The 60,299-nt window shown below is 33.4% G+C and overlaps 2 protein-coding genes across 4 annotated transcripts; one reads left to right on the forward strand and one right to left on the reverse strand.

Moving 5' to 3' along the window:
* Positions 1 to 4,569: 4,569 nt before the first annotated feature.
* LOC144963081 (p21-activated protein kinase-interacting protein 1-like) lies at positions 4,570 to 24,157 on the reverse strand. The gene is made up of 11 exons (XM_078896714.1): positions 23,877 to 24,157; positions 22,010 to 22,175; positions 21,023 to 21,143; positions 19,111 to 19,238; positions 18,239 to 18,321; positions 17,551 to 17,613; positions 15,721 to 15,812; positions 11,639 to 11,741; positions 10,890 to 10,989; positions 5,742 to 6,128; positions 4,570 to 4,642 (listed from the first exon to the last, which is right to left on the reverse strand). The coding sequence occupies exons 1-11, from the start codon at positions 23,955 to 23,957 to the stop codon at positions 4,602 to 4,604; spliced, it is 1,365 nt and encodes a 454-aa protein (XP_078752840.1). The 5' UTR covers positions 23,958 to 24,157; the 3' UTR covers positions 4,570 to 4,601.
* Positions 24,158 to 25,326: 1,169 nt separating this feature from the next.
* On the forward strand, positions 25,327 to 52,275 carry LOC144963082 (uncharacterized). Of its 3 annotated transcripts, none has more exons than XM_078896715.1 (13): positions 25,327 to 25,629; positions 32,130 to 32,299; positions 34,467 to 34,648; positions 35,082 to 35,179; positions 38,652 to 38,700; positions 39,892 to 39,969; positions 47,033 to 47,079; positions 47,783 to 47,866; positions 48,556 to 48,685; positions 49,382 to 49,549; positions 50,319 to 50,599; positions 50,909 to 51,094; positions 52,032 to 52,275. In XM_078896715.1, exons 1-13 carry the CDS (start codon positions 25,459 to 25,461, stop codon positions 52,107 to 52,109), a joined length of 1,722 nt encoding a protein of 573 aa, XP_078752841.1. In that variant the 5' UTR covers positions 25,327 to 25,458; the 3' UTR covers positions 52,110 to 52,275. The 3 variants fall into 3 exon arrangements, with proteins under 3 accessions (XP_078752841.1, XP_078752843.1, XP_078752842.1); XM_078896716.1 differs by lacking the exon at positions 39,892 to 39,969 and adding an exon at positions 39,246 to 39,263 and having other exon boundaries at positions 25,338 to 25,629; XM_078896717.1 differs by lacking the exon at positions 39,892 to 39,969.
* The last annotated feature ends 8,024 nt before the right edge of the window (positions 52,276 to 60,299 follow it).

Consider the following 60,299-nt stretch of genomic DNA (forward strand, 5'->3'; position numbering starts at 1 on the left):
AAACCAATGAGAACGCAGCTTTTTTTTGACGAATCTTGGCTAATATGCATTAATAAAAACCAAGGTATAAATGTAAGTGTAGGCAAGTAAACACAAAATCTTGGAAAATGTGATATTATGTGGTGATAGTAGTAGTAGTAGTAGTAATAATAATAGTAGTAGTAGTAGTGTGTTTGTGGGAAGAAGAGGAAAATTACCTGTTTTTGTTTGTTTTAAAGAGTTTTACAGCGCTTGTGACACATCTATGTCATATCAGCACCAGTAAAAAGGAAGAAAATTGGATAGTAAAAAACATTCTAGATTTATAATTGAAATGAAGTAAGACAAAGGAGAATGGTTTAAATAGGGAACAGATGTAGATTCCAGGAGCACACTATCAGTGTACTCAGTTCAGATCACCTAAAAGTCTCATCCAGACACACGCACAAGAACCCTCTAAGAGGTGTTTTGTTTGTTTTGTCAATGTTAATAAAAACTGGTCCCGCAGGCCTTACCACGGCCACTGTCTGCCATCTTGGATACCTCTAAATAACGACATAAAAACTCGGCCCCGTGGCATGTCATTATCGGGAGGTTACACTGTACTTGGTTTTGTCCAGGCTCTGGCCGGATACCCAGTCCAATGTATAGTTTTGGGAGATGATATTTTTTTCCCTTGTAAATCATCTCTCTGATAGCTAAATTTTTGTTTTTGTAAACGTTTGAGTGTATTCCTCTTTTTTGGATCCTGTGTGCTGGTGTCTGGATAAGACTGTTAGGTTATCTCAAAGTACACTGTTACCTTGGAATCAATCTTCATCTATTCCCCTTTGTCATTTTTTCCTGTGTGCTTTCAATTGATAATCTAGAATTTTTTGACTATCCCATTCTCTTCCTTTTTACTGTTGCTGATATGGCCTAGATGTGTTGCAAGCGCCGTAAAACCCTTAAAAGCAAAAACAAAACCATCTTTTTGGCTAGGGGGGGGGGGGGGGGGGGTCGAATTCCTCTTAACTTAGAGCAAGGGAATGTTGGTTGTGCTTTGTTTTATATATATATTGTAACTCTAGAACTTTTCACTATCCCATTTTCTTCCTTTTTACTGGCACTGAAATGACCTAAATGTTGCAAGTGCTGTAAAAAAGTTAAAATACAAAACAAGCCGCAAGTCGGATACAGAAATCTCTGATCCAACAGAAACTTTTTAATAACTTTTTTTTCCCCCTTATTTGACATTACGCCATTAGTTTATAGATCACTATCACTTCCATATAAAATGTCAACAACAAAGGCATAAGGGTATGGGTGGGGGCATTGTGTGTGTGTGAGTGTATTATTGCAAGCGTTGGCGTCACATGCACAAAGTTGGGTAAGTAGGAGTATCATTGCATATGACAAGCAGCAGGAGGGTCGAGGTGTGAAGAAGAACGGGAGTGAGATTACATTGCTGAGATGATGGTGATAAGAGAGGGAGGATGACCCAATCAATAAATTAAGGGGTTAAGGGTTAATCCCCACTAGTGTCGTGGTGCTTGCGGGGCCAAAGTAGCAAGGGGATATTTGTACCAATTATAAGCACAGCATTTACAGGGTTGTCAGGCTTGACAACTAGTATGATTTCTTACATTTTAATACGCTTTGAGGTCCAAAATATGATAATATGGTAATATTGACTAAAATTGAAATATGCAAAATGTATAAAGTAGGAGTTTATAGCAAAAAGGGAGGAAAATAATAAAAGAGGAAGAATTGAGGGTCATTAAATATCGTCTCCATCTAGACGAGAATATGAGTAGACAGACAGATGATCGTCTTAGGAATTGCAGGATTTTTTTTGATATGTCTTTATAAATCCAGTGTATGTTAAATTTTGGAAGGTGGCATGAGTTGAAAATATGATTTTTGGAAGGAAAATATGAGAAAATTAGCATAAATATTGGGAATAATATGATAAATCTTTTCAAATAGTTGAGGTTGGTTGGCAAGTCTGGGTTATTTCCATTGTATATTAATGTCGGATTGGACACCTCAGATTAAACAAGATCAAAACCTTGATAATAACAGAGGTGTACTGTCGAATAGAAGCATTTGAGAATATCTCGTTTGCATGAGTCATGTACAGTGGAACCTCCCGATAACGACATGCCACGGGACCGAGTTTTTATGTCGTTATCCGGAGGTGTCGTTATTTAGAGGTTTCCAAGATGGCGGACAAAGTGGGCGTGGTAAGGCCCGCGGGACCAGTTTTTATTAACATTGACAAAACAAACAAAACATTGTAGTGTATTCCTCTTAGAGGGTTCTTGTGCGCGTGTCTGGATGAGACTTTTAGGTGATCTGAACTGAGTACACTGATAGTGTGCTCCTGGAATCTACATCTGTTCCCTATCTAAACCATTCAACTTTGTCTTACTTTTTCTTATGTCATTTCAATTGTATAATCTAGAATGTTTTTTACTATCCAATTTTCTTCCTTTTTACTGTCGCTGATATGACACAGATGTGTCACAAGCGCTGTAAAACCCTTTAAAACAAACAAAAACAGGTAATTCGGACGCTGCGAGTTAGATAAAATTCCTCCTCCTCCTCCCACAAAAACACTACTACTACTGCTACTACAACTACTACTACTACTACTATACTACTACTATTATTATTATTATTATTATTATTATTATTATTATTATTACTACTGCTACTACTACTACTACTATTACTACTACTACCACTACTTCTATCACCACATAATATCACATTTCCAAGATTTTGTGTTTACTTTATTTATACCTTGGTTTTTATTAATGCATATCAGCCAAGATTCGTCAAAAAAAAGCTGCGTTCTCATTGGTTTCAAAAGCTGCGTTCTCATTGGTTCAAGCAGGAATCGTTTTTATAAACTTTGAGTACTCATACTCGGTATTTTTAGTATCAGATATCTACAAAAACTGCCGAAAATCGCCAAAATGATGTCGTTATTCGGTTTTATCAAAAAGTGCGTCGTTATTTGGAGTTTTTTTTACTGATCTTAAATAGAAAAAAAATCGGGACCACGGGTCAATGTCATTATCAGGAGGTTGTCGCTATTCGGAGGTGTCGTAATCGGGAGGTTCCACTGTAATTTGTCTTTCGTTGCGGCTTTGACTTTCACTTTCAGATGGTTTCAGGCTAGACTAGGATGTTTGGAGGGATCACTCCTAAGGGACTGTGTCACATAAATTTGCCCTTTTTGACCACCTCCCTCCCAAAAAGATGACGTCATCTTACAAAAGAAAGAAAGAGTAACCTTTTTTTCCAACACTCCCTTACATTTGATAGAATATTATGTAACATTACATTTATTACTTAAACCAAAATATACAAAGGAATCAGCTCAATGGACATGATGTCATAAAACTTTTTAATAAAGGCAGTCAGGTATTGAGTATACTACTCCAATTAAAAGTAAACAATGATTATGATCTATTCTCTTGTTTTTTTCTTCAAGTACTGTAGAATTATGTTTGTTTTTGAAATTACAGTATTAGTATTAATGGGATGGGAAATAACGCGCTATAGAGAGTATGCGGTAAAGACTAAGGGACTTAATTTTTTACATTATACACGGTTCAGTCCCTTGTTTAACACACATATTTCTTCAAAATAGTGACCAATGCTTTCAAAACTATGGACCCTGTATCGAAAAAACGCTACAAAGAAAATATTGAATGTGTGAATGGAATTGATCCATCTATATCACCTAAAATCGGAAAACTGGACAAAGGATGTCAATGTCAAGTCTTATCCTCCAATCCAAACCATCATATGTTTAGCTATCAATTATTATTATCATCATCATTATTATTATTGTTGAGACAAAGAAAACTTACCAGCATTTGAACATATTACGAGTGACTGTTTGTGGAATAAGAATTTTTTTAAAACAGAGATTCAAAAATCATTAAATAAAATAAAAGCAAATTTACATTGCCTTATCCAAGGAAACCCTCTGATGCTCTTATGACCATCCCCACATTTACCCCCCCCCCCCCCCCGAATATCACCTTCTCAATCCCATTCTTCTTTACATATTCCCACTCGTCATCATTTATAATTATATGTGAATGCAAACAGCCGCATAAAGAGAGAGAAAATCATCCCATTACAATGGGACTGAGTGTCGCTGCCACTGGCACTGAGTCATGGAACCAAAGACACGCATGCAATGCCCCCACTTCTTCACCTTGATTGCTATATTGTAATATGAAAGTGGTTTGCCAGACAATGGTGGTGTGTAACAAATCTCACTGATTTTCGTAAAGCAATGCAAGTTTTTAAAAAAATGCAAGTCTTGTCTCCACTGCTATAAACAAAAAAATATAAATCTGACTTTCTCATCAGCAAAGGATCTCCGGCAGTGCCAAGACTAACAAGTTACCTTATTCAAGGACAATGACTGAAAGAAATAATAGATATAGGAAAGTAAAAATAAAAAACGAGAGTCGATCTCCATATGGGGAGGCCAAGGGGTTCCCATTGTTATGCCCTTGTAAATGAAATTTGTAATGCAATGAATGACAACAGCTAAAATACTGAAGTAAAATCGTGAACAAATTTGTTTAAAAACTTTTATTCTGAATGAAAAACTATGATAGTTTCTTTTTCTTCCTTGCATGCAAATCTTCAGCTGTGAATAGAAGAAAAACAATTATAAACGACATTAGAAAACTTTTTTTTTAAATATGACTAATTCAAGTACATACATTCTTAATGATTCCTCAGATGCAATGAGCACTAAACCCTGACCTGATTAGGTCGACCTTATTGTATCTCAAGTCAACTAAAATAAAAAAATTGAGTTGATTTTTATCCTCCAATTTGCATCATAGCATTTTGTAATATAACTTGTTAGTGAGTATACATTTTTGGGGGGTCCTTTTTCACTAGATTCAGCTTACCTTACACAAATTTAAATTTCACTAATTTATAAATCAATCAAGCACTAAAATATATCACACAACTCAACAAAAGACTGATATACTTTTAGAAAGATTAATCAGCTCTATTTATGAGTATGAGCCATTTTCCCCATTGGAATTTTTTTCAATCCCTCATTCGCAAGGCAAACTATTGGTTGTGTGTTTTATACCTAAAGTAATGAATTTCACTATATCTTAAATTATGAACATGTTTGTTCAGTTAATATGAAAGTACACACTGTCATTAACACACAATTACATGCAATTTAAAGATAGTAGAAGTGCTGGAGTCAACAGCTGAATCCCTACAGTATGCGCGATATTGTCATAGATGATTGTAATTAATTTTCCTTTCTCTTTTAATATGTTTCAAAGTTTTAGTGTTAAAACAGTTACAGGTTAACTCATATCTTCTAAGTTCTGATCTCCTCATAACTCATTTTAGAGACATGTAGTCAAAGTTATGCACGCCACTGCTTTGCTCTATATAAGACAAGCATATTATTCTTAATTATTTTTTTTTAGAGAAAAAAAAATTGTCATTTCCCAAAACCCAATGAAATTGAGTCAAGATGTTTAGATTTTCAAATGAATTAATTCTGTATAAACAAAACAGATCTGATGTGCATAACTCTTGTGAATCAATTTACATGTTCTGAAAGTGGATAAATCTTTAAATATTAACTCAGCACTTTAGCATCTTCAAGTTACTACTGTTACATAGCAGATTATATATCTACACAATGACACTGCTCTAATTAAAGAACGATGAAGTAATATTATTTATTCATGATTCAAATTACTCACAGTGTAACCTCTTTTGTTTCCGAGTAGATTTCTCAAACTTCTGTTTCTTTGCGGTTTTCTCAAAATTTGGCTTCTTCCCTCTTTTCTTGTCATCCTGAGAAGACTCTGTGATTTTCCTTTTCTTCGATTTTGGTTTAATCGTCTCTTCTTCTTCAATCTCATCCTCATCACCATTATCAGAGTTTTCTTCCTCCACTTCATCATCATTCCCTGTTTTATCAGAGCCATCATGTTCGTCATCACTTTCTCCTTCACTGCCATTTTCATCATCATCTTTTAAGCTGAAATCTTCCTCCCCATGATTCTGGCTTGAATCCATTTCCGATGCCTTTCTTTTTTTCTTTTGTTTTTCTTTCACTCTATCTTTTGCTGATACACTTTCATTTTCTGCAATATAAACATTATCAAACATATTATTGTCAGATATGATGATAGTTTTCTACACTCTAAATGTCTACACTTTACATTACATAAAGCAAATAGATCAAGAAGATTTGAGCATTGGCAGCTTCTTTAGGTGCCGACATATCTATTTACCGCGGGTCCCCAAGCCCAACACGACCCGACTATCAATTGGCAGACATTCTTACCCCTGCAATATGCTGTAAGTCCCCTAACCGGGACGAGGTGGCGATCCGAAACCTTCATTTTCATGAGCACTGGCCTAAGTTTTTTGGGGGGTTTTTTCTCCATCTCCCACACTTTTGAAAGGATTATTCCACCCTACTCTTCAAAAAGCTGTTCTATGAGTATGAGACACCATTGTCTAGACATAAATTGTGGCATGTGAAATAGAGAGGGTAATGAGCTATCCGTCCTTTGTCAATGGAAATACTACAAGCAGTCACAAAGTGGTCACTCAAAATAGCAACAAATGAACCAAAGTAGACATTATTATAAATTTGCTACTGACAACTACTTACAAACATTGTCTTTCTAATTCTTAAATTATTTTTTACAATCCTCAGCCCATAACAACTGCTATGGGTGTGATCTTGTTTGACAATTGAAATGTGTACTAATTTGATATAATGGATATGATTGCATTAGAATGCAGGATTGCATTTTTTTTCTCAACACAGAATCTGAAAATCATTGATAAGACTATCAACAACAAAAATAAAATAATAAACAATAGTTGACCAGACCCCATCATTATTAAAATGGACAAACACTTAGCTTTAGAAAGTTGAGCCGAAAGTCCAATTTTACAAAAGTCAATAAGAGATCAACACAAAAGCTGTCATCCTAATTGCTAAATCAAGAGATAAAATTACCCGAGTTCTGATGGGAAAGCTTTTTAGAAGTAGCCAGACATAAATGTGCTTCATAACCCATAGGATAATGTATTTACCTTAGTTTTAGCACAATCCTTCACACATTGAACTCAATGTGTTAAAATCTGCCTTAATGTGTGTAAATTGCATGTTTTCTCTCTAGTCAACCAATGAGCATAATTACAAATGTAAAAGATTTTGTGAAATTGTAGAAAACACAAAAACTGTCTGCACGATTTATTATTTTAGTTTAATGAAAAACAAAAATGTAAGGGAACTCTTGATTTTCATTTAAATTACAATTCAAGGCAAAGATCAAAGAAGCCTCCACTTGTTGCCTATAAAAGATGGACTTGCTTTTAAAATAAAAAGTCACCACCTGTACCCACAGCTAAATAATTATTCAAACTTTCTTATCATAAATAGACCATTAAAAAAAAGAATGATCAGATTGTGATTTCCTAAGATCATGATCATTGGTAACTGAAATGCTTTCAAGTTTAAAGTGTCCATTTGGGATTTGCTCTCAAAGCCAGTTTAGTTAATTTCAAAATAGCCAAACAATTCAAACACATTTTCTGACAATTCCATAATTATTTTCAAATAAGAAGCTACACTCCAGCACAGTTTCCTCGAACTGATTCGAACATCCCGATTTTTTTCCTTATTATTCTTTGTTATCATTCCATTCCTTTCCTAGAACTAATATTTACCTCGAACACATTTCACCCAGCCAACGTTTTAAAAAATGAGTTGATTAAAGGTTGTTTTAAAAAAAATTACACCTGATGATTTCGACCACTAATGACTTACTATGATATTGACAGTTAATTATGTGTGTATCTGTTACACTGCATGTGTGTGTAATGCAATATAATACATAAACATTCACACACAGCCACTCACACATTCCATGGCCATTTAGCATGAAAGACACCTCTCTCCTTATTTTTATCACTTTGCCATTAGTTCCAATTTCAATTCAAAACTCCATGATGTGCTCACGGTTGGCTTGGACAGTAAATAAATGGAGCAATCCCCCCCCCAACACACACACCAGACATGCCAACTTTAAATTTGGCGCACAGGAGTTTCAGACACCACTCGTAGGAATTTCAATGCCGAAAGAGGAATTTCCGCACACAAGAAAAAGGAATTGGAATGGTATTTGGCATTGTGTTTACATAATGTATAGTTCTAAATAGATAACTGATTAGAATTATATTATGATACATAAACACATTGCCAAATACAATCCCAAAGTTTCCTTATTTCAAATGAAGTAAAGCACCAAAACCTAATGGTAGAGATTGTAGTACTGGTGGTAGTGAGGATGATGTGGTGTTGGTGGTTATTGTAGTAGTGGTAGCGATGATGAAGATGTGATAGTGGTTGTTGTTGTAGAAGTAATTGTAGTGATGATGATGTGGTGGTGGTATAGTGATTGTAGTAGTTGTGGTTGTGATGATGATGTTGTAGTGGTGGTTGTAGTAGTAGTAGTAGTAGTGGTAGTGATGATGATGTGGTGGTGGTGGTTGTAGTAGCAGTGGTAGTGATGACGATGTGGTGATGGTGGTGGTAGTTGTAGTAGTAGCAGTGGTGGTAGTGATGAAGATGAGGTGGTGGTGGTGCTTGTAGTAGTAGTGGTAGTGATAATGATGTGGTGGTGGTTGTAGTAGTATGATGTGGTGGTGGTGGTTGTAGTAGCAGTGGTAGTGATGACGATGTGGCGATGGTGGTGGTAGTTGTAGTAGTAGCAGAGGTGGTAGTGATAATGATGTGGTGGTGGTTGTAGTAGTGATGATGATGTAGTGGTGATGATGGTTGTAGTACAAATGGTAGTGATGATGAACTGGTAGTGGTGGTTGTAGTAGTAGTGGTAATGATGATGTGGTGGTGGTGGTTGTAGTAGTAGTGGTTGATGATGCGGTGATGGTGGTTGTAGTAGTAGTGGTAGTGATGATGTGGTGATGGTGGTTGTAGTAGTAGTGGTAGTGGTTGTAGTAGTAGTGGTAATGATGATGTGGTTGTTTTGGTGGTGGTTGTAGTAGTAGTAGTGGTAGTGATGATGTGGTTGCTTTGGTGGTGGTTGTAGTAGTAGTGGTAGTGATGATGTGGTGGTGGTGGTTGAGTAGTAGTAGTGGTAGTGATGATGGTGGTGGTTGTAGTAGTAGTGGTAGTGATGTGGTGGTGGTTGTAGTAGTAGTGGTAGTGATGATGATGTGGTAGTGGTGGTTTTAGTATTAGTGGTAGTTGCAGTGATGATGATGCGGTGGTGGTGGTTGTAGTAGTAGTGGTAATGATGATGTGGTGGTGGTGGTTGTAGTCGTAGTAGTGATGATGTGGTGGCGGTGGTTGTGGTAGTAGTGGTAGTTGTGATGATGTGGTGGTGGTGGTTGTAGTAGTAGTGGTAGTGATGATGTGGTGGTGGTGGTTGTAGTAGTAGTGGTAGTGATGATGATGTGGTAGTGGTAGTTGTATATTAGTGGTAGTTGCAGTGATGATGATGTGGTGGCGGTTGTAGTAGTAGAGGTCGTGATGATGATGTGGTAGTGGTGGTTGTAGTTGTAGCTGTAAAGATGTGATGCTGGTGGTTGTAGTAGTAGTGGTATTGATGATGATGTGGTAGTGGTGGTTGCAGTAGTAGTGGTAGTGATGACGATGTGGTTGTCGTGGTTGTAGTAGTTGTGGGAGTTGCAGTGACCATGATGTGATGGTAGTGGTTGCAGTAGTAGTGGTAGTGATGACGATGTGGTTGTGGTGGTTGCAGTAGTAGTGGTAGTGATGATGATGTGGTGGTGGTGGTTGGAGTAGTAGTGGTAGTGATGATGATATGGTGGTGGTGGTTATAGTGGTAGTGATGATGAGGTGGTGTTGGTGGTTGTAATAGTGGTGGTAGTTGTGGTAGTGATGATGATGTGGTGGTGGTGATTGTAGTAGTAGTTGTGGTACTGATGATGATTTGGTGGTGGTGGTGGTTGCAGTAGCAGTAGTAGTGATGATGGTTGTAATACTAGTGGCAGTGATGATGATGTGGTGGTTGGAGGGGATATCCTTGGAACAAATTGACCTCACCGGATTTTGATGGAAGTTGCCCGGAGCCCGAAATTTTTTGCTCCAGACCGGAGTTTTTTCCAGTGAAACCGGAGTTTTGGCATCACTGCACACACCCTTGTAAAATATCAATTAAGTAAATAATAATAAAGTTCCCCTTATCCATCTCCATGGGGAAATTAGTCTTAGGGTTTATTCAAAAGGAAGACTGAAATAACCCCGGTGTCAGCCGCAGCACAGCGCCGCAAATTGAATCAGGGAGAGGTGACTGCTGACAGCCACATAACACGTTGGATATTTGAATTAGGTATCTTTTGGATTGGAGCAAACACCATACCACTGAGCCACACTGCCCCCTCCCCTCCCCATCAAACGTTATGGTAATGTTTTTTGCATGTCCCAAGGAGTTTGAGGAATCCATGTTGGAGCGTAGTTGTTATAATAGACTTGGTTATCAAATACAATTTGGCAACAAAAGTAAAATTTGGCATGAGATAGTGATTTGATTGTTTTCATAGCACTTGATCTGAAATATTCTTTCTATCAAAAATATGTATGAACAATGTATAATTTCTGAAACATTGATGTAGGCTAAGATTTCATTAGAGTCAAAGCTATAATCATTTTTGGTACTGCAATTTCTAGTGGTCACCTGGCATGTCTTTAAAAAAGAACACACCCTTTTTCACAAATAGAAAAAAAAAAAAAAAAGAAAAGAAAAGAAAGAGTCCCTGAGCAAAACTTTTATATACCTTATTTAAATCATTCTGCTATTATCATTTACTAGACCCTTTTTATCTCGCAGAAAATGTATTACCTTTTTTATCTTTTAAGGCCTCTGGTGGAGCATAAGCAGTCATACACGTAAGGCGGGTCCCAGAATTGTAGTCAACAATTACTTCAATGCTCTCATTATTCTGATTTTGTAAATGAAATAAAATGTTCCAAAGTGTTATTATTACTTCTAAACACATACATGTATCGTTAAAGACACATTAATTAACACCATTAAAAAGTGCACTGAAACACACAATATCACTTATCATTTATCACAAGTTGGAATCATCAATATATCTAGTTTCAATAGAAAACACCTTACCATTTAATATGGCACATACTTATATTCAGTAACAGTGTGGCACAAATATCTTGTCACTTCAGACAAACATGACAATATTTTAAAAAAGAAAAAGATGGACATAAAATGACATAATATTGTAAATATAATGATTTCTATTAATTTGACTGGTGGTTGAATAACAGCAACGGCACAGAGGCATGACACACCAAAAGCCTTGACTCCATGCTTATCAAACAAGCCTCGGATGGTGCACTCTCATTTCAAATATTTTACCCTTGAGAGGGGATGGCTCAATCTAATACTGACAAATCTTTATTTTGACTACGGATTCTACTCCAAACATCAAAACAAAACAAACAAAAGTGAGGATTTAAGAAAGTGAAACACACTTGAAATACTGTAAATAAAATTTTTTTTTTAATAATAAAAAGAAGAGGGAAATAAAAATTTTATCATTGACTCTAATAGTATCTTCAAATTCATACCTCAGTTCGATCAAGTTTGCAAACTCTTATAGATCCACTTGAGCCGGCCACAAACAGAAGTTCACCCATTTCTGTCGCTAGAAAACACATAGATCTTACACGCCTTCAGGAAGAAATTGTGGAAAAAAATGTTTTAAATTTTTTGAAGCCTTTCAGAAATCTTGACTACCACAAAGACTAACTAAAGTCATAGGTCAAATTAATCACATTACCCAATCCTGCCGAGATATAGGCGAGATTAAGGTGAAAGAAACAAATCAGTCACAATTGTTACAGTGGAGCTTGGATTCAGCAAGGATTATATCCCATTTTATCATATCAAATGTCTCCTTGAATACTAAGTGACAAAACTTAAGTTAGTAAAAAACTGGAAAGGGAGTGGGAAGGAGAGTATTTTCATGAATCTCCAAAGAAGAATTATTCTAAAACTACCAAAAAAATATTTAATAAATTCATAAATTCAACAACAAAAAAAAAACAAAAAAAAAACAACACTTTGGTCATACCACATTAACAGACAAACACTTAATAATAATAATAATAATAATAATAATAATAATAATACACATTTATATAGCGCTCATTCTCGTGTAAAACACAAGCTCTGGGCACTTTACAATATAAATATCAATTTTAAGTGAAAAAATAATAACAACAATAATAATTCATAGCCAAATCAAGGATTCATATCGAGTCAAGAAAAACAAATACAGTAAAAATGTGACTTGAGATTCTTTTTAAAAGTAGGTAAAGACTTGCACTCCCTCAGACCACGTGGTAGTTCATTCCAAATCTTGGCGCCGAAACAAGCAAACGATCTATCACCAAATTTTGTTCTTGATCTTTTTTCCGAAATTTTCGTTTGGTCATTACATGATCTTAAAGTGTAATTTTCAAATTTACACATGACCACGTGATCTGTGAGATATGCTGGTGCTATACCAGCCAAACACTTATAAACAAGACATGCTGCTTTGTAATATGTGCGCTTTTCAATGGGCAACCAGTGGAGAGAGGCCAACAAAGGGGTTGCATGATCAAATTTTTTTTTGCCAAAAACTAATCTTGCTGCACTGTTTTGCAGTAGTTGTAATTGTTTAATAGAAGCCTGAGGCAAGTTGACAAGCAGCGAGTTACAATAATCTAGTTTCGAAAAAATGAGGGAAACAACCAATGTTTTACATGTTCCAATTGCAATATACTGACGGATCGAACTGATTTTCTTCAATTGAAAGTATAAAGATTTACAGAGAGCAGAAATGTGAGCTGACATTCTCATTTCTGAATCAAAATAGACACCCAAATTTTTCACAGTCTTTGAAACTTTGATCTTTTCACCCCCAATCAACACCTCAAGACCATCATTCACCTTCAACTGCCCTCTATTTCCCACAATCATCACTTCTGTTTTTGACTCATTCATTTTCAACTTGTTTGCATCCATCCACTCTTTCACATCCGTCACACATTCTTCCACACGTTTCACAATATTTTCGAGATTTTTAGTTTTATCAGTAGCATAAAGTTGCGTATCATCTGCATAGAGATGATAGCGCAGCCCATGACCAGTGATGACATTAGATAATGGAGAAGTATACAAAACAAAAAGAATTGGACCCAAAACAGAGCCTTGAGGAACACCAAATGACAATGTATGTTGACGAGAAAGTTTATCTAAAATCATAACCTGTTGCTTTCTGCCATCTAAATAAGATTCAAACCACTGCAAGACAGTCCCAGACAAGCCAAAGGTTATATTAAGTCGTTTAATGAGAATACCGTGATCAATAGTATCAAACGCCGCCGAAAGGTCTAATAATGTCAGAAGAGAAACAGAACCTTTAAAACATCAAGCAAATCACTCGCAACACAGCACAGAGCAGTTTCTGTGCTGTGGTAAGGACGATAAGCTGACTGAAATTTTTCCCATAGATTGTTTTCATGGAGATGTTGTGAAAGACGTCTGAGTACAACTTTTTCAAGGATTTTAGAAAGAAATGGCAGATTTGAGACGGGACTGTAGTTACTAAGGTCATTTACATCAAGATTTTGCTTTTTTATGAGAGGCTTTACAATTGCATGTTTATAGATATCTGGGACTTGTCCTGATATAAGCGACTGATTTATAATATAAGTTATACAAGGTATCAATTCAGGAAGACATAATTTCAAAATATTAGTTGGTAAAGGATCTAAATCACATGACTTCGAGGAAGATGAAAAAACTATTTTAGAAATCTCTTCTTCAGTTGTTTCTTTAAACAAGAGAATCCTTGTGAACCCGAAAAAGGGTGGAAATTTATATCTTCATTTTGCACGAGGTCCAAATTGTTCCGAATTTTCGATATTTTTCCCAAAAAGAAATCTGAAAATGCATCCAGCTGCTTTTCTACTGGGATATTAGTGGGTAGACACATGCCCTTTTCTTCCCCTAAAAGTTCCTTTGAAACAGAGAAAAATTCCTTAGTGTCCCTCACTGATGACAGTTTTGTGTTATAATAGTTTCTTTTTGCTCTTTTGCAGGTGGTTTTATACTTATGCTTTTTTGCTATATATATCAGCCGGTCAATCTCAAGGCCCGATTTTCTCCACGATGCCTCTGCATTCCTTTTTTCCCTTTTGGCAGTTTTTTCACTCTGGTTAAACCACGGAGACGGTTTCCTGGAATTTATTATTCTAGTTGTCTTTGGCGCATGCCTGTCGATGACGTTGCGCAGTACCTCGTCCGTTTTCTGTGCTGATGGTATATCCATTCTTCCTAGTTCCTCTGACAGATTGTTTTTGAAGGAACTAATGTCTATTCTTTTAGTATCCCTAGACACTATCTTGACTTTCTTTGCTTTCTCTTTGGTGCATTTGAGAGTTGCCAGAATCAGATTGTGGTCTGAAATTTCTTTTTTGATATTTTTAATTGATTCAACAAGCGAGGGTGTATCAATGATGAACCAGTCCAATTTTAACGAGACTATTCTGATCAACATTAAACTGAATATTAAAATCGCCGATAAAATTTTTTCGCTTATTTGATGTGTCTTTTGATACAAAATCTGAAAATTCGTCAGCAAAATCATTCTGTCTCAGTTTGTTCTTTTTGCTTGGGGGTGGTCTGTAGATACAAGTGATTAAAAATGAAATTTGAGGGTAGGTCAATGTGGTTTGGACACACTCGAAACTTTTGAACGAAATTGGCCTGTTTTGTATTTTAGACGAAAGAGCGTGTTTGTATATGATGGCGATCCCCCCTCCTGATCGTCCATTTCTTGGGAACGATTCCATCTTGTAGCCGGGAGGTGTCATTTCTTTCATTATAGGTTCATCACCGAACTGACGCAACAATGATTCAGTTATATATAGAATATCGATATCGTGTTGATCTATGACATCGATTATATCGAATGTCTTGTTTCTCGATGACTGTGCGTTAATATGGCCAATACAAATGTTATGATTTCCATGACTTGGTCTTGTGTCATTTGTCAATATTTTTGTTAATGTCTGTGGTGGTCGAGTTGAACGATGACAGTTCACTGGACGTCGCGGGACTGTTGTTTCAATAACATGTTGTTTACGTCGACCACCACGTTTACAGACAATCTTTTGTTGATTGTAATGGTGTTCACATTTGTAGGAGTGTGTGTTTTCAATTTGTAAACAATAAAAGTGCAGGGTGAATAAAAGTCCAACGACAGCCGACAGTAAAAATTGGTTGTGAGAACGAGTAAAAATGTCGGGGTCTTGGTGAAACATTGTAAAATAGTCCGAAACAATTTCGATAAAAATGATGTCGAAACCGTATAAAATATAATTAAAGCAATATCACAATGGTATCTTACGTGTTGTACAAAAATCCTTGAATAAAAATTGAATTGAAATAAGACGTGTAAATCCTTGAAATCGGTAAAAATTGAAGAGAAATGTCACAACAAAAACACGTCTTGCCTGTTAGGCAACTACACAATATTCTGTATATTCTGTATTCTATATCACTTCTGACTTTATTTATTTATTTTTTTTAATAGACCTAATGATTGTCCATTCTTCCTCCCCAGATAGCTTTATTATAATACAGATGGTAAACTCACCCTTCAAAAATTTTATGGACAACTTCTGTGTTTGACATCACGTTTATGATGGATACTTTTCCATCATCTCCACCAACTGCAAGAATGTTCTCCTGAAATAATAAAGCAAATACTTTAAGCCTTTAGAGACAAGGTTAGATCTTATTCTTACCCGACATCACATCTTACCATTTTCACCTGGAGCAGTGACAACAGCAAGACTCTGGCTTCAATGAAGCAAAATAAAGCTGATACTGCTCTCTGGGTAAAAACGATTAAGTCATAATTAATAAACAGATAAACGATGGTAGAAAACATATAAATATTATTTTGCCATTAGAGTATAAATCACTTGTAGGAGGATGAATCGAGTAAGAGAAAGAAGAACACTTTTGTCAATTTATAACAATAAGTACTGTAGTGTCCATTATAACAATGCAACTACAATGGAACCTCCTGATTACGACACCTCCGAATAGCGACAACCTCCTGATAACGACACTGACCCGTGGTCCCGATTTTTTTTCTATTTAAGATCAGTAAAAAAAAAAACCCCAAATAACGATGTACTTTTTGATAAAACCTCAGAATAACGACATCATTTTGGCGATTTTCGTAGATATCTGATACTAAAAATACCGAGTATGAGTACTCAAAGTTTATAAAAACGATTCCTGCTTGAACCAATGAGAACGCAGCTTTTGAAACCAATGAGAACGCAGCTTTTTTTGATGAATCTTGGCTGATATGCATTAATAAAAACCAAGGTATAAATGTAAGTGTAAGCAAGTAAACACAAAATCTTGGAAAATGTGATATTATGTGGTGATAGAAGTAGTAGTAGTAATAATAATAATAATAGTAGTAGTAGCAGAAGTAGTAGTAGTAGTAGTAGTAGTAGTAGTAGTAGTAGTAGTAGTAGTAGTAGTAGTAGTGTTTTTGTGGGAGGAGGAGGAGGAATTTTATCTAACTCGCAGCGTCTGAATTACCTGTTTTTGTTTGTTTTAAAGGGTTTTACTGCGCTTGTGACACATCTATGTCATATCAGCGCCAGTAAAAAGGAAGAAAATTGGATAGTAAAATACATTCTAGATTTACAATTGAAATGACATAAGAAAAAGTAAGACAAAGGGGAAAGGTTTAAATTGGGAACAGATGTAGATTCCAGGAGCACACTATCAGTATACTCAGTTCAGGTCACCTAAAAGTCTCATCCAGACACACGCACAAGAACCCTCTAAGAGGAATACACTACAATGTTTTGTTTGTTTTGTCAATGTTAATAAAAACTGGTCCCCGCAGGCCTTACCACGCCCACTTTGTCCGCCATCTTGGAAACCTCTAAATAACGACATAAAAACTCGGCCCTGTGGCATGTCGTTATCAGGAGGTTCCACTGTACTTTCATCCTCTTGTCTGTTTCTATCACCACAACTACATAATAACCATTCTATTCACTACTTGTTGTCATATGCACTCATGCTTGTGCCTTATAATTTGTAACCTAATGTAAAAACAAAACTGTTGTTGAGTCTCCAATTGATAAATAATAAAAGTCTCAAGGTTACAATAAAATGGCAACTATGATTTAACATAACTTAAGAATTATAAATTGTTTCATTAATTCACTAAATAAAAGAGTGATGATTTTATGGTGTAAATGTGAAAAACATTGTTGATTCTTGAAGCGATAAATAATTAAATGTTTAGAATATAAAACTCCCATCAAGATAGTGTCTGGATTCTGTTCTCATTAGAAATTGAAATCCTTCTCTACCCCCCATCCGAAGAAAATTAAATAAAACCCATATTCTCATTGATTCTTTTTAAAAGAACAAATAAATATCTCACTTCAACCCAACAGACAACATTGATTCTGCTATTGAACTTGATTTCTTGAATGACTTCAGTATCCTGTGAAAAAAACAAACCCAATATATTTATAAACAGTGCACAATTATTATAACTCACTCACTTTCTCTCTCTCTCTCTCAAACAGACACACAAACTCAACTAACAAGAACTAGAACAGCAAGGTACTACAAAAAGAGAAAAATAAAGACAATATCTGCCAAATTCATGTAACTTTACCCATAAAATATAGAAAAGTTTGTATAATAGTTTTTCAAAACAAAGATAAAAAAATAGCAAAAATCAATCAGACTGAGATGATGGAAAGGTATGATATAGAAATGTCTATGGATTGTTTCTGTGAGAGTGTTTATCTGTTTGCCTTCCTCGAATGTAAGACCCATAAATATTGACTGTTAGTATGAGACATGTATCTATTGTTATTGTATTCTCCTCTTGAAATGTTCCCTGTTATCAATGTTGTTACTATTATTATTATCATTTTTATAATAATAATAAATATTATCAACATCAATATTATAGACATTATTCCCTTTCTGTTTTGTTTATTTAAAGATAGATAATTGATTTACGCCATACTTGAATATTGCTTTAAGAGCTGTCACGAAATGTAATAGTCACAAAGATGACATGACAAGCCTGAGAAATTAGTAAATGAAGATTATACCTCAAGAGTACAAACATCTATCTTCTTCTGGTAGACTAAAATATAGTGGCTGCCATCGTGTGTAAACATGAGGTCTTGTGCAACTGAAATAATTGAGGATAAAAAGAATTTGTTTGCTTTTAAGGGTTTTACAGCACTTGCAACACATTTAGGTCATATCAGTGCCACTGAAAAGGAAGGAAATTCTAGATGTACAATTAAAAGGACTTTAGGAAAAAGTAAGACACAGGGGAATGGTTCAAATAGGGAATAGATGTAGATTCCAAGAGCACACTATCAGTGTACTTAGTTTGAGATCACATAAAAGTATCACCCAGACACCAGCATAAGATCCCACTAAGAGGAATGCACTCAAATGTCTACAAGCCAAATGTTTTTTTTTTTAATATTTAAAAAATAACAGTACATAACAGAGAGATTTATTTACAATGAAAAAAACATACCATCTGCCAAAACTATAACTATACAATCAACTATTTTCCTCCAAGCCAAGGTCTCCGGTCAGGGTCATGACAAAACTAAGTAATCTCATTCCAAGACAAAGACAGAACGCAATTGGAAAACAGGTATAGGGGTATAGAAGACAGCATACCTCCTTGGTCCCTAAGAGAGGTTCAAAACCCCACTCTTCACTGATATACACTTTTTCTATTTCGTTGAAAAATACAATCCTTATTTTTTTTTTTTAAAGTAAAGTTTTAAAAAATAATAATGAATAATTCACTGCATCAATTATTTGGTACCACTGTGAAAACAATAAAATCGTTATTTTGGCAATTCAACAATCTATGGTTGATAAAATTGCATACTAAATGAAATAATGAAAATTAGAAAAGTAAAATAAATGAATAAATAAATAAAAAGTAATTAACCTTCATCGGTTTTCCTCTTGAAGGCCAATTTCCCTGTTGTCATGTCCCATGTGAAAAACGTTCTATCATTCCCTATCGACAAGCCAAGTTTGCCACTAGGATGTACTGCAAATGCCATGACATGACACCTTAAAGAAAAAGCATTACTGATATTAATATTAAAGACACTGAAATTTTTCTTAGCATCAATTAGTATAACTTTTAAAAATCAGTTTCTGTATTCCCTCACTCCAATTTAAAGTAATATCAACAGGTGGACCATATTGCCCTTGAATCAAGGCTTTCAAACCAAATGATAATCAATGAGGATAATCATTTCATAAACTTTGATGGAAACCATATAAAATAAAATTTAAAAACTGAAAATAAAATATCAGAATGAAAAATGGTATGTCTTTTTTTTCTATTAAAAATCAGTTTTGACTACCTACTTTCAACATTTATGAATAGCCTTGGTAATATAGTTTCAAAATGAATAAATATTACAATAAACAATTGTTACCCTCCGTATAACTTCCCTGGTCATTTACTATATAAACCTTTGGTATTAAATATATCTCTTTACATAGCTGCCAACTTTTCAAAAATAAAATAAGGAACGCACATTTTGCTTGGGAAGAGGGACGATGCTTACCCCCCCCCCCCCCCCCCCCTTTTTATTTTTCATTGAATCTTAACATATAAAAGTCAGCTTTTAAAAGTAATACTACTAACACTAATAAGTTTAAGATAACAGAGGCTAGTCCAAATGTTGCTAAATTATCGGGTATAGTTCCAGCACATTTGAATCGTTATGAAAATTTTAGAACAGACAAAATAAAGAAAGAATTCAACTGCCTCAACTTTAACAAGAACCAATACATAAGCACCATTGTACAATAAATTAAATAACTTAGGATGTTTAGAAATGCATGGCAACGTCACTTTTTGGAATAAAAATTAGGGAGATTGGCTAAAAAGTAGGCGATTGCATATATATTTTCTTACATGCAACATAATTGTCTTTAAGTAGTACATTATAACAGTAGTTATAGTAAAATGAACCTATAAATATTGGAGAATTCCTACCTCTTTACTTTAACAAGATAAACACACATAAAAATGGAGTATACTTATTTCAATTGAACCTAAACTGTTATAAAAGCTTGCTTGAAAAAAATATTAGAATCATATCAAAATGGTTATTTTTATAAAGGGATTTAATTTATATTTCATAAATTAATAAAGGGAAATAATCATTGTAATGTTTAATCTATATAAGTAATTGGTTTTCTGATTGAACACCTTCAAATCAAAGATGTTGATTTAATTTAATTTTTAATTAAAACAATATTTGTAACAAATAGTGAAAGCATCAAAACTGTCTGAGAAAACTAAAAGTATATTTGAGGCTAACATGCATAATTTATGCAAATCTCCAATACATCATGAAAGGTTTTAGTTAAAAACAGGCGTCATATAATAAACTGGAATTTTTTTAATTGTTGAAAATCATTTATGATAGAGACATAATTCAAATTAAAGAGCTAGACGTCTACATAGGAATGGAGAATATGCTGTGTTGATTTAAAGCTTGCCCACCATCTCTCGCTGGACACCAATAATAATCGTAACCATGCCTTGTTTACCACAAATTAGCCACATTTTACAAAATACGGATTTTGAACTAAAAATACGGACTTACGGACTCAGGAAGTCAAATACGGAACAAATCCGTTTCTAATGGAACGGTTGGCAGCGATGTCTTTATATTTTCCATCAGACATTTGGAATTTTTATTTTTTTAGGCATTAGACAAAAAGTTTCTTTAAAAAAAAAAAGAAAAGAATTTTTAAAATGTAAAATGAGTAAAGAGATTACTTGTAATACAATCCTATAACAAGAAGCAATAGCAACATCTTGAATTACCTACCTATGGCCTTTCAAGACACGAAGTAGTTCCCAATTTTTGCACTTCCACAAACAAATTGTCCCATCTTCACTTGTAGAAAACATGTGACCACCACGAAAGAATCTAATGCAATTGACAGAACCTGAAATGATCATAACATACACTCCATATTTTTAAAAGAAATAATAACAGTTAAAGCAATAATACTAAAGAAGACGTATTCATCAATTTTAATTGGTCAAACATACATTATTCACATCCGTAAATAATCAACCTGTTATCCTTTTTATTTGTAAACCTAGCAATTTTAAAAATTGTCTCTCTACACAAAAGGGGTAGACAAAAGAAGAACCCCAAAAAAACAAATGAGATGTGACTTGGGCCAACAGGTAGATGGTGACTTTTAAGTTATATAATAAAATTCCCCCTTACACACATACACAGTATGCACTTAACTTCTTTATTACATCTGAAAAATCATATATTTACTTCATAAAAGAATAAACACCTATTGACTTAGCTAATTCTATTATACCATACAGTGTGATGCATTGCAATATTAGAAACAAATACAACTTGCAGGCTACAAAGCTGATTGATGTTACCTTTTGTGCACAATTCTACGATTACTTGTTACCAATATAAGAACATGCAGCATTTTTCTGAGTGCAATATGAGGTTAACAGGGATAATGGTATGAGAGTTTCCAATAATCTTCTTGTTAAACATGATTTAAGTTTGAAAAGGTGTTAAGGAAACAGTCAGCGCCAGACACTGTTGAACAAGGCAAAATATAAGGTTGTAAAGCTATGTAAACGTAAAAAACTTTAAACTAGCCAATGATCATATGTATTCTTATGATAAAATTCACACCATAAAAAGATTTGATCTAAAAAATAAAAAAAAGAGTATTTTTGCACCATGAAATTGTAAAAAAAAAAAAAAGAAAGAAAAAAAAAAGGGAGAGTACGGGTGGGGGGAAATTAAGTTTTTAATATTTGTACACACCATCATGCTGAAACAAACTCCCAACTTCCTTCCGTTTCTTCAAACTGTGAAGCCGGATTGAATCATCTGTGCTGCTGGAGACCAACACTCCTTGAGGTGATATGGCTAGACATCGCAAGGCACCACAATGTGAATCTGTTGTAAAACTACTTTCCAAAGTGAAACCCTGGAAACATGATCATGTGTTTTCAGTGTTAAAACAATAACAACAAAAAACGATTTTATCAATTTTATAAATATATTGAGTGGATTCTCTTTACGATAAGTTTGAACTTGAAGGACATTATAACTTTGAATGAAAATCTCTAAATTTCCTTCAGCATTGCAAACGATATAGGATTCCGCTGCTCTAAACTATTGTCCTTTTCATGATCTGATCTAAGGCCAAGGTTAACAGGGTTAACCGCAATCAGGTTGTTGTCTTCACAAACTACCTGGCATTAGAAGTTGCAGCAAAAGGCTTTGATTATATTGATTATCTTTGCTGGGAAGCTACAGTTATGTCTTAAAATTTTCCAGAGACAATCTCTACGTAAACTGTCAAATGTCTATTCAAAATATAACTGAAAAGGGTGTAAAGGGCACTATTTGCAAATTATATTATAAGGAAGTGACACAATGCTAGATATCGCAATAAAAACATCAGCCGATAGGAGAACAGCTGAGCAGCTTTGGTTGATTCAATATTCTTGTCATTACAAAAATAAGGTCACAAAAGTTATTAGAAAATATCTGTATGTCTTGTTAATTTACAACAAATATTGATTTTTTACAACCAAAATTATTTATTGTAATTGTAAGTAAAAAACCAAATCTAAACAGACATAACTAACTGATTAACGACCACAGGACAGGCGGCTCTACTGTAATAATTTAGCCTGTATTTGTAATGCTCTTCAAAAAAGGTTAAGAATAGGCCCCTATACTATTCAATTTTTTTCAATTGTTACAAATTTATGTAAATGATTTTTTAAAATCTCGCTCAGAAACAGAGGGAAAAAAGAAAACTAATATCTCACTAGAAAGAGAACAATCAGAGGCAACAAAAATGTGCTTATTTGAGAAACAACAAATAATCAGAGATAAAAATAAGTAAATAATTTTTTTAAATAATCTCGCTCTGACTCTGACACGAACAAATGATCAGAGAAAAAAAAAATAATTATAATAATAAATTTGTTCAGAAACAGAGAACCAAGGCCAAACCAACGTTATCATCCACTGAGTCCTTACCACCAGCACTAATATTCACTGAGTTCCTACCAACATTGTATTAGTATTATCCCATTAGCTGAGTGAAAGTGCCTTAGTTTTGTTCTTTTTCAAAATATGATCTCTCTCCCTCCCTCGCATCCTATCCCTTCCCCTCATTTTCATTTTGCACATGAGTACAAACAAGGTTGTCTATTTAAATTAGATGGCAACTATCTCTGTGTGTAAACTAAGAAAGATGGCGGCAGGGACCTCGCTCCTTAACCAATGCCTTAAAATAAGCTTTGAAAAAATAAAAGAAGAAAAGAGAAATTGCCGCACATGGCGCTTGCACGGTTAGTAGAGAGTAGACAGAGTATGAGTATGAGTAAGACGCCCTGGCAGGCAGGCATTCTGATTCATCAACAAGTGAGAAGTATCGACGCTCAATTATTATGAAACAGAAAAATACTGTTTTGCCGAGTTTAATTCAGACACCTTCCCCCATGATGTGGCATGCCCAGTTTTGAGAGACGTGAATTAAATACGTTCACGAATGCACAAGATCAGATAAAAGGCTGTAAAAGCCTACATAAATCTGGACTTAGGTATGTCATAGTCATATAGAATGTGAAAGTGAAAGTAGGAGTAGACTAGGAGTTAGCCGACAACATACCTCGCTTGCCAATTTCTTTTCTATTCTGTATCCAAGCATTAAATTCTCATACGTCCCTATAGCAATTTCAATTCCATCCATTTTTAATTTTCAGGGTTTTATCGTTTATTCATGCTACAATATCTCTGTTGAGTTCCCTGTATCAACGATTGTTGTTCAGCTGCACAATCGAGTCAGGCGTGTTTGATAAAAGGAAGTGTCAATTGCCAAGGAGTGAGTCCTTGGTAGTTGACGGTTCATCAATTGCCAAGGAGTCAAATTAGAACTCTTCAGCCGCATGTGGTGATTTCAGTCGGGCCTCAATCAGCTGCATGTGGTGATTTCAGTCAAGCCTCGATTTGCGCGCATACGAATCTCGAACCCCGTCACTTTCTTTTCTTCCATTCGCCATTCACTCATTCCTTGTCAATCGTTGTGGAAAGGATCAAGTCCACACTTGTTGGCATTTGTTTTTAATTTTTATGTCTTTTCACGAATTCCAAGATGATTTAAAATAATATCAAACAAAAATTACTGTTGATTTCGGATTCAGCGGGGAAAAAAAAAACAGAAGGACGAGGTGGCAAATCCCTGCCAAGATGTCCTAGATTAAAAAAGAAAAATAAGATTTCCTTTATTTTAAAGGAAATATACTGCACATCGTCTTAATACGGAATAATTAACGTAAAACATTTGTGCAACAAGATCAATCCGTGGCATTAATAGTAAATAGTTGATGATCTACCAACTGGCAAGGTCCGTAACAAAAAGAGGAAATATGGAGAGAGAGAGAGAGAGAGAGAGAGAGAGAGAGAGAGAGAGAGAGAGAGAGAGAGAGAGAGAGAGAGAGGGGGGGGGGGGAAATGACAGAGAAATACATACACAGAGGAAAAAATGGCAGAGAGGGAAAAGAGAAAATGAAGAGAGAGAGAGTGTGTGTGTAATAGAGGAAAAAAAGAGAAAACGACACACAGAGAGAAACAAGAGTAAAAGTAAAAGAGAGTATTAATTAATATTAATATTAATACATAGCATCACTCTGTGGCAATGCATCACTTCGTGACACTAAAGGTACTCCGTGGCAGTTAAAAGTACACATGCGTAGTTGATGAACTGACACGGTCCTTGGCAATTGACGATTTGACAATTGTCAAGGTCCTTGGCAATTGACGCTACCTTGATAAAATTGGGAGCTTTTCAAACATTGGGCAGCTAGAGTTAGAAAATGCCTCTTCCATAACAAGTGGTTCCATATTTATGATCGAACTTTCGAATCAAGACCAAATTGCATTTGACTATTATATGGGAAATTTCCATAAATGTCATAAAGCATTGTCATTACTGAACTAATTTATTATTTACTAAAGTATCCAATCAACAAATATTTGATTCAAATTACTTGTGACATAGGCTATTGGACTGGTAGGGAGTGGTACTTTCAGTGATAATATTGGTATTGCTGCACTGAACCACTTCAAAAATGTTCAAGCAACAAGATGTTGTTTACAAATGGCGTCCAAATGTTCTCGATTTAATAAATAAGCCCCATTTTCAAGTTGTTGTTTTTTTGCTTGATTAGTTACATGATATACGGTTTTTCAAGATGGGTGAATTCGATCCTTCAATATTCAAAGTGATCAACAGTCAAGATAAACATTCCATTGTGGAAAATGTATTTGACCAATATGATGTAAACAAATCCAGAGAGTTGACTTGTGTCCAGATTCAAACACTGTATGGAGATCTACGCATGGGTGGTTTAAGTTTGCCACAGGTGAAAATATTTATAATCATGGCTTTATGTTATCATGGGTTATTAATTATGATTACGATCATCAGAATTTATTTAGATTGCAAAGACTGTTCGGACTCGAGTCTGAATAACTGAATAGTCTCCCGTGGGCAAAGTGTGACTGATGGAAGAAGAAGAAGAGTTCAGAAAAAAAATATGTTTTGCCCATATCAGTCTTACTCGGTTGACATCCATGTTTCGGACTTTAGAAGGATTCTTGTCTCTAATTCCTGCTTTTATTTGGACATCGTGCAAAGTTGTTAGAGAAGCTTTTCCTTTATACCAGTTGCTTTGACTGACTTGTGTTCCTTTTGAAGGGTTTTAACTTTTTTCTTTTAAATTTCTCATGGACTTCCAATTAATCAATGATTTTGTCTTTCTCACCAAATATAGCAGGTTTCGACTACCTGTTGATGATAATAACCATATATTATTTTCATTTGTATCAATTTTTATGGAATTAGAATAAATTGAACTTTAAATAAATCTCTTCTTTGCAAATGTCTTTACAGTGGAGAACCAGGAAAACTTGCTAGATATTGCAAAAAGAAGTAATATAGATACTGCACAATGGCCGATTACTGAAGAGAGAGAGTAATGAAGAGACTACAAAACCTAAAGGAGAGTAAATCACCTGGACCTGACAAACTTCATCCTTACATTCTAAAAAACTTGGCAGAGTAGCTAGTAGTACCCCTAACCAAGATATTTAACCAGTCGATGAAAGAAGGGAGACTACCAAGGGAGTGGAAAGAAGCTAACGTCACAGCCATATTCAAAAAGGGAGACAGAAAAAATCCAGAAAACTACAGATCAGTGAGCCTGACATCTGTCGTCTGCAAGCTCATGGAACAGCTAATTATAGAAGAAGTAGTTGATCATATGACCAAGAACAAACTATTCAGCAAAGATCAACATGGTTTCATGGCGGGAAGGTCTACAGTAACAAACCTACTTGAAACAATGGATGACTGGACGAGAGACCTGGAATTAGGCAACAATTTAGATGTCATATACCTCGACTTCAGAAAGGCATTTGACAAAGTTCCACACTGGCGCCTAATCAGGAAATTGGAACAGTATCAAATTAATGATCAGATAGTCAAATGGGTCTGAGATTTCCTCAAAGATAGAAGACAAAAAGTGATAGTGAATGGAACAGCATCAGCGGAGAGACTGGTAACAAGTGGAGTTCCACAAGGAAGTGTACTGGGACCAGTTCTCTTCCTGATTTATATCAACGACTTGCCAGACAATCTATCATCTAAATGTAAAATCTTTGCCGATGATACTAAGCTCTATGGAGTAGCTAATACAGAAGAGGAAAGAAAGACCTTACAACAAGATTTGAAACATGGCAGATGGAGTTCAATGTAGATAAATGTGCAGTTCTTCACCTAGGAAAAAACAACAGAAGCAAACTATATAATGAAAGAAAAACCCCTGCAGAAATCCAATGGGAAAAAGACCTAGGAGTATTTATTATTGACCAGAAGCTAAACTTTAAGAAGCAAATTCAAGATGTTCAATCTAAGACTGGTAGAACACTCGTTATAGTGAAAAGAAATTTCAAGAATCTGAAACCAAAACACATGACTACCATCTACAAGACTATGGTTAGATCACAGCTGGAATATGCCAAACTGCATATGGTATCCGAAGTTTGAGGGAGACAATGACTGTTTGGAAAGAGTGCAAAGGAGAGCAACAAAACTTATCACACACCTGAAAGACAAAACCTACTGTGAGAGACTGAAAGAATTAAATCTCCCGACCTTAGATTACAGGAGAAGAAGAGGAGATATGATCCAAACATATAAAATATTAAGGGGAATAGACAGGGTTGATGCAGGATTTCTTAAACCAAACAAGAACATTCAGACACGAGGAAACAGCAAGAAACTGGGGAAAAAACGTTTTAAGACAAATGAAAGAAGGAACTTTTTTTCATCTAGAATTGTTAATAGCTGGAATAAACTGGAAGAAACCACAGTATCAGCAAAACATTTGAATAAATTCAAAGCAAAGTTGGAGATAAGCAACATCCTAGGAAACAAGTTCAGTTATAAGAATTGGTCCAATCATTAATAGATGAGGAGGAGCGAAGGAGACTACACCAATTCTAAAAGCTCTATACAGAGGTATCCAGGTAAAACAACAACAACAAAAACATCTATATTACCACTGAAAACTAGAATATTCAGACTTGAGTCTGAATAAGTTATTGATTGCACATGTGCATTGGAGTTCGAGTCTGAATAGCCATGGGAGACTATTAAGACTCAAGTCCGAATAGCCACAGCCATGTTCAAATTCAAATCAGTAGTTGAAGTGCAGAGCTCCACTTTTTAAAATTTTGTTATTGTTTTGTTATGTTTGTGCGTGTGGGGGATGGGTTTTTTTTGTTTTTTTGTTTTTTTAAAAAATTGAGACAGCATTTAAACGCTCCTGTGTAATGATACATGTAATCCCTGTTAAAACTACTCAAAAAATAGGGATAGTATGATTATGATGATATGGCTTTTGCTTTATTATTATTGTTATCATTATTATCATTGTTAAATTTATTACTATTATTATTATTATCATTATTATTATTATTATTATTATTATTATTATTATTATCACTGCGTGGAATCAGCGCTATTTCAGTTGGAACTCCCAAGGGACCAATAACCCTCCCTGCTCGCTACCTGCATGAGGTCATTGGAGTTCAACTGGTATCAGGCAGTGCCGTGTCCAATGGGGCAATTATGGATATTTATGGTCTTATAATATGTCTGTAACAACAAGATATGAAGTGAGTAGAAAAGTGCCAGAAGACAATAGAGAATAAAATTTTTTCGCGGAGGTGGTGGGGTTTGAACCTGCGACCTTATTGGTACGACAACTCCGCCTGGCAGGCGGAGTTGTCATACCAATAAGGTCGCAGGTTCAAACTTTCACCTGCCAGGCGGAGTTGTCGTACCAATAAGGTCGCAGGTTCAAACCCCACCACCGCCGCGAAAAAATTTTATTCTCTATTGTCTTCTGGCACTTTTCTACTCACTTCATATCTTGTTGTTACCAACATAAGTGCCTGCTCCACTCACTTTTCATAATATGTCTGTATAGCGGGAAAACAATAACAGACTCTTTCACTTTATTATTTTGATTTGAAAAATCAGTTGTCTTTCTAAACATCAGTGAAAATTTGACATTCTTGTGGTTAATAGTTTTCTTTGAATATCACAAATTGTTGATCTAATAAATTTTAAGCGCTTGTAAATTATGGTGCACTTAAATAAAAAATTTGTTATTCAAAACTCAGCGGCAGTATCTCAAGAATTTTAATAAATATCAAAAGTACATATATGCATCTATGTTCCTGTGCAATATTATCATATTGGCAGTTGATTTTCTTGATTTATTCATAGTTTTGTATGTTCTGTATATTGTTTTTACCAATTCCGTTCCTCTCAAACAGTTGTGTTGATCATAACAGTAAACTGATATGATTTATGTCTTTATGTGGTAAAATAACTCATAAAGATAATATTTTATTGACCAGTAAAGACTAAAAACCAATATTGTGTATGATGTCAATATCTCAATTTACTATCAATCTGCCTATAAAGTATGACTTCTTTACAAGAAAAAAATCAATCACCCAACAAGGTTACTGGGCATGCTACAAATATTGCAGTATCAATCATCAATTACAACTAACACTAAGCACTGGTACTGTTAAATTAAATGATTTGCTCAAACAGACGAACATAGTATGTGGACAAAAGAGGATTCAAAATTACGAGGGCATATAGTTTATTCCAAGTAGTAACCTTTATCTCTTTATTGACCAACTATATTCAAAACGAACACACTGTCCACATAGGTTATATAGAATCATCTCCTTTCTTCCAAGAATACACATTTAGTCATTGTCTTATAAAGTCATCTGATATACCATTGAACTCCAGTCAGTCAAATTTAGAGATAAAACAATTGAATAACAACCAGAGTCAAATCAGTACAACACCACAGGCATACCACAGCAAGATCATTTAATTTTTGGGAAATCACTGCCATATATATCTGGACGCTTCAGTCTATAAAAAGTTAACACATTCACTTGTGCACAAAAGGAGAACTTGAACTTACATTATATTTCTTATTCAACATGCAAGAATACCCTAAACATTGACACCTATATGACACTATAAAGTCGGCATTTCCTGAGACAACCACACAAAAGCAGTACCGTATACATCTTCAAACTATAATGCCCAACAGTCATAAAAAAACATAATTTTGACTTGAATCGTAAGGGATTTAAGTATAGAAAAAAGTTATCAAGCCATTAAAAAGTTGGCATTCAAATGTGCCCAAAACTCATAATATTTAAATCAGTTAAAAAATAATATTAGTATATTTTCGTCTAATGGTTTATATTTTATTCCTAAACTGATATTTGGACATAATTCATGGCATGGAATACTATGAGAGAGAAAATGAGGATCTCACCAAGTCATGCCAAATAAGAAATTTACAATAAAAAATTCATATCTTTTAAGGTTTTACTGCCCGGACGACAAAACTTGGCATGTGTCAAGATCATCATTTTTACTTTATAATGATGCTTGTTTCAATCATTTTCTGACGCTGGGAATTAAATTATTGATATGCAAATTACAACAAATTAATTTCATTGATAGCTCAAAAACCACTAAATTGACACCTCTCTTATGAGCAGCCTTAAGAGGATACATTATTATCAACCATGGCATATGATGAAAGAAACCCTTGCTTTGATTGTGGTGAGGGAACAATTTTCATATTTGTGTTAGCAACTGAGCAATACCATGAAATATTGCAACAATTAATTACCATCAGCGGCATCACAGATTCCTACTGACCACTACCTGTTCCACCCATGGGCTGACCCCACTAATGGGGTCAGGTTGACCTAGCACTGAAATACCGCTCAGAGGGGGAAATGCCACGCAGTGTTATTATTATTATTATTATTATTATTATTATTATTATTATTATTATTATTATTATCATTATTATTATTATTATTATTATTATTATTATTATTATTGATCCTGGGTGCAGTCGAGATGTTTTTTCTGACCCCCCTGCCCACCCAGCAGTGAATGGGTAGCTGTGTCTGCTACATTTGCTGGAAAGTACTTGCGATAGACAAGTGTCCTATCCAAAGGATAGTAAGCAATTGCTATTGTCCATTTTTAGATGTCATATACCTCGACTTCAGAAAGGCATTTGACAAAGTTCCACACTGGCGCCTAATCAGGAAATTGGAACAGTATCAGTCGGTTACATTTGGTGGAAAGTACTTGCGATAGACAAGTGTCCTATCCAAAGGATAGTAAGCAATTGCTATTGTTCATTTCACACTCTAGAAACCAGTATAAACTCCGACTCCATAGGCCAATGCTTCTAGAGGACTTCTTTTCTTTTTTATTATTACCATTGTTACTATTATTGTTATTATTTTCATCATCATCATCATCATCATCATCATCATCATCATCATCATCATCATCATCATCATCATTATCATCATCATCATCATCATCATCATCATAATCATTATCATCATCGATATTATAATCATCATCATTAATATCATTGTCACAATTATAATTATTATCATCATCATCATCATCATCATCATCATCATCATCATCATCATCATCATCATCATCATCATCATCATCATCATCATCATCATCTCTTCTTCTTCTTTTCTTCTTCTTCTTCTTCTTCTTCTTCTTCTTCTTCTTCTTCTTCTTCTCTTCTTCTTCTTCTTATTATTATTATTATTATTATTATTATTATTATTATTATTATTATTATTATTATTATTATTATTATTATCATTATTATTATTACTATTATTACCATCATCATCATCATCATCATCATCATCATCATCATCATCATCAAATAATAATAATAATAATAATAATAATATAATAATAATGATGATGATGATGATGATGCTGATGATGATGATATGATGATGATGATGATGATGATGATGATGATGATGATTATGATGATAATAATAATAATAATAATAATGACAATAATAATAATAATAATAATAATAATAATGATAATAATAATAATAATAATAATAATAATAATAATGATAATAATGATAATAATAATAATAATAATAATGATAATAATAATAATAATAGTAAATATAATAATAATAATAATAATAATAATAATAATAATAATAATAATAATGATGATGATGATGATGATGATTACAATAAAAATGATAATTATCCTGATTTTGAATTTGCTAGTGCTAAGGCATCATGCATTATTACCTCATACCAAATTGTTTTGTGTATTCGATATCATTTAAAGAACTTTGCATAAAATCAAGTAGTTATACAAATAATCTATATTATTTAAGCTCATATTCATTATTTTATTTATTCATCAAAATTGTGAAACAGGTGATTGCATCAATTAGCTATGCATGTGTTACTGACAAATGTCACCAAAATGAACTTTTCGACCTGCTTCAAGAGTTAGATCGTCGTTACTTTCTTATCCAAGACTATCGATGGGAGTTTTCATTTCTGGATAGAGAACAGAAGGATACAATCACAGTGGAACAGGCAAGGTTAGTTATGTAAATCACTAACTTCACTTTGAAGTTTTGTATGGTTACAATTTCCCCCAAAACATTATGTTGAAGAGAATGTAACTTTTGTTTGTACTAAACATGAAGTATTGATGTAAATCTTATGTTTTTATTATGTCAGTGATTGTTAAGTTTCTGTTATAAATTTACAAAACAGATTATTATAAAATGTATTCACCCAATTCTTTCATGATTAAATAACTACAACAGTTTCTTTAATTATAAATTTGTTGTTTCAAAATTTTAATGAGTTCAAAACAATGGTCCTTCACTTGTGTTCTGCTGTGGCTAAGGTACCAAGGTTCAATATCTCCCACCAACTTTTGTGCGGCTATGTGGTCTTCTGGTATGACACTTGCTTTCTGAATCTGAAGGTCCTGGGTTCGAGCCTTGTTCATTGCATAGTTGAGCCCTTGGCGAAGGCTCTTTACTCACATTCTCTCAATGTACTCAGGTGTAAAATGTGTATCTGGCCGTCAACAGCGTTGTCTCTGAAAAAATTGTAATATCGCCTAATAGGCGTCATGTCCAGTCATAAATGTTAAATGTTGCTGTTGGCCAGGAACCCCTTGTGAAGCGCTTTGAGCACGTTTAGTGGATATTGCGCTATATAAAAGCTCAATTTATTTTTGGGATAACCCCAGCGCCTTGTATATCCACAGCAAAAGCAATATACATACAACAAAAGAATACTATCAAAACCAAGGTTGAAGGGGCTTGGTAACTATTTTGATTGTCGTCCTTGTGGTTGAAAATCAAAATGAAATCAAAGGACATAACTCGTACATTAGAACTCCATTCATATGCTATTTTCACTCATATGACTCCTATTTGTCTCAAAACCTTTACCATAACGATGAAAGATGACACTTTGTTCTGAGTTAGTGTAAAGCAATACAGTCCAAGCCAGTATTGGGGACACCACTCAATTGTGACAGCTGCTTTATTGGGATGATTCTTTGGGAACGAATTTTTTCTATATAAAAAGTCATACCCTTTTCAATTCCCAGCTGCCTAATTGGCATTGCCCGCCGCTTAATGGAGACAAAATTTGACATCGACCATCCCCATAGAAGACCTTTTTTGTTATCTTCAATCATTTAAATCATGCAAATTAGCCTAATGGGACAGTCAACCGGGTGTGTGGTCGTAACGTTTATCGCAGAGATATGAATAATAGAATTTACCTGTATCCCCTGTCAGTGTCTATTGCGACAGCCAATCAGGTGTGTGGTCGAACCATTTATCAACGTCATCACAGAGATGTGAACAATAGAATTCAATGTCATCGTCGTTCATGGGCATGGTCAATGGCTACGATGCTAGGTTTGGGGGTAATGGGTAGTGATATATTGGTGTTTTATATTATTTTTGTCATAAACTGAGGAAGGGTATTGAGCTCAAAATGTTCCTTGTTAAGCATTTTGTTCTTTTTCAGAGTTGTATTTATAGTTGTTCATTGGGTTTTATGGTACAGATGCCATCAAGGATATGCACATTCAGAGGACATTAAAAATATCTATAGTGTGCTTTTGGATTTCACGACTTTGTTTCTAAATTCGAAGAAAATTGGAAGTATTTTGAATTGGTTTTGATTTCTTGATATTATTGGTTGCCTCAATTTTGTTTTTCATTTTCTATTTGTTCCACAGTATGGCTGGAATGAAAACAGCTACTAGAGTGGCTAAGCAAATTAAATTATAAGACATTTAAATATTGTTCTCTTTATTCTAAGATTTATAATCAATTCAATTCAGTATATCATTTTTTTCCCTTGATAGCACAATGTATTATTCGTCATTCCTCTTGATTTCAATTTTTTAAAATTGTTTGCTGTTTTCTTTGAAAGGAAAGATTCCTATTGATATGAATTAAATTTTGGTAACAATTTATTGTATTCAATGTTCTCAGTGCCGTTACTTCTTTTTATTTTGCATACTTTTTTAATCATGAAAAAAAGGTTAATTAATTATTGTCAATTTGGGAATAAATAGATACACACACACACACACACACACACACACACACACAATACTGTTATTATTTTTTAAATTCTGCATACACACATACACACACACGCAAACAAACAAACAAACAAAACTACAATGTGAATTGTTTTGTTTTATATATATTCTGCATCAAATAGATGGCTGATGCAGTCTGTCCAAGGTCGGCTATTCTCATCAGCAAAATGGAATAAATTCGTTCAAAATAGAGCGGTACCTTCATCAGGAGTCACCTTTGCTGAAATTGAAGTCATGCTTTGCGATATTCCAAGTAAAACTTCACTTGAGGAGGAAGAAAAGGAGAGGGAGAGACTTCTTAGAGGTAACTATTATTTTCAATTTGAATAGTAAATAGAAATAATAGAAAATAAATTTTGCTTGAAAGTGTCTAATATAATATAATCTCTGGTGCTAAATTATAATTGAGATACTACATGACAATTTCCCCAATTATATATCATTCCATTTACTCTCCATCTCCCTGGGCCTCCTCATACATGATACAACATAAATCATTGACATGATATTGTTTTTGAGAATATTGAGAATACGTAAGGGTTTGTTTTCAACTGTTTAATCAAATTAATTACTTATTAGTTTTTGGTTCTGAACATCCAATCCAATCCATACTGTTGCAGCTTCAATACTGAAGATAAACACAATGTTTGTGTCGCGTGGGATGGTGTTAGGTTATGGTGATGTATCAGAACAATTTATAACTTATAACCTTTATTATCCTTGATCTTGGTCTTAAGAAAAGAGGAAACGCCAAGAGGCACATGAAGCAGAACTGAGAGCTGAACGAGAAAGGAGACAAAAGGAGAAGGCAGCTGAAAGAAAGAGACTTGAAGAGGTTGGATCTTAGTTTTTCATTTCTTATACTAATCTCTGTTCTTTCATAAAATTAGATTGTATTTTCATTTTACATATTGATTGATGTTTTAGAGACAAATCGCCCGTTCTTAAAAAAGTATAAATCTGAATAGAGTAATCGTTGGGATCTGTTTTTGTTTTTTTCACCATTCAATCAGCCTCAGCACGAAAGTTTAGGTAGGATGATGGGATTAGCCAAATTTTGACGGGATCCCAACTTTTACTGTAAATATTTTTGATCTTTTGACTTGGCACCGAATGAACGAACATTTAGCTGAAAACCAAAAACTCATTAAACCTCTACCCTCATCGACTATCTGACCACTGACCTCCCCCATGTGCTAACTGTTCAAGCACTTTTGACTGACCATTTTTTTCAATATGCCAATTTTAATTAATCAATTTAATCACGCACGCTTTAAGATTGTTATTAAAGATTTGTCTTAAGTGTGAACACATGAGATAAAATAATATTTTATTATGATACCAAACACATAACACTCATTTTCGCTGTTGACGGTTAAACTATGGACAAGTTTAGACATAAAAATTGTAAGAAGACCATAAAAGGTTATGTTAGATAAAGCATTTACGTAATGTCACTGTACACCAAATATGTTTTTTGCTTAAAGAATGACAAGAGAATGCAGATTTTAGGGCAATCCATTTCTTCAACAGTTAAGTCACCAAATCCAAGTTACATGTTTGTAAAGTTCCAACAGGCTAAATATAGTGGAATAATGCTGTATCATATCAATAATAAATGATCATTGAATCCAATATAGTTTATTATGGGAGTTCATTTTTATACTCTTTGACACAGTGCAAAGTATAGTGACAGAATTGACTTAATAATGCCTTCCACCAGCAATGTTGTCAGAAATGACAGTTTTGGCTGTAGTGAAAACTGAAATGTTTTGTAAATTATAAATAAACAATGTTACTGATGCACGGATTTTCAAGTCAATTGCATAATCTATGTCGCATAATAAAGATTACGGCTGATTATAATCTTTTAATTCATTTTTAAAATCATCCCTCATGGTAGTGTCGGTCTAATGATGTGATACTTGTCTTTTCAAAGCTTTTTACATTTTAAATCTTTCCATATATTACTTTAGCACCCGAGAGATTCGATTTTTGATTTTTTTGATTTACATATAAAACTAGTAGTCATTAAGAGCTATCTGGTCCATGAGGCTGAGTTTATCCTTGTCTCTATATTATTACGGTAGTAATCACTAGTTACCTTCGAGATTGAACACTAGTCTATCGCAAAGCACTAGTTGGGAGGGGTGGGTTCAGAAACAATTTCCACATCACCAGTAATGCATATAGTAAAGAAAGACATTAAGAGAACAAGGAGTGGAAATATCTATGTGGAATTCGACTATGATTAACTTGTAATAAGGCTGAGCATAAAGCTTACAAATATAAGTACCAATATTTATCGCGGGTGCAGTGAAGGTTTTTTTTTATGATTCTTTTGTCCAATGAGCAGTGATTTGGTAGCTGGGTTTGTTTGATCTGATATTACATGAGATATGCTATCATCCTATCTAAAGATTAGCAAGCAATTGTTGGTGTCCTTTAAACGCTAGAGAACGCATTATAAATATTGGCTTTAGGATATTTATGGTTAAAAAAAACTAATATGGATTACACGTAATAATATAAAGACATAATTCAAATTATTAACTATGTCATAAACGTAACATTCTTTCACTTTCAAGGATTTTAGCTGATTTCACTTCAAATGACTATAACTCAATAACCATCACTTAACTAGCAATTCTGATTTTCCTATGATAAAATAAAACATGTTAACATTATATAACGCAAAAAAAAAAAAAAAATCAGATCTGTATGGTGACATTTTAATGCAGTTAATATTTTATTCAATGCACTTTTGGTAAAATCGACTTGCACTTATTTGCAGGTCTGATAACCCAATTCATTGTGGGCTCATTGTTGTAATGGAAATCTAAAAAAAAATAAAAATATGATATATATATATAAATATATATATAACAGGTCTAAAATCCGAACCGCCTATGGCATAGTTTAACATGTCTCATGACAATATTTGCATCATATATAATATATATATATATATATATATATATATATATATATATATATATATATATATATAATATATATATATATATATATATACACGTCGGGTAAAATACTACATTTTAGGTGTCTTTTTAATTCATACCCTAATAATCTATTTATGGATGAATTTTTTTTTATTTAAAGCAGGATAAAGATGAAAGATGAATATTTAAGGAAACTGAAAAACTGACTCACAATTTGACAATTAAGTCACAGAATGATTTTTAAATGCATGTTTTATGCATAATTTTCCTACTCAGTGATCTCCCCTCACTCAATCGCCTGCAGTGGTAATTAATTACTCAGTGACAGCTTTATCTCTAGTAATCAGCAAGTGGTACTGTCACTCAGGCTAGATCACAGAAACCACAGCTTTTTTCTAAATGTTCAGTTTCAGCACGATTTTCGGTGCCGTGAGCATTACATTCTAATCTTGTGATACTGTCAACCAATGTTGAGTGTGGTCGGTGAGTTGTTAGATGACAATGGTAGCAAGACTAAGGTCTCAGTATTTGTAAAGCACCTTTGTAAAGAGCTGTGAGCATATTTTGTGGATATTGCACTATATAAAAGCTCTAGTTAAAGTTAAAGTGTTGTACCCTTGGATAAGGCATTATAAAGACATGCCACTATTCAACTTACATGGGGATAACTACCTGGCTATAGGCTGTGGCAGATATTGTTTAAGTGTCTGGGCAAAATGGTCTCCTAACATGTGAGTTGTACTGTTTGGATTTGAAATTTGATTGATTAAAGCCCAATTAGAAATAAATTAAACACAGTGAGACACAGTTCATTCCGGTGAATCCACTATTTATATAGTGGCTCAGCGGCACGGTCTTTGCTTTCTACCCGAAAGGTATCGAGTTCGATCACCCGCTGCTGCGCTGCGCTGTATGGCCTTGAGCAAGTCACCTCGCCTTAGCTCAGTTTGCGGCGCTGCACTGCGGCTGACGCCTGGGTTATGCCAGTCTTCCCTTGGAATTGACCCTAGAGACAAATTTCCTCTATGGGATGAATAAAGGGAATTTTATTTTATTTATTTTATTTATATATATGGATGAGGGGATTTAGCTTGAATCACATAGAATACTCGACAATTTCTTTGGAACGCGAATTATTTGGTATTCGTTTGTTTTTTTTTACTCCTACAGCGCTGATTCCTCCATCTGCTCATAGATAGATGGGTTCTTCAGGGAGGAATGCTGTTATGTCAGGGAGGAATGCTGCATAAATATACATTTGTATGTATAAATTCATACATGTGCATTGTTTTTAAAAAATAGATTTCTTACATTTCTATACCTCTTTTATTTGTTTACAATTTTTAGGAACGTTTGAAGGCAGAGGCAGAAAGGAGGCAACGTGAGAAGGATGAAGGTATGAATAACACATTCTTTTCCTTTTCAATTATTTTCTTCAAGATTTTTGCTTGCTTCTAATATTAAGAAAATGTAATCTTTAATTGAAGACTGAAAATGAAAATATTAAAGAGATCAAAGTTTTCATTTGATTAATGCTTTCGATATATGTTGTGTTTTCTTGATTTCCTTAATAGAGTTCGATTTGTTTTTACAAATCCTAATCTAGCGTTGTATGAGATGTTTTTGCTGCTTTATTATGCTAATTATTTATTATTGTGATTTTATTATATATATTATTTTATTATTATTATTATTATTATTATTATTATTATTATTATTATTATTATTATTATTATTATTATTATTATTATTATTATTATTATATTATTATTATTATTATTATCATCATCATCACATCATCATTATCATCATCATCTCATCATCATCATCATCATCATTATCATCATCATCATCATCATCATCATCATCATCATCATCATCATCAGCAGCAGCAGCAGCAGCATCATCATCAGCAGCATTATCATTATTTCTATGATGTAGATTTTATCCTTACCAACTGTAAGTTTTTACACCGGCTTATTCAAAATAGCTGCCTTTATTCCTTTCGTAGTTTCATTTTCCTACTACAGATTTTTTTTTGTTGGTTATTTGTTGATTTGCAAAAATTGATTGATATTGTTTACCCATTTTGCACTTTTCTTTACCTACATGCACAATGAAATTGGATAGATTTGATCTAACTTTTTTTTATATCTCATGGTGTTCTATTATTTTATTTTGTCTTCAATTTCATATTTTTATTACTTAATAAATTTTTTGGGGGTTGGAAATTAAATATGAACAAGTGCCAAAATTTTAATTTTATGTTTTGTCAACTTGGTGATGGTACATTTTGAAATTTACATGACGAAATCTTCATTTCAGTCTCATTTTCACCTTTTATAATATTTTTAAGCACCTATTTCTCGATAGATATAATGGTGTACGACAAATATATCATTTTGACTTTGCAGCATCCACATCCACCAATACCTCTAATACAATTGGTGATACCCATTTTCAACTTATTCATATTTCAATACCGTAAATTGGTTGAATAATATATTATATCTATTTATGGAATAGGCAATATTTTATTAAATCTTTAACTCAAAGATATGCATTGGATGCTGATTTTAATTGTCAGAGTCATCCGAGTCTGACAGTGATGACGATAATGATGATGATGGTGATGATGATAGTGGTGCTGGTGATGATCAGAAAGGTAACAATAGGAGTGTAAAGAAACAGCGTTGTTTACCAAATTTTGGCTGATGGTTTGTGGTGACGACACCTTGTTCCTCTTAACATTTCTATGTCTTTACATTAACAAAGATCCCATTAATCTTGATTTTCATATGTGAAATAAGTTAATCCAAATCCTTTCATTTCATATTTTTCTACCTTTATTTATTATAAGATTTCCATACATTCAACAAGTTAAACTACTTCTTTCTTTGTAATTGAAAACAATGGTTGTTTTTAATCACCAATGTCAGACAGAGATAATTTTGTTACATTCAACAAGTTAAACTACTTCTTTGTGTGTAATTGAAAACAATGGTTGTTTTTAATCACCAATGTCAGACAGAGATAATGTTGATATAGATCACAACATGATTGATTAATTTATACACATTCTTAATGATGTTTTGCACAAGACTAATAATGCCACTACTTTTTCGAGTAATAATAAGTTCCCATTTGGGGATATTGATATATCATTAATCATTTTGATTATCATTTTACAAAACAACATTATGATCAGTCAATTTCAACAAAATACTGTCTATCATGCCTCCTTTAATTTCACCATAAACGGAAAGACTATTAATTTAGCCTAAAACATGTATGGTTATCGTTTATACTCTAATATACAGAGAAAGAATATGTATTAAAATTCAAGTGAATACAATTATCCTTTATATATATAAAGACCTTCCTACTTGATATTGGAAAAATTCGTAGTTTTCAAGGATTATAACAGTGGACATTATAACTACCCTTACAAATTACCCATTTTGTTTATATACATTAAATTAATGCATTAAACTCCTTCAAATACTAGCTCAAGATGTTTATTGAATTAAATATCTTTATATAATTATCAATTAGGTCCCAAAAATTAGTAGTTCTACGAAATTTTCAAAGTAGTAGGGAGGTCTGATATAAATATCAGGTGGTCACAAAAAACCGCAGCACTATTTATTTATTTCAATTGTAAAAAGTTATAAAGATTTCTTTTTCAAATGTTTATTATTATTAGAACTATTCTTTTTCAGTAGAATTGTAAAATATCAAAATAATTAGATTAAAGGTTTTTGAATAATATAAAATCTTGTAATACCACCTAAAAAGTTCAATAGCGAAAAGATGACGCAAATTAATGTGGCATTTGGGCATTGTATTTTTTTAAAGAGGACACTTGTTGCTTTGCCCGTGAAACTCTATGCTGATAATTACGTAAAACTATTGGAAGAAAATCTTTTGTCAGACTGTGAACACCTTTATCCAGGAAGGAATTTCCTTTTTCAACAAGATGGTGCTACATCCCATTGAGCAAAAGAACACAAACTTTTCTTCGAAGTAAGAATATTTATTTCACAGAGAAAGACGACTGGCTACCTCAACCACCCGGCCTGAATCCAAGGATTACGCAATTTGAAATTATTTGACCGAGAAGGTTTATAGTGGATAAAGATCTGCATTCACAAAAGAAACCTTGAGAGAAAGAATTACTTTAGGCTGATAGGAGATAACCATTGAGGAAATTCGGAAGTGCATTTGAAGTGGGAAAAAGAGACGAAATTTGATCATTAAAGAGGACGGCAGTGCTATTGATCACTTAAAGTGATAACTTTGTAATTGTTGGACTGACATAGGCATGTGAGTGTGCTATTTTGACAATTTCTTACACGGGAAGAAGAATTCTGATAAAAATAATGTTTATGGGGACACAATTAATGTTTGCTAAAAATGGCAACAAATGTTAAGATCGTCGCCATTATACTCTCTGCAATGTTGCATCATTTTTCTCTGATATTGCATTTCTGAACATGGTTTTGAAAAATCACTGTATCTTTTTTGTTTCAAAATTCATATTCATAAAATTGTGACAGTCTACATATAACGATTTGTTTTATTTGTATTTTGAATGTGAAAGAATCCGATGATGAGTCTCAGAGATACAAACCGACAAAAAGCTGCGCGTTTTTTGTTTGTTTCTTTTTTGACCACCTGATATATATTAGTGTTATATTAAGAATCAATGATATCTTTCGTTTTTTCTCCTCCCCCACCCCTTCCCCTAATAGTTCTGTTTCATCTGGATATTCTCAAGTTTCTCACTTTCGCTATTGTAGTTATCGTTTTGTCGGTAACTTTTACATTTCTTAAACCTCTTTCCATACTGATAACATTTGATCGTTTTAAATATTTTACCGTTTTAAACATTTTCATTAGGCCTACTTCAGATGACATATTGAAATCCAAACATCTGCATCGTCCTCCTTTCAATTAAGATTTACATCTTCTAATAAAAACAAATGCTCTCTCTCTCTCTCTCTCTCTCTCTCTCTCTCTCTCTCTCTCCTCTCTCTCTCTCTCTCTCTCTCTCTCTCTCTTCTCTCTTTCTCTCTCTCTTCTCTCTCTCTCTCTCCTCTCTCTCTCTCTCTCTCTCTCTTCTCTCTCTCTCTCTCTCTCTCTCTCTCTCTCTCTCTCTCTTTCTCTCTCTCTCTCTCTCCATATATATATATATATATATATATATATATATATATATATATATATAATATATAATATATATATATATATAATATATATATATATCCCCCAAGTGTCACACACTTTCAAATTGGTGGAAATAGCTTGTCAGATGAGGGCCAACAACCTAAGGTTTTTGATAAGGCCCATTTATAATGCCTATTTGATGTGGGTATAAACCCTTTTCGGGACGGAGACTATTTAGTTTTGCACTAGCTGGGATTCTCTATTGAAAGATACAGACATAAATGTGTTTCTTTCCTTGGGGGATTATATAACAATAATAGTAGGAATAGGAATAGTAGTATTGCATAACCAAGAGGAAAGAAAGCATGGGAACAATAATAATGAAATAAATGATATCATGCTTTCTATTTTCACATTCAGAATGTATTTTGAAAATGGTTTTGGGTTTCATGTTTTTGACACAGTGAATTCTTAACAATGGATGTCAATTTGTGATTTATTTGAAATTTTTGTTCCTGAAAACATTTTTAGAGATACTTTGAATTTGTTTATTCCAGGTTTCTCATTATAGTTATAGTGTTGATTTAGTCTTAAATGAAAAGTATTTTGGAACCTTTTGGGCAAAGATTCTGTGCTTGCTCATGGTATGGACTTTTAAAAAGTCTCAGATTAAATACACAAATAGATTGTACTACTGACTATTTCCGTTTTTTTATTTGAATTTGATTTCCAATGTAAATAATTTGTAAGCTTGTGTACATACATTATTCCTGACTGTACATAGGTATATATATTGTTATACACATATTCTATTTTTAATCCAAGTTATTGACTTAAAGTCTGATATTCCTGATAATAATCACCATAATCAAAATCTTTCCGTGTTCTAATCATGTCATATAATTTTCAAAATATCCTTTCATTATTACGCTTACTACATCATTTTAACCTTATTTTACTATATCCAGGAGATCTTTCTCAATTTTCGTAAGGTAAAAAAGTATTGTCACAGATTGTGTTTTCACATAAGAGTGAACTTTATGTGTTAAAATGAATGTTGTTACGGGCCAAACAGTTAAACAATTTGTATCTTTTAGCCATTGAAAAATAAAAAGATACCATGATAAACTATTTAAGAAATTATCATAATGTAGTATCTTACGAGACCAAAACTGTGAAATAAAAGCTTTAATATACAAAGTGATATTGTAAAAAGTAATAAACAAAATGAATATAACAGCTTCAAATAAGAACAAAATAACAAATACGGTGCATTTTGGGCTCAAAACTACTCTTCAACCAACAAAAACAAAAAATAAAAACATACAAACATTATTTGAAAAACCAGATATATACTTTGATATATACTTATGAATAAGTGGCGTTATTCACATTATTTGAAAAACTAGATATATACTTTGATATATACTTATGAATAAGTGGCGTTGTTCTCATTATTTGAAAAACCAGATATATACTTTGATATATACTTATGAATAAGTGGCGTTAGTCTCAGTGTTATCGTATTCTAACCAGAACTACATGATAATGATAGTCCCTGGATCCCTCTGATATGTTAACCCAGCAGTTAATGGGTATCCAGGCCTCGTTATATCTAACACAATTATAGGCAATGTAGAAAAGAGATGGTCATAATAGAAATTATGTCATTGACCAGGGCATTGTCCTTCTGACAAGGCAATCCACAACTTCTGTTCATGCATAGGTTTTATTCATATCACACTAAGTCTTTAACATTGATATCATAATTTTCATTATTTAAACGAAATTATTGTTGCATAAGATCGAAACTTGATTTTTTTTTTACTGTTGAGTCGTCATATTCATTAATTATTTATCACCTTTGCAGCATGTGTATGTTGTTTCTTCAGTGCTTTATTGTCACAAATAATTTACATTTGATTTGAAAAAAACTTTTGTAAGATAATTATGTCGAAGGTGAGGAGTATTTAGATTTAAATTGACAACAATTATTTTGTTACATCACGTGTTGGAAGTTGGACTTTTTCACAATCTGATAAGTAATTAATTGAATGTAATTTAGTTATTAAAGTCTTCTAGTTTATAACAGTAAATGGGTAATTTGATTTGTTTAAACATAATGCAAATGAACGAACCATGTAAAATGATTTTAGTTGTTGATATTTTGTACCGGAAGAAGATGCTGATGGTGACAATGATGATGATCATGGTGATGAAGGAGGATGATGATGATGACGATGATGATGATGATGATGATTATGATGATGATTATGATGACGATGAAGAATAAGAAGAAATATGTGATGAAGATGTGATGGCCATAGTCAAGGTTTTATTATTAGACTAATATACCCTCAGATGCTGACTGATTATAAAAGCCATGTTATTATCATACGCAAACACTTTTCACTATCAAGGAGTAATGAAGACTACTACGTGTATCCCAACTAAAACGATTGAGGCAAGATATAATAATATATTGGCCGATATCTCCACTGACAGTTGGGCAGTTGTAGGATGGCTTGACTGTTATTTAAGTCAACAAAGTGTACACTCAATCAATAAACAGATTAGTTTCACCGCTCAGCATTCTGCTTATTCGCGGCCTAGTACTAGTACATAGATCGGCACTCTGAAAACCGGCATGAATTACGGATGCCAAATGCATGTAGCAAATATCATTCAAAGAAATAATTGTGGTATTTATTATTATGCAGGAGTCCAAGAATATCGTTTATTACTTTTTGCCCTACTGATGTTTCGAAAATTAGGTACACATAGGTTCATCAGATTTGCTCTCTCTCTCTCTCTCTCTCTCTCTCTCTCTCTCTCTCTCTCTCTCTCTCTCTCTCTCTCTCTCTCTCTCTCTCTCTCTCTCTCTCTCATGCTAATTCTTCTATAATGAATAATAGCTTATTTTATAATTCAGACAGAATGATTAGTTCAATAGAAATCTATGTGTCCATGTTTTGCACATTCATCTATAGTAAACAATAGTTGTGGTTCACATTTTGTTTTAGTTGTTGCTGTGAGACCACAATCAAGGACATCCTATTGAACACAACAGTGTTTCCCGCAACCTCTCGTGTGTGTGGTTTTGCTTTGTGGTTTTAGTGATCCATGTGTAAATTGAGCGTTCTTTCATCCACTAGTAATTTTTAAATTGTGATTGTGAATGTTTTTAAAAGAAATTTTTCACATTTGTAAAAATGACTTTGATAGGCCAGAAACTGGTGATATTTTCCTTATTTCAAGATTCGTCGTTTTATCCTCTAAATAAATATCGCCTTTGTGACTGATTCACGTTATGATAGTACCCTATCATTATCGTTGAGATTATAAATAGCTTCAGCTGCCATGAATATGACTAATTAATTGAATTTATTTTTACAAGCGATATAGATCATATCATCTGAATACGTGATTTAAATGAACTCATGATTTAATTATAACATGAAACGGTAAGTATGGTTGAATTACATGGTTATTGTTGTATTAGAAACCTTGTGAAATTAAGACCATTAATTAGAATCAGTCACAATCTTTCATTACATATTGACAATTTTTACCCATAAAGTAACAGTTACATACTCTAAAATGCCTTTACTTTTAGTTTAACACAAATATTTATTTATGAGACATAATATTCGCAAACCTGAAAACAGATTAAAGCGTCATGCCTGGTGATAAAACATTTGTTTTTGGACTGAAGTTGCAGGTTTAGTTCTTTTTGGAAACGTGAATTAAAACTTCCAAGATGTCAAAACATAGTTTTTGATTGAAATCACTCTAAAACTGTAAACGTCTTTTAAAAAATGAAAACTTCTTAAATGTTAGGGCTTTCGGTGAGTTTCTATCTTTAAATTATAATATGACATAGAGTCTTCAGGCATGCACATAATTTTGTCTAAAAAGTGGTAAGTCTAATTTTATGTTGTAATATTTTCTTTTACTAACGAAAGAGTGGTAATGGAGAGGCTTCGGACCCTACACTTGCCAACAACACAAGAGTCCATGAGACAATTCTATCTTTGGTATCCCAAGGAGAATTACCTAGCATATTAGAGCAGAAGTCCTTAAGAAATAAGAATGAGCTCTATAGAACTGAGGGCCAAAGGCAATTGAGTGACCAGGTATTTTACGGGAAAGTGGATTCGAACCTTACATTTTCCACCAGACAATTCAATCTTTGGTATCCCAAGGAAAATTACCTAGTAGTAGTAGTAGTAATAGTAGTAGTAGTAGTAGTAGTAGTAGTAGTAGTAGTAGTAGTAGTAGTAGTAGTAGTAGTAGTAGTAGTAGTAGTAGTAGTAGTAGACACTTTCCATCCCTCGGCAATACCACTATACTATATTGCTGTTGTTTTTTTAAAACATGTTCTTGTTTCAGCTGTAATGTAGATTGCCAATGATTTTTTGAGAAATTTTCTGTGGGTGATCGTTTAAATGTCACCATTTAACTTAATTAAGTCAATATAGTGAATATAAAGTCATGCCCGCACGACCTTAACAGTGGATTGTTTGGAGTTAATTTTTCATTCGCTTCTTTTTTCACAGCCGACAAAAAGAGGGAGGAGGAAGAGAGGAAGAGGAGGGAGGCAGAGGTAAATATTACATTACTTCTTCCTCAAAAATTATAATCATCATCATCATTATCTTCATCATCATCATCATCATCTTAATCATCTTAATCATCATCATCATCATCATCATCATCATCATCATCATCATCATCATCATCATCATCATCACCATCAGCAGCAGCATCTTCACCATCATTCTTCTTCCTCTTTTTGTCTTGCAGTATTCTGTAATATATATTTTAAAGTGTAAAATTGGTGAAATCTTCACTAATTACTTTCTCAATGAGATTTAAACTCAGGCCGTAAACACTGACTGTTGTTATAAGTTAAGGAGATTGTTGTTCGAAAAATAGCCAAAAATGCTATTATTCAATTCATGAAGCAATGATTAATGGATGCACAAAAAATCTGTTGAAAGTTTTTACAAGGCAAGATTTTTAAGAAAAGTTATTTTCATATTCACAAAGAGCATTATTCATCGAAGATATCTTAAATGGTATTCCCCGTTAATATATATATATATATATAAAATATATATATATATATATATATATATATAATATATATATATATATATATATATATATATATATATATACGTAAATTCCAGACTTTCGAATCTCATTATGATCTGTACTGTTTTAACTTTGGTGTTGTGCAACATTTTAAAATTTGGGATTCGATTATTTTCAATTGCATTCTATATGAAAATCTTTCTTCTCAGGAACTGAAGAGATTAGAGGAGGAGGCAAGAAAGAAAAGAGAGGCGGAAGAAAGAATGTATGAAGACGCAGAAGTACATAAAGAGGTAAATTTTAACAATTAGAATTGTTCCTTTAATTGTAACCAGGACATACATAATGATGTTTTACAAATATCAGTCTTGTTAATATGTTAAAACATCTTTTATTATAAAAATGAATAATAACCTTTGATTGTATGTTATACAAGTCTTGTAAACGTCGATATCTATCATAGCTTAAAACTCAACTAGAGTTTTTAAATCATAATAAAAGAGGTTACTCACCAACAGTTCTGTTTATATATTGTTTATCCACAGTTAGAGAATAATAGAGGGTTCTTAAAAAGCTATATTCTCTATTTCTGCTTTGCTTATTCCCTCATTTTCTTCATATAAACCGATCGACAATTTTTTCCACCGTTATTTATAAACTTTATATAATATAAATATTGTTATAAACTATACCCGAGGTGACTATCATTTACAGTTTTGTGATAATTATATTCTGCTTTTACTTTTTATCCCCTTTTCTGATACTCATGCAAGCCTTTTTTTTCATAATTATATTCTGCATTTACTTTTATCCCCTTTTCTGATACTCATGCAAGCCTTTTTTTTCATAATTATATTCTGCATTTACTTTTATCCCCTTTTCTGATACTCATGCAAGCCTTTTTTTCATTGTTAGGGCTCAAGATTAGCATTTTTGAATGTAACAAGGCATCTACCAACATCTTTTCATTTATTCTACCTAGGCCGCTGCTAAAGCAGAAGAAGATGCTGATAACGAATTGTCTAGAATTCAGAAAGAGAAGGAAGCAGCTGATGAAAAGAGGCGAAAGGAACTTGAAGAGGAAGAAGAGAAGCAAAAGAAGTTGAAGAAAGGTGCCTATCTTAAATTTGTGGTAGAGCTCTTAACTCACAAGCAAAAGGATTTAGATTTAGTCAAGGTTTTTCTTGACCTCTTTGTCCATTTAGCAGTGATTGAGTAGTTGGGACTGTTAGATTTGGCATATTGTACTTACTTTGTGATTTTATAGCGTGGTATATAAGGTTTATCAACACATGTTACCCTCCATTTACACTACAGAATATGGGATGGATTTCGTCTTTGTGGCTCTAAAGGAGCTATTCTGTTTTTATATCCATTTTGAATAAGGCAGGAAAGCGTGGAAGTAGAGTTTGCTGCTGTATTCGCATTGAACATTTTATAGTGCGCCCCTTAAATGTAACATTAAGATAGTACGCACATACATAATATTATATTATAATATTTGCACTTGACTTTTAAGTTAATTACGGTGTTAAATCCAGTACAAACAAAGTTATCAGTCAAAATACTAAGATAGTTTATGGTATGATATCTTGTGTTGGGTTTCCTCTTTCATGTTTGTCTGATAAAACTGATGAAAACAACATGTTGAGTGCAAACTTTTAAAACCTAGAGGCAAAAGTGCCTAAGTAATTTCTAAGCCTGCTGTGCTTGTTATGGCTTATGGAGTATTCTGGAATTTATTGTAAGTAAATTTCGATGTAAAAACTGTGATAATGTTGCTCAAAATGATGGAATTATTTATACAGATAACCGCAACAAAAAGATACGATACCAGCTGAAAGTGGCCATCAAATCGAGGGACAAATTTGAATTGGAATATTCAATTGGTGAATTCAAAAAGGCGAAGCTGAGTGATGATGACATGGACTTAGAGAGGGCAACTCGACTTTTGAAACAGCTGTCTGCCAAGGACGGTAAGTCTCACAGAGATATTGAATGTGTCAAGCACCATTAGCACTTGCCTCGTTCCACTGTTAAATGGTTTGAATTCAGCAGAACTTATGAAAAAAGGGACATTATAATTTATTCACATGCCTTACTTTTACTCACCAAAGACAACTATTTTAAAAAGGCGAGGAAGTCATGTTTTGTTTTGATGACAAAAAGCTTCATTTTTTTGTTAAATCTCTTATTAAGAGTGGTAACTATTTTTCTTTTTAAAATTAAATATTTTACCATCGCCAAATATTCTCTTAGCTGCGTATTAGTCCACGGGAATTAATTTTTTTTAAATGGTCCAACTAATTTCCTTTCACCTGGCGTTCATCATTCCAATCCAAATGATCAACAAATGATGTACTTAAAAGTCGCGGAACAGCTCATTTGCTTTAATTTTACAGTTAAATTTGTCCACATTACAATGTGCTTCTAGCATTAAAATTCTCACAAATGAAAATTAGAAAAAAATTGATTTGATTCAAATTTTTAGAATATTAATAATTTTAACATGTTAACAACATTTATCCAGATTTTTAAATAAACTCTTTTAGAATGGCATATTCAAGATGGTCCTAAGTTAATTAATGATTTAAAATTGGTCCTCATTAGCTAATTCAACAAATAAGGATTACTTTCAAATTGATAATTTACTGCTTTAAATGTTCAAAAGTTATGGTGTAATATTTATAGCAGCATTTATTAATCTCAAGATGTAGTCAAAATATATTTTTTCATCCCTAACAGGTTTGCAAAAAGCTATGTCCAAGAACGAAATTGAAGAACTGGAGAGGGCTATGACATTTGTACGCAAAAATGGTTTTGAAGTTGAATTGGCTCGAGAGATGGTAATGGCTGGTAATATGTTGAATCGTTTGCGTCGTTTGGAGCGTATCAGACACGAAATTCTTGAACTGAAGCAAGCTACTGTTGCTGAGATTAGAAGTTACCAGAACCCACCAGTGATTGTCCATACTGTTATGACTGGTACTTTTCTTCTTCTTGGGCACAAGGAAAAGGAAACAAAGGTTAGGAATTTACTCTTTTTACAATATATTTTATCATCAAACTGTATTATTATAAACCTATACTTTCAAATTAATTAACAAAGATACTTTTTTGATTAAAACATTCCCCCCCCCCATTATTTCGAGAGACTTGACATGCTTATGTTGTTCTAGGATAATGTACTGTCAGATGCACTTTCTCAACAATAGCATTCTTAAATTCCCACAAGGTAATGCGAATGCTATTTGAATCAGTGCAGATATCTATGAAAATCTTTGCAATGCGTTTAATTTAATGATTGACACATTTTGCTTTTTATTCTCAAACAGGACTGGAAAGCTGTGCAGGCCTTGGTTGGGAAAACAGGAAAGGAGAGTTTAAAGAGAAGGTGCTTGGAATTGGATGCCTCTAAATTACCCCATGGCACGGCGAAGAGAGCCAAAAAGCTTTTGGACAAATTTGAGTTGGATGAAGTGAGAGATATCTCAGCTGGGGCAGCCACATTTTTTGTTTGGGTAAGGGTTACGACTAGTTATTATATTCTCATTTCTGAGACCAGAAAGGTCTTAAGGTAATAAATTATGCTTTTAAATGTGATGATGATTCTCTTTTAATGAACCTAAGACGGTTCAATTATTTTGAAAATGTGAAAGAATGAAAATGTTTGAAAAATGCCCCAGGGGATTCTTTGTATTGTTAGCTCAAGGAGATAAAAGGTTGTATAAGTTTATTTTTTAAAAATACAGGGAAATGACCATTCATTTCTTGTAATTTGTCAGGGGTTTTTTTTACCTAGCAGATTTTATCCGTCAGATCGTAAATTAATAAATTGTATCCCTTGTCAATATCGTGATTCTTTATCGTATATCCTACCTCATTACACTCACATTGATAATCGACTCTTCCAAGTTCAAGAAAGTTGAATATGTGTTAAGAGAGGCCATGGTTTGTTATTTATGACACACACACACTTTATTTTAATCTCCATCTTATGGGCTCATTTAGGCACTTCTAGTTTTTGATTCCCATGACCGGATGGTGGTAGGTGGGGGGGGGGGGGGGGGGGGGCGGGGGGGGGGAACTTGTGGGATGAAGCCTTCACAACACGGTGCTTCTCATCTCGGTCATTGCCTTTCTCTGTCAACTCATACAACGTCAATCCTATCTATTTTTTGATGTTATTCAGCCACATTTTCCTTTGTTTTCCTCTTCTTCTTTGACCTTCCATCGTACCTTGCATGCCTGTCTTGCATTTCATCATTTCAAAAAAAGAAAAAAAGTCGTTCTTGCCAACAGTTAAAGAGTCTGAATCTAGAATATTTTATTTTTATTTTAATAAAAAATTGCTTGATTGTTGGTTGTTTGGGGGGGGGGGGGGGGGGGGGTTCGTCATCAATTTTTGATATTATTCATTTTAACTGTCAAAATGCTTATACTTTAAAAAAAAAACAGGCAACAGCAATGATTGAAGAGGCTTTGGATCAATCAGAACAAGCGGACGCAAAAGAAAAGCCACCCGAGTCTGGATAATGTTTATCACTGTGCAGGCATGTAAATCAGGACGCAATACTTGAGGGAATATCAGCTTCAGATAGATTGTATGAGGACTCTCTAGTTATGTTTTGAGAGAAATTATATTTTCTTTGCTTGACTGGGAATTCATTTATGATTTTCCATTCTGAGAAAAAAAAAGAAATCTATAGTTTTGAGTGGGATATTCATTACTAATCGGAATTGTATGGAAATACAAATCATGTATATATGGAATTTATAAAACTAAATAACAGCCTGTCAATAAATGATCCGTGTTTTGTTGGATTCCTAAGAAATAGAATACCGACAGTGTGTGGTAGCAGATATGTTGGTGCAAGCTCTTTATTTTAAATTTGGATTGTGTCATGACATGATTGAAATTCCCTCTTGTTCCTCTAACTCTTCCTGTTCCTCAGCCTTTAAACCACGACTATAAATCTTGTTCATCACCATTTAAACACTTCGAAATATTTGATATGAACTAAATTAAAATACTTAATAAATGATATATTATATAATAATAATAATAATAATAATAATAATGATAATAATAATAATAATAATAATAATAATAATAATAATAATAATAATAATAATAATAATATAATAATAATAATAATAATAATAATAATATATCTTTATTGTCCATAAATATGGCAATTTGTCATTTAGTTACACTTGTTATAACGTGATATGATAACTATAACATTGAACAGATATTTCACTCCTACATATTTTCTCTCTCTCTCTCTCTCTCTCTCTCTCTCTCTCTCTCTCTCTCTCTCTTCCTCTCTTTCTTTCACCCGTGCGATATTCACAACAAACATATTCATTTCATGTTCAATTCGTTACAATTGTGGCAATTCGACACCAAATATTATCATCATTATCAATTAAATTAATTAATCAGTCAATCAGTCAACGCATCAATCCTTGGTTTTGCTGTACAATATGAAATATCAACATTTTTATTGCTGATGGAACGAACGTTGATTTATACTTGGTAGTTCTACATTTAATCTGACAAAACCTTCTCCCAGATGGTAAAAGACTAAATTCATGGTATAAAATATGTTTTTTATTGTTGGTAATTGAGAATGCTTTCCTTTCTATTGCTTTTCCATGAATTCTTTCTACTCCATCAAAAGGATGGTTTATTATTTTTGATGCCTCTTTGATTGATTTTGATATTTTTGACTTATCTTTAAGTCGGCATCCGCCAAACCATATGGTGCAGTCAAACGCAATTACACTTTTAATCAATGAGTCATAAACTCTTAACATAGTTTTCTTCCCTACTTGAAATGTTCTCAATTTCCTTAGGATGATAGTCTCTGGGCAACTGGCTTAGATATTATATTAGTATGTTGAGAGAAATTGAGGGAACTATCAATGGTTATTCCTAAATATTTAAAATAATCTCAACATCATCTTTACCGATCGTCACACACTTTAAGTCTTTAAGTCACAATAACAAGCAGTTGAAATATTCATGGATGGAATCGATAATAAAGATTTTGGCATAAATTCAGATTATCAGGTTTTGGATTGTAGCCACACATTGTACCTCTTCTCTAATGTAACGTTATATATTTTACTTTTGTAAATTAAACAAAGAGAGTAGGAGAAACATAGTGCATGTAATTTATTAAAACACAATTATGCAAAATTAAAAAGATTTTGACTTTTGTCCTTTGTCAGGGCATGGCAATTTTTTTTTTTTTTTTACAAAAAGACGAATGAAACCTTAGATACGTATTACAATGCTAAAAGGTAAGAGAACAAATTTAAAGCATAGATAGTAAGAATCTACTATGTAAACCAAGTGGTACGAACTAAATGTTGACTGGATTTTTCAATAATTGACAAAGAATTTTTCTGTTTCTTAAACATCAAGACTTTATTTTATAATTGATGATCTTGGATTTTTCAGGCATTTCTTAAACAACTCATTGAATCTGATTCCATTTATCGTTTCTATTCCTTATCCAATATCTCAAACTACAACTCATCTCACATCAGACATTAATTAACTCTTTTTTGCACCCTATTTATTTCTTTTCATGCCGTCCTCTGACAAATACAAAATAGACGAAATGAATGAATTCTACAGTTTGATCTTGATAAACATTTTAGCCATTTTTCACATTTTCATTCCTGTTATCAATCTCAAATAATTAAAGCACATTTTTTTTCAATAGAAACTGAATGCACTATACGAGAACTATTCATTGACGTATTTAATTTATCATAACTTGAATGAACTATTCATTTTTAAATTTATTTATTAATTTTGAAAATATTTTTAATATTTAATTTGATAATAACGACGACGTCTTTTCAGACATGCATCTTCACAACCTCACCTGTACATTCTTTTTAAATATACTAATTGATTTATTAAACATTGATAATTATTGTAATACGTCTTTTTAATATTTTTTTTTTTGATGCTGTTTAAAAAAATGAGATCTGACTTGTGTTATTGATTGAATTCGTTGCAATGCAGACAAGAAAAAATGTTAATCAGATTTTTAGGAGATGGATAGGGACGTTTATGTTCACTTCCAAACAGAAGGTAATACCCCCCCCCCCCACCCCCCCACTCCTATGCCCTTCCCTCTCCAAAAATAACCGTGTTTTTAAAAGAAAAAGTAAGATGTCATTTTTTAGACACATCATACATCTTACCCTTTCGTTCATGTTGATATTTCTGCAATTGATATTTAAACTGTGATAATTTTTGATGCAACTTTAATTTTGGGATTTTTATTTTGAATACAATACTAATTTTTTTAAAAATCACAAACCTTATTTGTGTTTCTGATCCCAACAGATTTTTTTTTCATTATATACTAGAAATAGAATGAATGCAGTTGACATCACTATGCTATTTGTCATTTTTTAAAAACCGCCAATCGGGTGATTAGCTCTCAATAAATTCTCTCAATTAGACTATAAACATTTAAAGTCACATGATATTATATAATTTTGTGTGTCGCTACAATTGATCCGATGTGCAGAAATATTTGAGAGTATTTTACTTAAATGCATACTATCAAAAGAAAATAATTTAATGATTTTCTATTTGATGAATATCTAGGCTTGTCCATGTTTCTCGCCATGATTCACTTGCCAAAACCATTGTGCAAGGGACATTGGAGGCAGAAGGAAACGGTGATAGTAGATATTTCACCAAATTATTTTACAATAATCCATTCATTCCATCCTCTAAGAGGGCATGCTGCACTACATTCTCATTACATATACTGCAAGTCGCATTTTGCCTGATCCGAATCTGACTTTAGAAAGGTATTCATTCACTCTTGAATCGAGATAATGTGTATGAAGTGTTTTACTTTATGAGACAATCATCGGGTCTACGTTTTGCAGTCCTTGCCACCATTCTGGCACCAACTATGATCAGCATTGCTTGAAAATACGACACTGTACAGGTTACAACGCTACATAATTAACTTTACCCCCTTTCCTTTCACATGTCGCACAAGTAAAAGAACTCACACAATCGTAAACAAAAGAAAGAAATAAAAAGAAATTTATTCGTTTTATTTATTATTTTTTTTCGTTTCTGTTTATGATGAATTATTAAGGTGATTAATTATACGTTCATCTGCTTTAAAAAATGATTCAGGAAAATAAGACATTATAAGGCTTGGCTTTGAATATAATCATCAAGACTAGTAAAGTATATAGTGGATCATCTTTGTAGAGAAAAATAAGTTGTAAAGGGAACCAATTTTAAAACATGGCTTACATTTTGGTCTACATGCTGTTTTGATCAGAAAAAGAGTGCCAATTGGGTGATCCGAATCCTCCCTTTGATTAATTTCTCATTTTATTATCCGATATTGCTTTGTACAACCTTTCTTCATTAAACAATGCTCTTTTTTTTTTTAAAAGGAAAGATAAAATATGGAAACGCTGACTAAATATGCACTTAATACTTAATACCAATTCAAACAACAGGAATGCGAAAAAAAGGAGTAACATTGGCTTCTAATATTGTTTTCTTCCCTACCCCTAGCCCACATCTCTCTCTCTCTCTCTCTCTCTCTCTCTCTCTCTCTCTCTCTCTCTCTCTCTCTCCCTCTCTCTCTCTCTTTCTCTCTCTCTATTTTCTCTCTCTCTCTCTCTCTCTCTCTCTCTCTCTCTCTCTCTCTCTCTCTCTCTCTCTCTCTCTCTCTCTCCCTCTCTCTCTCTCTCTCCGGTTGAAAACATAAGGAAGAAACAAGCAAGTCACCTCTTTCAACGAATAAACTTTCCACAATAACTGCTTATAATTATAATATTTACAAAGAATAATTAATGTAATACATTTTATCAAATCCGCAAAGAAAACATTGGCATCTCCAAAATTTACAAAATGAAAACAATATGAAATTTAAAAAATTCATATCGGTTATAATAAATACGTACACTCAAGGAGACCAGATATTTATAACTTAATTTAACACCAAATTTATTGCTCTCCTAATAGATTATTTATAGTTTTATTTAAATTCATTATTTATTTATTATTTAAAATAAGGAGACTTAAATAATGCTTATACTCATAACTCCATATATTTTTTTTTTATTTTTTAAAATTATGTATATATATTATATATACATAATAAAAAAGAAATAAAATAAAATTCCCTTTATTCATCCGAAGGCGACATTTCTATTTAGGGTCTATTCCATGGAGAAACTGGAATAACTCAAGCGTCAGCCACAGTGCAGCACCACAAAGTGAGCGAGGGTGTCGCCTTCTTAAACTTAAGGGCCGACGTCACAAAAGAAAACAGTTGTTAGAAGTGATCAATGAAATAAATGATTCCATTGATTGAGTTATTGAATACAATTCACAATTAACTTTTTAAAAACGATGTTCGTCTTGTTTTATGACAATTTGTTTTTGATTAGTATCAGGCTGTGAGTTTACGAAGGCTAAGACTAGGGCGAGGTTACTTGCTCAAGCCCACACAGCGCGGCGAGAGTCAAACTCGGCACACTTTGGGTACAAATCAAAGACCATACCGCTTCCAGGCTGTCCCTAAATGTGACTAATGCTGCATCATGTCCTCTGGTAACGATTTTCACATCCTCTATGCCGTCTATGAACATTCATATATCCAGAGGTATAAAGGGGGGTGAACAATGATCAAAATTAAACATTTCATGACATTCAATATACTTATAACTTTTTTTAGGAACTGGGTCACTGAAAACCTGTACTGATTCATTACAATAAATTCTCTTTTTACATTTGGTTGATTTATATACAAACATTGCATAATTTAACAAAAATGAAAAGAAATAACTTGCAATCTCTTTATGTTAAACCCCTTTAAGAACGAGAGGTTTCTGAAACCAAACACAACATAAAATATCGCATGATGGTTGAGAAATAAATAATTGCTTGATCGCATTATTACTAGACGGCCAAAATAGAGTCAAAAGCTGGAAGCAACGAAAGGAACTTTTTTTATGCTTTATGCGCCTACTGACAAACAGACATTCAATTTTAGGGTAATGTAAACAGACTTAAATCATGTAAGTGCAAAGCTAATGAAACTAAATCAAAGAGCAAAAGAAATGTAATAATTGCAGCCTGCTGCTCTCCTAAAGTGTGAGAAATGTTTCTCAATGTTATCCTGTTGGAAAAATCCAATAGGTACATACTGATGTCTTAATTCAGATGTAGTGGTGAGAAGGAAATCACAGAGATCAACGAGGTATTTACAGGTCCATTGTAAGGCTTTAGAACTATCTTTGGTTAAAGTCTTTATTTATTCTTTCAGTGCAAGTAGGCTCCATTTTAGAAGCTAACAGTTATTATTGCTTAAATATGTTGATTTTATGTTGGCCACCAAGACTTAAATCAACAACAGACGAGATTGAATTGCCTGAAATGTAGTTTTTGTGTTGAATACTTTCCAAAGACGAATAACCAAGTCAAGGAATGATGCTGTGTCTTTATTGTCAAGACTGGCATTAACATCAGTTGCAGATTTCTAGGAAGCACTTTTTTTCCCAGAAAATATGTTGAGTGCTAAAGAAACTTTTTGCTTTTCAAGGCTATTTGAAGTGAAGCCTCGGTTAAATTTGAAAGTTTGAGACAAGAGTCCCTTTTTTGACGTTCATGAAAACCAATAAGGTCTGGCCAATTTAGCACTTTTCATGTTACCGTCATCATGACTGGAAAAGTAATGTCTGAGGGTTTTTTTTCGTTTCCCAACTGTTCCTGACATTTTTCAAGAGATGAATAGGGCCATTTAATTTAACAGAAAGAGTGGTCTGGTTGGGTCTTACTGGTGACACAGCTTTCCATGACTTATCTGGGTTTTCAACATTGAATAAACGAAAGTATGACTGATTGACTCGATTATTATCGTTTATGTGGCCAGTCACTCTGGTACCACATGTTTCAAATTGTTCAATGATTTGAGAGACAACTTCAAATTGAAAATTAGAATTTAATTTGTAGCATGGTACCATTTTTTTTACCAAAATGTTTTGAGCCAAAGAAACATTTTACCATGATGCAAAGCATAGTGGTAGCAACTTTGTCAGAGTAATCAGCTGCATATTAAAATAAATCACAGCCTCTATAAGTGATTGAAGCTCTGATGTCAATGTTATCTATGATAAGAACGCAGACTCGACTTCTTTCGTCAATTTCTCAAAAAATAATTTAAACAGATAAATCAGTTACATTTTTGGTAACAACTAGGATAATCTTTAAAGTAGAAATGACTGGCAGCTGGAAATGTTCTCTAATATTATTGTAAACAATCCTTGATTTACTGCACCAGTCAAAGGCAAGGAGAAAGTCTTGCAAGGTATACATTTTCTTGTTTTTAGGTGCATTGTACAAGGTAGTAAAATGGCAAAAAGAGTCAAACTTTTTATCTCCAGAGATGGGATCCATTGTCAAATACCATGTACGTTGATCAAACTCACTCCAGCGAGAAACTGATGTGAATGAGTCAGTGATTCTCTTCAATTTAAAGTAAACTTCACTTTTAAAGTTTAAATTTGAGGTTGAGGTTATGCCAGTTTCAATGGAATATTCCGTCCCTTGCTTTACGTAAAATCATATAACCTTTGTCATCTTCAGCTATGCATGCAAAATCTTCAAATTTTTTGTTCAACCCTGCATCTGTTAAACTTTTCTAATCTTTCAAACTCTGCAAGCTGATCAGCTTGCACCGATCGAATAACAGATACGGCCTTACACGTAGGTCGAAGGGTGTTACTGTCAGTATTTGGTACAAATGATTTTTGGACAGTAAATATCGATGGTGGAACAGCAGGGACAAGGTGTCTATTTCGTTGCACCATAGGGGTATTTGGTGGCCAATGTAAGGCACAAACACCCTTGTTCTTTGGCACTTCATGAGTTTTGAGATCACTGGGTAGACTGCGAACCCAAGCATGCAAGACAGTTTGTCTTTCAATGGAAATCCATAAACTGATACTTTCTGCTTGTCTGCTTCGGTCGCATGTTTGCTTTTGTAGTTTGTGTTGCAACCAAAACAGAGCATTTCGTACCATGATTGAAAACACCAGAGACCAACCAACTACATCAAGTGGTTTGACTTTCTATGACATAATGACAATTAAAATTTGATGTAAACTAGCATGGGACTACTTGTTTTTAATGAGATAGACTACATTGCTGATATATGGAGAGAGTAACAATTAAGAATTTTAAAAAAATCGATTGAAAAAGTGATAAATAAGAAACTAACAAGCAATGTAGAAGCAGTCAACACAGCGAATAAACGTGAAGGAAAGGCCAAGAAAGACCACATCCGAGAGGGCTAAGCTTCTTACAAATTTAAGAAGAGAGCAAAATGACAAATGATAAGAAAATGTAAATAATGTCTGAAAGGCGAAACTGTTGACAACCAAGAGATCAGGGTCTAGTAAAATATTTGTTGATGTGTTTTTGTTATCTTTTCACCGTTGACTCAGCCGAGGTTAGAGCATGAAATTACGTGTAAAACGTAAAGAGAATATGAAATAAACACAATTAATTAAGGATAATCCAGCATAAAGTCTGTATATGTATAATATGTCACAGTAAATAATCCAACGAGAATAAAGACTGTTGCAACCAAAATAAAATCCAAGCTTTACGTTCGAAAGAGTAAAATCGAAAGTGGATCGTGAATCGAG

Source organism: Berghia stephanieae, chromosome 1 (genome assembly GCF_034508935.2).
Source record: "Berghia stephanieae isolate SIO BIC M18660-M18661 chromosome 1, UCSD_Bste_1.3, whole genome shotgun sequence".
NCBI lineage: Eukaryota > Metazoa > Mollusca > Gastropoda > Nudibranchia > Aeolidiidae > Berghia > Berghia stephanieae.

Bases quoted from the DNA above. Each gene is read 5' to 3' on its own strand.
- LOC144963081 (XM_078896714.1), bottom strand. From the start codon at position 23,957: ATGGATGGAATTGAAATTGCTATAGGGACGTATGAGAATTTAATGCTT. The intron at 11,742-15,720 runs GTGAGTTTACCA...TTCTTCCTGAAG, and splicing joins GTCCATAAAATTTTTGAAGG to GCGTGTAAGATCTATGTGTT. The intron at 10,990-11,638 runs GTATGAATTTGA...TTACAAAATCAG, and splicing joins GCAAACTTGATCGAACTGAG to AATAATGAGAGCATTGAAGT.
- LOC144963082 (XM_078896715.1), top strand. From the start codon at position 25,459: ATGGGTGAATTCGATCCTTCAATATTCAAAGTGATCAACAGTCAAGAT. The intron at 25,630-32,129 runs GTGAAAATATTT...ATTGTGAAACAG, and splicing joins GTGGTTTAAGTTTGCCACAG to GTGATTGCATCAATTAGCTA. The intron at 50,600-50,908 runs GTTAGGAATTTA...ATTCTCAAACAG, and splicing joins ACAAGGAAAAGGAAACAAAG to GACTGGAAAGCTGTGCAGGC.